This window comes from Helianthus annuus, chromosome 10, assembly GCF_002127325.2.
Source record: "Helianthus annuus cultivar XRQ/B chromosome 10, HanXRQr2.0-SUNRISE, whole genome shotgun sequence".
In the NCBI taxonomy this organism is placed as follows: Eukaryota; Viridiplantae; Streptophyta; class Magnoliopsida; order Asterales; family Asteraceae; genus Helianthus; species Helianthus annuus.
In genome coordinates this window covers 105,484,739-105,556,827 of record NC_035442.2, presented here as the reverse complement: position 1 = coordinate 105,556,827, position 72,089 = coordinate 105,484,739, and positions in this window count along the sequence as shown.

The window sequence follows — 72,089 nt, the reverse complement described above, 5'->3', positions numbered from 1 at the left end:
AAAATGTGTAGCAATTTGTGACAGCCCCTTTCTGTCAGAAATGGGTAGGAAAATGCGTAGAAAATGCGTAAGAAACCAATTTCCTACGAGTGGTTTTCCTACATATGCATTTTGTCACAAATTCATAGAAAATCGCAAGTTGTGACGCATTTTCTACGGAAAATGGTGTCAGAAATTTTAATTTTTCTAGTAGTGAACCAGGGAGTTAGTACTAACATTACTTATTAATTTGCTGGCCAAAAAAAAAAAGAAGATATACTAACATTACTCTACATGAAACAGTCAGCTAAACAAAATAGTAGCTTTTAGTTCAAATTCGCTGATCTAAAAAGAAGCAAAAGAGGAATTAAGTTTTTTTGTTAAAGTTTTGGTATCTTACCAATGCATAGAATTAAATGAATTTGTTTTGTTACACTTGTTAATGTGCATGCTGGGATTTCTGGAAATCATTATCAGTACAGATAATATTCATCTCTTATACAAGATAATATCACCAAGTTAGTATCACCAAGTTAGTATTAAAACCCCTTGCCTGGACTTGAACCCAGGACCTCCAAGGGAAGCAAAGCTTACCTCTCCCTTAACCACTAGGCCAAAAGATCATTGGTATCTCAACTGATTTTTATTCTAGCTTTTCTGATACCTCTACCAATGAAGAGAGATTTTGAGAATATCTTGGATGCTTTAAACAGAGATTATTTCCATATCACCCCTAATGTACATAGAACCTTCATTAGTATTATTAAGTACAAGTGTACAACGAATCTTGGGTCGTATTTTGGTCGAGAATAATCATTCCCATATCTTATAAAAACCCTCAAACCAAGAACTTCCTTTATCAAGATTTGGGCAATAAGTGATTGCTTTATTCTTACAAGATTTCATGTCCAGTTGTTTAGTTATATTCTTTGTGATCGTATAACATAGACATCTAAATGATCCCATGTGACTTTCAAGTACGATTTGTTTTCTGCTTTAACTATACTACATAATATTTAAGATGTTTACAACTTCTTAAATGAATGAAGAATCTTAAATTGAACGAAGAAGCTTAAAATGTACACATATTGTGGTAGAGTTTGTGTTAGAAAATAGTCATCAAATGTAAAAAAATTTGTCCGAAAACTGCACATCTAATAATGTTTTCAATATGAGAATCCTATACCGGGAAAATGAGTCTCTTTCAAATAAATAAACATACAGAGATAGGGTCTATGTTTTTAGAAAACAATTGCTTACAATAAGGTATATAGATAGGGTGTATGTTTGTAGAAAATAATTCCTTACAATAACGTATATAAACTAATTATTATGAATATAAATACATATTAAACGAAACTGAAAGACTTCAGACTGTTATTTTCAACATGGTCCTTAAAGAGATTCTATGTCTCCCTTTATACGAATGCATGGAGAGGTTATAAGACCCCGAAGGTGTAATTAATGAATTGGATTGTTGATTAAAGAGAGTTTTACTTTATGATTGTTGATTAAATAGAGTTTTACTTTATTCTTAAAGTAAAAGAAAAGATAATCGATTTGGGTCAACACGCATGAAGGATTAAGGATGCAAAGCCCATAATATTATAGGTTTAAGGAAAAACCCTGATCTTCATTTTGTTACAAATTGTCATCCAAAACTAGAGAAAGAAAGTGAAGTAAAGTGATTCAATGCAAGAAATATCGGATTTGAAAGATGGAATTGTGTAGTAATCATTTAAGAAATCATCAAAACAACGTTTTTGGTTGAAATCCAGGTTTGATATCGATATCCAAACCTATGTTTTTTTTGTGTTGAAAATAGGTTTTTTCGGAAACACAATACTTCACTTTTGAAAAACATCATGAGTATGCATACCACCCCAAAACGATAAAGTAAAGAGCGGTACCCGAGCTTAAATGGAAAAATAGCAACTCTCAAGCGGTTCATTCCCAAGCCTGTGGAAAAATATTTATACTTCTTTATAACTCTCAATAACTCTGCAGATAAGAAATTTTCAAGTAGACAAATGAAGCCGAAGTTTCCTTCCAGGCTATAAAAGAACACACAGCTTCCTCTCCTACCATGGCAGCTCCTAAGGTAGGAGAAGTGTCAGTAAAGTTTTCGAAGAGCAAAGTGTCAAAAAATGATCTTCAACAAAGAAAATTTGGAAAGCAACACTATAGGGGGAGATTGTTGGGTCTTGAAATTGTCAATGAAGCTTATTAAGAAATGGACTTTGAAATACCTCACCAAGAATGTTTATTTACCCAAGCATACATGATTTATTTGATTCAAAATTTTTCAAACTCATAATAATAATAAGAATACTTAATAAAAATAACATATGCACATATCTAACTAGATCCGGCAAACGGGTCGAGCCGGGGGTCGGGTAGGGTCATGGGTCAAAGACCCTACCCGACCCCGGCCTGACCTGTCTGACGGGACAAGTTATAACATTGTTTTTCAAATATGCATATGTTTTTTTTATTAAGTATTATTATTATTATTATTATTATTAATTTTTTTATTATTATTTATTTTTTTATTATTATTATTTAAAACATCATATTTTACTAAATGAATTGTGTGTATTATAAAATGTCAATTTTTTTATTTATCAAACTTACTTCCCATTTGTTCGATGGTCCGGAGGTTTACCCGAACTATTCTGTTTTATCAATCGCTTATGTCGAAGGTGTTTATTTCATCGTGGCTAAGTTAACGGGATGATTGCCCGATGCCGGTACGAAATGGACTTTGAAATACCTCACCGAAGTATAGAAGCTATGGAATGAGTGACAATGTACATGTCTCGTATGACACAGGGTAGGGCGTTACTAGGTAGTAATAGAACTTCACGAAAAAGAATTTGTTAACTTGGCAAAGGTGTAATTTATTAAATTAATTATAAAAATAATAACAATAAATAATAATAATAATAATAACAATAATAATAATAACAACAATAAATAAGAAAAATAACAATAATAAATAACAATAATAATAATAACAACAATAAATAATAATAATAACAATAATAAATAATAATAATAATAATAATAACAATAATAATAATAATAATAAATAATAACAATAATAATTATAATAAATAATAACAATAATAATAATAAATAATAACAATAATAATAATAATAATAATAGCAATAATAATAATAATAATAAATAATAACAATAATAATAATAATAACAATAATAAATAATAATAGTAATAACAACAATAATAATAATAAACAATAATAATAACAATAATAATAATAAATAATAACAATAATAATAATAATAACAATAATAATAATAATAAATAATAATAAATAATAATAATAATAACAATAATAAATAATAATAATAATAACAATAATAATAATAATAGACAATAATAATAACAAAAATAAATAATAATAATAATAAATAATAATAATAATAAACAATAATAATAACAATAATAAATAATAACAACAATAATAAAAAATAACAATAATAATAATAATAAATAATAATAATGATAATAATAAAAAATTATAATAACAATAATAAATAATAATAATAACAATAATAATAATAAATAATAACAATAATAATAATAATAAATAATAACAATAAGAAATAATAATAATATCAATAATAATAAAAATAAATAATAACAATAATAATAATAATAAATAACAATAATAATAATAAATAATAATAACAATAATAAATAATAACAATAACAACAATAAATAATAAATAACAATAATAACAATAAATAATAACGACAACAACAATAATAATAATAATAATAATAATAATAAAAATAATAATAATAATAATAATAATAATAATAATAATAATAATAAATAATAAATAATAATAATAAAATAATAAATAATAATAATAACAACAATAAATAATTTCATGAAAAAGAATTTGTTAACTTGGCAAAGGTGTTAGTAGATGTATCGTATTACACTGAATAGGGCGTTAGTAGATAGTAATAAAACTTCACGAAAAAGAATTTGTTAACTTGGCAAAGGTGTAACATCCGTGAAATATAGTGTATGCAACAATTTAAAAAAAAATATTAATTAGGGTGTTTTATAACATAAAAACCCTTAATTACCACATAAAATTGTTAAAAAAAATTAATTTCATATGAGTCGTATAGGGCAATGAGACCCATATACAACTCCTATAAGGTGCTCATTGATCAATAAGCCTCCCCTGGTTGACAACTTATGAGTGTCTCAATGACCAATAAGCCTTCCCTAATGGTTTCCACTTTAAAGTACATTAAAGTACATGAGACATTATTATTATTATTATTATTATTATTATTATTGTTATTATTATTATTATTATTATTATTGTTATTGTTATTATTTATTATTATTATTATTATTATTATTATTATTATTATTATTATTGTTATTATTTATTATTATTATTTATTGTTATTATTATTGTTATTATTATTTATTATTGTTATTATTTATTATTATTATTGTTATTATTATTATTATTATTATTATTGTTATTACTATTAGGAAAATTGGTATTTAATAAACCAACCTTTGCCTAGTTGGTAAATAATAATCCAACCTACAGAATTGGTATATAATAATCCTACCTATCAACATGTTGGTACTCAATAAACCTCCGTTAGTTTTTTTTAACTGAAGTTAGTTTTTAAGTTTTATTTATTACACAAACAGTCCCTGTAGTTGTAATTTACTAGTTTTAACTATGAGTTAATAGCCAAAATGGTCCCTGGGGTTAATAGCCACAGCACCGCCACCGCCACCACCACCACCACCACCACCGCCACCACCACCACCGCCACAGCACCGCCACCACCACCATCACCACCACCACCACCACCACCGCCACCACCACCACCACCACCACCGCACTGCCACCACCACCATCGCCGCCACCACCACCACCACCATCGCCACAGCACCGCCACCACCACCACCGCACCGCCACCACCACCACACCGCCACCACCACCATCTCTGACTTTGATCATCGACGCCTAAGGGGTTTGAATTCAGATGCAGCAACAGACGATGACTGACCAAAAACATCACAGATCCAACAGCTCTAGTGACGGTGGTGGTGGTGGTGGTGGCGGTGCGGTGGTGGTGGTGGTGATGTGGCGATGGTTACGGTGGTGGAGGTGTTGTGGCGATGGTGGTGGTGGTGGTGGCGGCGGTGCTGTGGTGGCGGTAGTGGTGGTGGCGGTGGTGGTGGTGGCGGTGTTGTGGCTATTAACCTCAGGGACCATTTTGGCTATTAACTCATAGTTAAAACTAGTAAATTACAACTACAGGGACTGTTTGTGTAATAAATAAAACTTAAAAACTAACTTCAGTTAAAAAAACTAACGGAGGTTCATTGAGTACCAACATATTGATAGGTAGGATTATCATATACCAATTCTGTAGGTTGGATTATTATTTACCAACTGGGCAAAGGTTGGTTTATTAAATATCAATTTTCCTTATTATTATTAATATTATTATTTATTATTATTATTGTTATTATTCATTATTATTATTATTATTGTTATTATTTATTATTATTGTTATTATTTATTATTATTATTATTGTTATTATTATTATTATTATTTATTATTGTAATTATTATTACTTATTGTTGTTATTATTATTATTGTTATTTATTGTTGTTATTATGATTATTATTATTATTGTTATTATTATTATTATTTATTGTTATTATTGTTATAATTAATTTAATAAATTTTTCGATTTTAATTAATTTAATAAATTTTCTGTTATAATTAATTTAATAAATTTTCTGATTATATTAAGATTAAAAAGGAAAAACACACAAAAATTTTAAAAAATCCGCCTCTACACCAGGATCGAACTCGTGACCTGTCCCTTAAATGCACCCGTCCCTTCCACTGGGACAAGTGTCTCACCCATTATTATTATTATTATTATTATTATTATTATTATTATTATTATTATTATTATTATTATTATTATTATTATTATTATTATTATTATTATTATTAGTTGACATGACATTTATGACAACTTTTCAGCCGATATGCCTCGTATAGCTCGATGAGACCCATATACATCTACTTTTTCTAAAAAGTTGACATGACATTTATGACACACCACTTCCATACGCGTCTTATCGACCTATACGGGTCTCATTGAACTTCAGTTTCTTTTTTTTGTGGTTTTATTTTGGCCGTTTGTGGTGGTGTTGGGGTTGTGGTGGGTAGGTTGTGGTGGTGGTGGTAGTGGGTCGGCTATGGTGGTGGTGGTGGTGGTGGTGGGTCGGCTGGGGTGGTGGTGGTGGGTCGGCTAAGGTGGTGGCGGTGGGTTAGCTGGGGTGGTTGTGGTAGTGGTGGGTCGGTTGTGGTGGTGGTGGTGGGTCGGATTGGGTGGTTGTGGGTCGGCTGTGGTGGTGGTGGTGGGTCGGCTATGGTGGTGGCGGTGGGCCGGCTATGGTGGTGGTGGTGGGCCGGCTGGGGTGGTTGTGGTGGTGGTGGGTCGGCTGGGGTGGTGGTGGTGGGGGTGGGTCAGCTGGGGTGGTTGTGGTGGTGGTGGTGGGTCGGTTGTGGTAGTGGTGGTGGGTCGGATGGGGTGGTTGTGTTGGTGGTGGGTCGGCTGGGGTGGTGGTGGTGGTGGGTCGGCTATGGTGGTGGTGGTGGGCCGGCTATGGTGGTGGTGGTGGGCCGGCTGGGGTGGTTATGGTGGTGGTGGGTCGGTTAGAGTGGTGGTGGTGGTGGTGGGTCGGCTATGCTGGTGGCAGTGGTGGTGGTGGTGGTGTGTCGGCTGTGGTGGTGGTTGTCGTGGTGGGTCAGTTGTGGTGGTGGTGTGTCGGCTGTGATGGTGGTGGTGGTGGTGGGTCGGCTGTGGTGGTGGTGGGTCGGCTGTGGTGGTGTTTTGTTTTTTTTTACAATATATTTTCGAATGCCGAGTCTAATGCTAAATTGTATTTTTTATTAACAGCATATCGAAAGTCGGTGTTTTGACGGTGGTGGTAGCGTAATAGTTATGGAGAAACTACGTTCGTATTTCAGATTCATAAACTAGAACGCCGATCTACGTTCGTATTTGACAATTAAAGAAATAATAATAATTCATAAATAAAAAACTTTGTTATGATATATACAATTCGTTTTATAAAAAAAATTGACATTTAAAAATATTTATAAAAAATTGGCATTTTATAATATACACAATTCATTTCATAAAAATATGAAGTTTTTAATAATAATACTTAATAAAAAACATATGCACATTTTTTATTAAAAATATACACAATTAATTTCATAAAAATATAAAGTTTTTATAATACTAACACAATATTTTATAACAACATTTAATAAAAAAATAATTTTCTTAATATTTCACAACTTCCCCATACAAATACCCTATCAAAATAAAGTTCCTTACACCCCAATCATTGGTAATCATTGGCTGACACCCAATGATTGACATTAATTAGATGGTAGGGGGTGTGTAAATGGTTTTCAAACGTATTGGGCAATGAGGGGCATATAAGTGGGGCCAGTTTGAGGCGTATTGGGCAATGGGGGTCATTTAGGGTTAGGGGGTGCGTAGATACTTTTGGGGGGGTGTGTGGATACCTCCACCGGTATCAAAACACACATGAAGTTGACAGTTTTGTAGATTATACAAGAGTTTGATAACATTAGCCTAAAGAGGAGATTGTTGAGTCATAATAAGTAGTCTAATGTTATCAACAAGTCAAAGTCAATGCTATCGAATCAAAGTCAACTCGCACAATCAACACAAGAAGATCAGACGAAGATTTGGAGTGTGAAAGTTTAAGATAAGATTTATATAAGAGCTGCACTTAAATAAATATATTTTGTTAGACAAAATATATTTATTATTATTCTAGACTGGTAGGATCTGGGTTTAAAAAAGCTTGTGATTAAAACAAATAAAACCAAACACTTTTGTATAGTAAAGCAAATAAATAATCATAAGCAGAGAATTATGATCAAAGACTATTTTTATTTGAATCAAAATATTACAAGTTACAATACAATTGACTCTACAAACTCCTCATCAGCCTAATCACACAACAAATTTGTTCATACAAAAGAGAATAGAATGTGATGAAATAGATCTCTAACATATGAGATCTATTTATACTAAGTACAAATGGTATGTTCGTGATTGGTTGACATCACCCTGATAGTGACAACTTATATTCCTAACAGAAAAGATTCCACAGATGTTTACAAACATCAATGGGAATCTAATATCTGGTCTAATATACTAAACATCTGTTACGAAGCAAAATATTGTTACATTGATTAAACCCCTGATCTTCAAACCGTTGTTACTTCATATCAAACATCTGTTTGGCCTGCACAGATGTTTGGTCTTCTTCAACAAATCTTTGCTTTAACAGCACTTTGGTCTTGATCAGTGCTTCGCTCTTCTTCAATAGTGGTTTCCAAGGCTTGAACATATATTGGCTTATCTTCAATAGATATTCTGATTAATGTTCAAGATTCACTATTTTTGGGAGGAGTCTGGTTCATTCTGCTGTTTATTTCTTTATACTTTGGTCATGTTTTGTCTTTTGAATATCATCTGTTCTTTTGTATGTCCAACAATCTCCCCCTAGAACAATGATGCCGTAACAGATGTTTATTTGGTCAATCTTTATTCCTCATCAACTTCTCTCTAATTTGGGCTTTGAATTGCTTCTCAAATTCTTGCAGAACAGGAGACATCTGGATCCCTTTTAAGTGGAAGACTTAGTAAGTCTTGCAGATCTTCAACTTTCAGGATAGAGACACTATTCATTGAAGTCTTTTTCACTTCTCCATTAGCTCTGACTATAGTCAATTCATGGATTATCCTTTTATATGACCACTTTAGAATTTTTAAGCTAGATGGATTTCGTGGGGCGTAAATTGTTTGATGAGGTGCGTGAAATTGTTTTCCCAAGACTTGCCAAGTAGTTCTTCTAGTTTGGCATCTGGATGTCGACACATTAACTCATACTTGATCCCTTCTTTCTTTATTTCATCTTCATAATACTTTAAATCTTCTGCACTTTTGCCTTTTGAGGTAGCTTTTGATAGCTGAGGAGATATTCTTTGCAATGGGAAGTTCTGAAGGGTCAACCAGAAAACTGATGGGTATATTCAAGTCTTCATAATTTAGCCTTTTTGGGGATTGAGGAATCTTTAGCTCTTAAGGCTTCGAGTTTCTTGTAGCTCTCTTTGATTGTTGGCTGATCCCATCTAGCCATTGATTACATTTAGCCAAATTTGGCTGCCACCATCTCCTCCTGCATTCTTCTAAGTTCAAGAGCTTTTTGGCCAACACGATTTTTTACCTGCTCTCCAATTGGGAGGAATGTGTTTGATATCTGGATTAAGCTTTATCTTCTCAATCCTCATGATTTCATCTAGAAGGGCTTTTATATTCCATCTAGCGAATTGGCCTCTTGTGGTTGTGTAAGGCTTATTTTTCATTATAAAATCCAAGTAATATTCCCTTAATGATTTTCTAAGCTCAGGGTTGTTTACTAGTCTTTGTGAAGCCTTTTGACTAACATTTGTTGCAAAGTCTTCTAATCTGTTCACTTTTGTGAATTGTTCAGATAGGATTTGTTGTGCCTCCTTATCACACAACAATCCTTTCATCCTGTTTAATTTTTAACTACAAGTACTCTTTGACATTGGAAGGCTTTGGAAACCTTTTAAGGGATGGAAAGGTAAGTTGGTTGGTTTCAATTGTAGAGTAGAAAGATTGTATTTCTTTTGAAATATCTTCTAACTCTAATCGAACTAGTAAGGTGATAGATGGGTGTAATGATGGTGGAAGTTTGGTTGATGGTGGTTTTATTATGTTTGTTGATGGAGATGTAATGGTTAGTGTTGTGGTGATTGTGGTAAATGGCCGAGATATGATGGATAATGTTGTGGTGGTAGTGGTTTTGATAGGTGATGCATTAGGAGTTTCTTCATATATCATCATCTTGATAGATGATGTGTTGGTGTTTTTTATGGTGCTTATGGATGCTTTGTGAATGGTTTTCTTTTGATGATAAGTCCTTTAGGGGAGTTTTGTGTTAGTGGTAGTGTGGTTGTAACATCCGTTGTCACTTTTGTAGTGCAAACAGATGTTTGGGTAGTGGAAACAGTGGTTTGGATAGTTGGTAGTGGTTTTGTTGATGTAGTGCTTTTAGGAACCTCTGTTGAGGAGCCTTGACTATCCTAAATTATCTTTCTTTCAGTAATCTCTTGCACTGTTATCTGCATGTTTGCCTCCCTTGTATCTCTGCTCTTTTTTTTTTTCAATGGCTTCTTATTTGGCCTTTTTGGCTTCAGAAGTATCCGGCCTTTTTTCCGCTTTCTTTTACCGTAGGGAGAGCTTTCTCATGCTATCACTCCCCCCCCCCTTGGCATCATCTTTAATGGCCTTAAGCTCTGCTTGAATATCTTTATACTTAGCATCCACCATGTTTCGTGTCAGCTCCATTTGCATGTTTTGATTTGCTTGTTCAATTTGCTTTTAAAGATGAAGATGCATTTATGAATGCACCCATATTTCTTTTGCAATTTTTGCATTGGATGGTGGAGGTCTTGAACTTTAGACCCATGTCTTCATCATATCTTTGATCTCATCAACTGAAGACTCCAACTTGGATATTCTCTTCTTCAGTTCTTGATATTTTAACTCATCACCGAAGTTAATAGGATCATCTGAATTCCAATAAGAGGTGGTTGTACTTGGTTTTGAACCAAGTGCCCCTTTTTCTTGGTACTGGGACTTCCATGAAACGTCCGTATTTGCGTCTAGAAGAATTGACATCCAAAAGACGCTAGAAACATAAACTTTTAAAATGTACAAATCTTTCACAACTTAAAAGGTAAAAACGCTAGTAACATTAACACATGATTTTAACAAAATTTGGGCATGACCCGTCCGTAAAACGGATATACCCCTGTTTTAAACATAAGAAAGACAAATACCATTCTACAAATTGTTCGACAAGGCACTACTAAAAACCTAGGCATCAAGCGTTAAAATATATGTCTACTAATAAGTTGTACAAAATAGAAATTTTGACCCAAAACATTAGTGCAACTAGCGGAAGCGTTTGGTATGACATATCATGAACATGTGCTCGCTCCAATTCTCCAAGTCGCCTAAATTGAGGAATTACCTACATTCAACAACAAGCTTCAAAAGTTAGTCATTATACATGTTACACTTACAATACCATCATTTTAGTTCCGTTCGTTTATGTAACACCCCAACCCGGAAGGGCTGACGTGTCACAATAACGGTAACATAAACAAAAGTCATAATTCCATTTCTTTATTTGATAAGGATACACCCACACGACTATTAAATTTAAGATTAATATACAAGCGGAGACATTCATCTTAATTAACTAACATCTTCAGATTTATTCCTAGGCTTTATTCTTCTCTCTTTTCCCCTCCCAAAGTAACCTGTGGACCTGTATATACAAAAAGTTTACGGAATGAGCCGAATGCTCAGTACGGAATTTTAGGCTCAAATAACAGATAATGCTTTATATGAAATCTTATCCGGATGGAACTTTATGATACGATGCAAGAACATAATTTCATAATCATATCTTACGGATGTACCCATGAGCAAACTTAAAACGTGACAATACACAGGTAGCTACTCCTGCATAATTATCACATGAGATGGCGAATTGGCATACCCGTTATCCACCTCCTTATACTTAAATTCTAGGATCGATCCATACGCCTCCTAATAGCTTTATGTACCACACTTGTACTTAAGAGACGCCGTGAACTGATCTCTCCGTCACGGATGGAGCACATGATGTCGATGCCACAACAACATGCTCGTGGGACACTCCACGAGAAGCGATACTCAGGGTATCAGAGTACAAATGGTCTTATTCACATAACTTATAAAACTTATTTTCATAACAAAACGGAACATATATTGGAACATGCGATAATGAGTATAACATAATACTATCGCATGACATGAAAGCTAAATCAAATGATTAGGATAGGAATCGAACGGACTGTCAAATGAATCGATAATCAAAGACGTGAGGAGTTTTTAACAGATATAGTAATTTAGTGGTTTATAACAATTTGAATATGAAACAATAAAGAGTGGGGTAAGGATCCGTACCTTAATAACTTCAAAGTGAAGCTACCTTGTGCTAATATTTTAGATTTATATGGGTAGAGTTTCGACTACTGATTAATCTTTTCACCTAATTTAAATAACATGCACACAAACTAGGTTAGTAACTTAATACAGCATTTACGTCCATTCACGAGATCAAACCCTCACAACTATTATCAAGTGCAATACTTAATAATTCAATCGGATTCACAACGAATAACGAAGCATAGTCCGAATTCGAACAGCACTCAAATATTCAAGTTGAAATCACGACGAATAATCAAAGTAGAAGCTCAATTTGAGTAGCACTCAGACAATCGTTGGATAGTTATAATCGATCGGACGTTGGATCGTAATAGTGATCGAGTTATTACCCTGATTGCGGCAGCGTTTCGAGGTGTGTGTGTGTTTGGGTAGTGGAAGAAGTATAACTCGACGTCAATTGAGAATTTGAGCGTCGTTTTTGTGCACAGAAGCAAGTCCCAAAGCCTGCTATTTATACACAAATTTGGCACTGCTTACGGACCGTAAGCCTGGTCCCTTACGGTCCGTAAGGGACACCGAAAATTCTTTTGCTTGCTCCTCACGGGACAAGCCTTGATTGGTCAGAAATTTGGTCCAATTATATTTAGACAACGTTTTAAGTAGATAATCGTCAACTAAGGTTTACCCCCCCTTGAGTTTTAGGGGTCCTGATCCTGATTCTGATTGCTCTGAAATTTTCAGGGGTTGTGCAGAATTACTTGGGTGTCTTAATTAGGGTTTTCTAGTGGTCTATTATTCTTTTTATTTCTAGAATAATGATTTTAAATTTATGGGCATTACAACTATTACCCCCTTAAAAGAAATTTCGTCCTCGAAATTTTTCAAATAAGAATATAACCTATCGCATAAGTAACAGAAACGAAATTTCATAGCAGAGTTACTAACTTATATAACCAGAATCTCCTAACCACACATGTGTATCTGAAATTCATAACTAAAGTCATGACTATACTTGTCAATTACCTTATATATGTGCCCTAATGGTCCTTCTATAACGTATCTTAATAAAATATCTTACCGTACGAAAAGTGAATAGAGACTTACAGATACTTAGAGTGGCTGTTAGTACTGATATTTTCTACATAGATATGCTTAGTCATAGCTAAAATATATTCACATAAGGTAAAGCATAAATGGCCGTAAACAGAAACAAATGAACATATATCAAAGAACAAGATTTACCGTTACTTGACTAAAATTCTATTGCGAGAATAGATTAGGGTATAGAGAACGAATTGATTCTTCTGATTCCCATGTTGCTTCGTGTTCAGAGTGATTTTTCCAAAGGACTTTAACAAACGGAATTACTTTCCTACGCAAAACCCTTTCTTGTCGATCTAAGATGGCTTCTGGTTCCTCTTCGTAGGACAAATCTTCGTGAATTGTAAGTAACGGATAACTAATGACATGGAGTGGATGATAATTATATCCTCTTAAACAGGATACATGAAAAACGTTATGAACGTGAGAGAGTTGAGGCGGTAAAGCCAGTCGATATGACACTTCCCTAATTCTTTCAAGGATTTCAAACGGACCGATGAAACGGGGACTAAGTTTCCCTTTAATTCCAAATCTACGAACGCCACGCCAAGGTGATACCTTTAAGAATACGTGGTCACCAATTTTAAATTCGAGGGGTCGCCTATCTTGATCTGCATAGCTCTTTTGTCTACTCTGAGCTTCTTTCAGTTTTTCTCGAGCCATAGTGACTTTTTCATTTGTAATCTGAACTAATTCTGGCCCTTCAATAATCTTTTCTCCGACTTCATCCCAACATAATGGTGCGTGACATTTCCGACCGTACAAAAGCTCAAAAGGTGCCATGCCAATACTTGCTTGCCAACTATTGTTGTAAGCGAACTCAGCAAGACATAGATATTCATCCCAGTTTACAGACCATTCAAGTGCGCATGCTCGGAGCATGTCTTCCAAGGTCTGAATCGTGCGTTCTGATTGCCCATCTGTTTGTGGATGGAAAGCCGTACTAAACTTTAGTCGTGTCCCCCAAGCTGCCTGAAAACCTTTCCAAAATCGTGAGGTGAAACGTGGGTCTCTATCGGAAACAATGGAAGATGGTGTGCCATGGAGTCGAATAATTTCTTGAAGAAATATTTCGGATAACTTATTAACCGAAAATCCTTGCTGAATTGGTAGAAAATGTGCTGACTTTGATAATCTATCGACAACAACCCATACAACATCATTCTTCTTGAATGTCTTAGGTAAACCAGTAACAAAATCCATTGTGATCTCATCCCACTTCCATATGGGAATATCCAATGGCTGCAACAGACCGCTTGCTCGTTTGTGTTCAATTTTCACTTGTTGGCAAGTGAGGCATTTACTTACGTATCGAGCAATGTCTTCCTTCATGCCATTCCACCAGAAGTTCTGTCTTAAATCTCTATACATCTTGGTAGATCCTGGGTGAATCGAAAATGGTGAGCTGTGAGCTTCGGCTAACAATGACTCACGAAGGGTGGAGTCATTGGGTACACAAAGTCTTTTGCCGCACCAAATCACCCCCTGATGGTCTATACTAAATTCAGATTGCTTACCCACCTCGAGATTTTGCACAATTGCCCAAAGTTCGCCATCTTGCTTTTGTGCATCTTTGATCCGGGATATGAGGTCGGGTTCAATCTGCATTCTAGCTAGATATCCATTAGATTTACTAACCTGAAGCCAAATGTCCATCCTTTCGAGATCCCTCCTAATATGAGGTTGAATTTGTAGGCAAGATATAGTCCCGGAATTCTTTCGGCTTAATGCGTCAGCTACAACATTGGCTTTGCCTGGATGGTATTGAATATTTGCGTCATAATCTTTTAAAAGTTCTAACCACCTTCTTTGCCTCATATTTAGCTCCTTCTGCGTAAATATATACTTGAGGCTCTTGTGGTCGGTAAAGATGTCACAACTTTCACCATACAGATAATGTCGCCAAATCTTAAGTGCAAAGACAACTGCGGCTAGTTCTAAATCATGTGTAGGATAGTTAACTTCATAAGGCTTCAACTGACGGGAGGCATAAGCGATAACCTTCCCATGTTGCATTAGCACACAACCTAATCCTTTCTTTGAGGCATCACTGTAGACTTGGTAACCTCCTGATCCAGAAGGGAGAGCGAGTATCGGAGAGGATACGAGTCGTTTCTTTAATTCTTCAAAGCTTTTCTCTTGTTCCTCATTCCATGAGTACTTCACCCCTTTCCTTAGGAGTTTTGTGAGTGGTAAAGCAATTACCGAGAATCTTTCAACAAATCTTCGGTAATAGCCAGCAAGACCCAAGAAACTTCGTATTTCGGTAACAGAAGTGGGTCTTGGCCATTTTGTAATAGCTTCAACCTTTGTTGGGTCTACCATAATTCCCTCTGCTGATATGACATGACCTAGGAATGACACCTGGCTAAGCCAAAAGTCACATTTGGAAAACTTCGCGTACAACTTCTCATGCCGCAAGGTTCCAAGTACTACATGTAGATGTGCTTCATGTTCTTTGCGACTCTTAGAATACACCAGAATGTCATCGATAAAGACAATAACGAATTTGTCTAGGAATTGGTGAAATACGCGATTCATCAAATCCATGAATACTGCGGGTGCATTAGTTAGCCCAAAGGGCATAACCAAAAATTCGTAATGACCATATCGAGTACGAAAGGCGGTCTTGGGAACATCATCATTCTTGACCTTTAGCTGATGGTATCCAGACCTCAGGTCGATTTTTGAGAAGAACTGAGCCCCCTGAAGTTGATCAAAGAGATCGTCAATGCGAGGCAGAGGATACTGATTACGAATAGTAATCTTGTTCAGCTCTCGGTAGTCAATACATAAACGCATACTACCGTCTTTCTTCTTCACAAATAAGACCGGAGCACCCCAAGGTGAAACACTGGGTCTTATGAATCCTAGATCTAACAATTCTTGCAATTGTTCCTTCAACTCCTTCAGTTCCATCGGGGCCATACGGTATGGAGCTTTAGAAATAGGTTCGGCACCAGGGATCAAGTCGATGGTGAATTCTAACTGACGGTCGGGTGGTAATCCCGAGAGTTCATCCGGAAATACATCAGGATATTCACGAACAACGGAGTGGCTATCGATACTCTTAATACTAGCAGAAGTATCCTTAATCGATGCTAGGAATCCATCACAGCCGTTTGATATGGATTTTCGAGCCTTAAGCGTAGAGATAATTTTAAGAGATTTATGAGCTTGAGTTCCCTGATATATAATATCAGGATGATGAAGATCACCGAAAATAACACGGCGAGAATGACAATCTATAGTTACGTGATGTCGGGATAACCAATCTATTCCTAGAATAACGTCAAAGTCACACATATGTATTGGAAACAGGTCTGCCTTACATACAATAGATTCAATACAGATCGGACAATCTTTATATACGTAAGTGATTACGGATGAAGTTTCCATGGGAGTGGAAATGGTTAGAGTATGATCTAAGAGAGTTGGTCTTATCGGAAGATACTTAGTAAACGAGTGGGATACTAAAGAATGGGTCGCTCCTGTATCGAATAACACATAGATACTACGTTCACCAATCTGAAGGGTTCCAGATACAGTACCTGGAATATTAGCAGCGTCAGTAGCAGAAAGTGCGAAAACTCTTCCTCCAACATTGGGTTGATTATTCTTCTTAGTATCTTTCTTAGGACATTCCTTGATCATGTGTCCAGTTTGGCCACATCTAAAGCATGCTCCTGTACTTCGGTGACATACGCCCTGATGTCTTTTACCACAAGTATTACATAGAGGATATGTAATTTGATTCGGGTTTACTTGTTGATTCAGTGGTTGAGCTCTAATAGGTTCTGCATATAACTGAATCTGGTTTTGAGCAGGCCTCGGGTTTTGAAATCTAGGTTGCCATGGACGTGCTTGATTTCCAAAGTTTTGATTTCCTTGCGCTTTACGATCTTGATGCTGTGGCGTAGTGGATGATTGGCCGATTTCTTGCTTAAATTGGCCTTCCCTATTCTCTTCTTATTATCCCCAGTTTGAGATAGGAATTCTTTCCTTTCGAATTCAAAAGTTTTGATTGCATCAGCAACTTCGGTGATATCCTTAAATTTCATGTACATGATCGATTTCCGAATTCGATCATTAACTGCCCACTTGCATTTTTCTGCCTGGACTTCTGCTGATCCTGCAACATCTCCTACAATACTAGCCAACCTCGAAAATCGAGTAATGAACTCAGAGGCTGGTTCATCACTCCCCTGTCGAATTACTGCATACTCCCTGATATAAGCTTCTTTATCAGCGGTCGAAAAATACTTGTCGTAAAAGATATTACGAAAGTCGACCCATGAAAGATTAGCGTCAAAATCATCCCCTCCTTTGACTTGCTTATATCCTTCCCAACAAGTTTGTGCGTCATCTTCCAATTTGTAGGTAGCCAGTCTAACTTTGTATTGCTCCGGAACTCCAAGAACTCCAAAGATCTTTTCAACATGAGCTATCCAGTTTCTTGCTTCGACTGGATTAGTAGCGTGACTAAAGGATTTCGGCTTTTGTTTTTGGAATTTACTAATCCATATGTCTATACTATAAGTAATATTGTTAGTGGTATTCTCACGAGTTTTACCACCAGAGGTTAGATTAGTGTTAGTGCGTTCTGGATGACGAGTTTGTTGAATAACGGCCTCAGCTGTTTGGGCAACAAGGTTTGGAAGTAACCCAGCAACAGCCTGGTTGATAGCATTAATTATGTTTGGATCAACTGGAGTCTCATTCGAAGAAGTGTTGTTACGTTCATGGTTAGTACGAGTACTCCTACGTGGCGGACGACGAGGAGGCATCTATAAGAATAGACATAGGAGTTAAACCAAATAAGAGATCAAGTTGAATCCTATCATAGATATCTACCCATTCCTCACAGGTCTTAATTACTATCTTCAAGTTTTCTACAGGAAAGAGCCTTTGCTCTGATACCATAGCTGTAACACCCCAACCCGGAAGGGCTGACGTGTCACAATAACGGTAACATAAACAAAAGTCATAATTCCATTTCTTTATTTGATAAGGATACACCCACACGACTATTAAATTTAAGATTAATATACAAGCGGAGACATTCATCTTAATTAACTAACATCTTCAGATTTATTCCTAGGCTTTATTCTTCTCTCTTTTCCCCTCCCAAAGTAACCTGTGGACCTGTATATACAAAAAGTTTACGGAATGAGCCGAATGCTCAGTACGGAATTTTAGGCTCAAATAACAGATAATGCTTTATATGAAATCTTATCCGGATGGAACTTTATGATACGATGCAAGAACATAATTTCATAATCATATCTTACGGATGTACCCATGAGCAAACTTAAAACGTGACAATACACAGGTAGCTACTCCTGCATAATTATCACATGAGATGGCGAATTGGCATACCCGTTATCCACCTCCTTATACTTAAATTCTAGGATCGATCCATACGCCTCCTAATAGCCTTATGTACCACACTTGTACTTAAGAGACGCCGTGAACTGATCTCTCCGTCACGGATGGAGCACATGATGTCGATGCCACAACAACATGCTCGTGGGACACTCCACGAGAAGCGATACTCAGGGTATCAGAGTACAAATGGTCTTATTCACATAACTTATAAAACTTATTTTCATAACAAAACAGAACATATATTGGAACATGCAATAATGAGTATAACATAATACTATCGCATGACATGAAAGCTAAATCAAATGATTAGGATAGGAATCGAACGGACTGTCAAATGAATCGATAATCAAAGACGTGAGGAGTTTTTAACAGATATAGTAATTTAGAGGTTTATAACAATTTGAATATGAAACAATAAAGAGTGGGGTAAGGATCCGTACCTTAATAACTTCAAAGTGAAGCTACCTTGTGCTAATATTTTAGATTTATATGGGCCGAGTTTCGACTACTGATTAATCTTTTCACCTAATTTAAATAACATGCACACAAACTAGGTTAGTAACTTAATACAGCATTTACGTCAATTCACGAGATCAAACCCTCACAACTATTATCAAGTGCAATACTTAATAATTCAATCGGATTCACAACGAATAACAGAGCATAGTCCGAATTCGAACAACACTCAAATATTCAAGTTGAAATCAAGACGAATAATCAAAGTAGAAGCTCAATTTGAGTAGCACTCAGACAATCGTTGGATAGTTATAATCGATCGGACGTTGGATCGTAATAGCGATCGAGTTATTACCCTGATTGCGGCAGCGTTTCGAGGTGTGTGTGTGTTTGGGTAGTGGAAGAAGTATAACTCGACGTCAATTGAGAATTTGAGCGTCGTTTTTGTGCACAGAAGCAAGTCCCAAAGCCTGCTCTTTATACACAAATTTGGCACTGCTTACGGACCGTAAGCCTGGTCCCTTACGGTCCGTAAGGGACACCGAAAATTCTTTTGCTTGCTCCTCACGGGACAAGCCTTGATTGGTCAGAAATTTGGTCCAATTATATTTAGACAACGTTTTAAGTAGATAATCGTCAACTAAGGTTTACCCCCCCTTGAGTTTTAGGGGTCCTGATCCTGATTCTGATTGCTCTGAAATTTTCAGGGGTTGTACAGAATTACTTGGGTGTCTTAATTATGGTTTCCTAGTGGTATATTATTCTTTTTATTTCTAGAATAATGATTTTAAATTTATGGGCTTTACAGTTTAGGTACTTTTATTACCCTTACGCATTCGATTACCCAATTAAATGGGTATGGCATATACTCTCATAACGAGATTTAAGCATACACTTACGACCCGGTAACATCGGGTTAATTGCTTTCAACATAAATCTTTCGTTCTATCCGTTTAACGGATCGAACTTCATACATTCATTATTGCATTCACGACCACCCGTTCTAAACGGATGTTACTTTATTCTTACTCGACTTGTTCAACTCAAACCGGTCGACTTGCATAGCTTATCATAACCTTCGTTAGCATAACCAAATCCGCAAGGGATTCGCTATCTACTTACTAATCACCGTAATCATTATAACAAGGGTTGTTCTTCATAATTATTAACAAAATTTAAGTAAGGTTTTGTATGCAACGGAACATACCTCGATCTTGCGCGCCTTTCGTTTTCTTGGTGCTTGTACCTTCTTCCTTTATGCCTACATTACAACATTCATTCTTTCATTTAGTCTATCAATTCATTCTACCATTTTTCCGTAATACATATACATTCATCTTTCAGGCATTTTATCGAACACTTGGTAGGCATCATAGTTAAGGTACATGGTACAAGTCTATAAAGCATATTCTTACTAGTTTATCATCACACAACAATTTCATTCTTTCAAATTCACATAGCTATTTCATTCTACATCAATTTCATTCATTATTCAAGTATCACAACAAGCTTATACACTAACTTCCTAGTTTTATGATTTCTCATAATCATCAACCCTTACTAACTTCTTAACAAGTGGGTTTTTGCTATAATCCTTTCATGCAACCTAAAATCAACATGATTTCTGCCCTAGGAGGTAATCCTAACTTAGATTTCTTGCATTCAACACAAGAATTCAATATTGGGTTTAACCCCTTAATTAACAATTCATGATTTCAGAAAATCTAACTTACCACTTCAGATATTAGGGTTAGCTATTCGAAATTGAGAGCCCATGCATTGGAAATTCCCACAAATTTTGATTCAATTCTTGATTTCTTGTAGTTAGGGTTTTCACCCTTCTTTCTCTGCTCCTTGTTCGATCGACCAAAACACCAGGTGTGGGTGTTTTCTTTTTGACTAATAATTAAAAGTCCCCTTATGTTTATTAGTTACACAACAAACCCTCCCACTTTGAGAGAGTATTTAACTTAAGCTTTCTCACTTAAACTAATTATCATTTAGTCACATTTCATTAACCAAGTTAAATTTCTTTACTTATTATTTATCATTTTTGGGGCGTTACAAGTCTACCGCCCTTAAAAAAGGTTTCGTCCCCGAAACCTTTCTCATTCCAACTAGACCAATTCTACTCCTACTTTTTCATCTTTTCATTCACGATGCTTACTACAACATAAATGCATTCGAGATCTTGACAAGAGTTTCATTCATGCATAAACGTCTTTGTACGCATTGTCCCTCCGTTCTTAATTCAAGTAAATTACTTTCATAATCACGTATAAGTCAGAATCTGATCCAGAGCTCTTATTAGTGTCGTTTTCACTTTATAATGCTAGTTCCTAGCATACATCATCACTAGCGGTTCGTTCATTGGAATTTGTTCCAATGTATTCTATTGGTCGTATAAGCTTATGCTTACGGCTTGTTTCTATCTTTCTAAATAAGCGTAACATATCCATACATTTACTAATATAAATAAACCGATTTATTTTATTCTACACACGAATCATGCACGTTATACTTCATTATTGTAATCATAAGCAACCCCATCATCCCATTACTAACGTTCTTCCAATAACTTTCTTGCTCATATGAGGGCTTAGCACAACATTATACGTATACTATAGACATTTAATGACTTAGTGGTACTAATACAAAGCTACCCACTTCCTAATTACTCTTTCATACTTAATACGAGTATAAGGCATCATTTACTTGAACTAATTACAAGTCTGAGTTTAGCCTTAAATTTAATCCTTCGCACACTTTATTATTAGCTCCTTGCATGAACTACTTATGATAACAACTACATATGTTGTGTACGAGCACCGTACTAGCGTTTAACCAATTCAACTCAAACTTTCATTTAAGGCCTTTAATTCTCCCTCTTAATGACATTCATACCTTCTCACGCTGACCTTTATAGGTTGATCATTGTATAGCATACCATAATTATTCTACCATTCATTTTGTTCGCACTTACAAATAAATCTACGGATTTTTAATCATTAATTAAGAATTAAAAGTTTTACTAACCTCACTTTCAATGTATAAGTCGGTTATCTGCGTGCCGGATCGATCCGCTTCTTTATATGTACCTTCCGTACCAAAATTGGTCTCATTCAATCATGAAATATGCTCCCACTCGTGGGCCTCCTTCCACTAGCTTCAATACTATCATCTCACTAAGAATTCCATCATATTTATTTATAAATAAATAGTTAGCACATAACCTTTCATGATTGTGTCCTACAGGGTGTTTGTTCGCCTATTGCCTCTTTCAAAATTTTCTTACGTACATGCTAAACATATCATACATTCCATTTCTTTTTATTGGTTATATCGCCAACTTTCGCAGTTTGACCTTTCAGGTCAGACTAACACCCCCTTACCTATTGTGGTCGCATCGAGGTACACGTTCGTACCTTATACTTACATAATTGCAAGGACTTCATTTATTTCGTTTGGCCTTTTGGAAGTCTAATTGTAAATACATTCTTACATATGGGTATCAGTTATCCTATTCTGACACACCATTCTCTAGTCGAGCCCTATGCTCCTATTAAAAATATAATCTTTTTAGACCTACCTGCCGTGTGTCAAAACCCTTGACTCGTCATTCATGCTTTGCGACGGTTAATACTTTCCAAACTGTGACAATGCATGCCCATACATTATGCTCACCTATAAGTAATAAACTTGACAAATCGAACATTAAATACCGGGTTCAAAATGGCGGTCGCCATTTGACCCGTATGACTTATTTGAGTTTGGTTTTCTAGTTTTTATTCTTATTCGTTTAATCCGTCTTCACTTGCTGATTCGAACTTTTAATTTATTACCTTTCATTCTTACTAGTTTGATCCGTGCTTTCTTACGGATCCAACCTTTCAGTCCTTACATGGTTGAATCCATTTCTCAATTTAAACATTTTCATCCGTACCTTTCTGTAGGATCGTACGCCGACCTATACGAGTCGTTCAGAGGTAATCTCACGTGTTTCAGATGCGGAATAATAAGAAACAAAGGTAGAAATAGCACACAATACACTCTAACTGCTTGTTGTATTGATTTGACACTGTTTGCAATTCAATCGTCACACCGGCAGAGCTTCGGCGTGGAAATCAATTTCTCCTTTATCTGGTTCGCTAATAAGACCCCTTTATATAGGGTGTCTGGTTCGCTTTTGTGACCAGTGTCCATAAAAGCGGACCTCACAAGTGTCACAAAAGCGGACCTCTATCAATTGTCCCTAAAAGCGAACCTAAGTCACAAACATCATACACACTCGCATTTTCTCGTATTTCGTGCCCTAATCTATACATTACAATGTAAGATCCAATCCTAGACGAAATCAACAGATGTAGTGCACCAACAGACTCCCCCTCAGATGTTGATGGAGTCGCCTATCGAACACTGATGCTGTGTCTTTAAGATTTCTTGTCTTGATCAGTCTCTGGGCTTCTTTCTCTCTATCTTCAGACTCCCCCTCTCGATTTACTGGCATTCTTTTGTTCTTCAGTAATATCTTCAGGATCTTTGTCTGGCTCTGCACAGGCTTTCAGGATCGATCAATCTGGCTCCAACAGAGGTCTTCAGAAATTGAAACCTGACACTCTATCTTCAGATCCAAAAACGAAACCTGGCTTTCCTGCACATTCTTAACCCAGAAATAAATTTTCTAATTTTATCACTTTTACGTGCACCAACACTTGACTCCCTCTCATGCACCGACTAACTTTCTCTCTCAATTTACTTTCTCTATGATGAACCATTTAGAAAGGTTAGATTGTAAAAACATTTAATTTCGTACACACACTCCCCCTCAAATGTTGCTCATCATGTTTAGCACTCGGAATTTTGAAAATCAGCTATTCAACATCAGTTGTCGAAAATCTTTTTGACTTTTTCAACAATTTATGCTAAAACACACTGAAAATCTTTTTGGATTTTGAAATAAAGAAACTTGTAATGCAGTAAAGAAAAATATTTACAGACAATATTTTTGCGAGTTCGTGTAAGAGGATCACATCAGTTTATGAGACATGTCACTAACACCGTTAAGCTTGATTACATTTTTAGTTCAAAACAATTCACCTAGAGTGTCAGTATATCGGTCCACTGAAATTTTCACACAAAGTTCAATTGATCCGAGATACGGTATTAATCTTTTAAAGACTTAAACTTAATTGTGTATCACTCCACTTGAATATACTCCTGTATCCAGATCCCAAATATTCAGTCTTACAGGTGAGTATACCACAGCTGATATCTGTAAAGGGGTAGATGCGAAACCGTGAGAGCTCAGGTCAGAACTTCCGTTCAGCAGAGAGATGACGGCTCGACTTTTAGTGGGTCCCCTTTAGAGGATCTTTTGATTACAACAGCAATGACTATCAATTTTATTGTTTCATCGATTTGCTGAGGGCTGCGCTTTTTCAAGCATTTGCAGAAAGTATTATCCGGGGACTAGGTCAGTACTTCCATACAGCAGAAGTCCCGGGATAATACCCCAGATATCACTGAGTATAAAGACCTAGTATCTCAGAATACGGGACCTTTCAAACAAGATTTCGGGGGGTTACCCATATATTCAAGAATAGTTACCCACGAATTAAGCAAGTTCGAATTTAGGTTTATATCTCGTTTCAATTTACTAAATGAAATTTGAAAACTTCCAGACTCTTGACCCACTAGAAACATGAAAAGTAAAACAAACTGTACAGAAACTTGACAACTGACATCGAATCACATCAATTCGCCATTCACTTGGCATAAACAATCTGAACTCCCCCTATCACAAACCATTTTCTCATTTAGATCTCAAAACACTCAAGTTTGTTTTAATCGAAATGATTTTTCCGGAAAATGAGTTTGTGTTTACCACTTTTAAGTTTACCACTTATGAAGCATGGGGATATGGTTCATCATTTTGTTTATCAATCTCATATGAATAGTAAATCAAGTACAACTTAATGTCCCTGATTTACCATTTGCAGTTCAGAATCACTGTACCACTTGTAAATGTAACCTCTTCAAAGTATAATGACAAATACCACTTGTAGGAATTGTTACATCTACATCACCATTTTACCAATCAGGATGCCGATTCCTGCTTCGCACTTACCAACCTGGAAGCTCCGGCGTAGTCCTTCAACCTGTAAAATCCAAAACACTATTCAAATTCTTTCAAACAAACTATTCAAACACTAGAAAGATGTCGATTCCTGATCCACGATATAAACTTGGGATCTCCGGCATAGTCCTTAGACTATCATGGAAAGCAAACTTCCATCCAAGTCTTCTCAGACTTGATGGATTTCAACTCCTGAGCAGTAGGGTTGTATGTAGCCTTTTTCGTGGCATAAAAATCTTTAACCCCCTTTGCTCTCCCACTCAGCATTTTCCCAAAAATCTTTTTAACATTCCCGTTGAATGTTTTCTCGACATCAAAATCTTTTTTCTCAATGTAAAACTGATTTGAAATCTCAGTTTTTCCAATTTTCTTCTTAACTTCCTCAAATTTCAGTGATGGAAATTCATCATCATTCACTGAAATTTTCTCCTCAACCTGTGGCTCTTCTGGCTTTGTGGAACCAGATTCATCGCCGACATTCACATCAACCTTTTTAACAACCCACACTTGGTTGTCTTTTTCTTTCTTTTTGTAAAAATTCTTTTCCGAACACTCACCAACCTCATATTTAGAATTTTCAAAACATTTAAGTCTATCGGTTGGTGGTTCAACATCAACAACTTTTTCTTTTAGTTTCTGAGAAACTCCCTGTTTTGTTTTTGCATTTGCAGAACAGTTCCATGCAATGTGACCAGTTTCATTGCATCTGTAGCAGGTACGAGTCTCCCTTTGATAAAACACTTCAGTTCCATTCTTCTTTCGCTCAGCAAGAAACTCTTGGTTTGACTGTCTCCAGAATGGTTTCTTCTATTCTTCATCTGAGCTTCCACCTGACACAAATTCTGTTTTTGTTTTAGAATTTTTATCATTTTTATAATTTTCTGGTGGAACAAATCCTAATCCTTTCTTTTTGTAGCTACGATTTTGGTTAGGTTTCTTTTGAAAACCAGAACCAGAATTGTAACCTTTTTTCTTGTTTAGACATAGTTGAACTCTAGAAGTATACTTTTTGGGTTTTTCAAAATTTTTTAAAACTTTCAAATCAGGAATGTTAATCTCTATTAGTTTGAAAGTTTTGTTAATCGATTCTATTTTAATACTCATTATTGGAAACTCTTTGTTGTAATATAATTTGTCAGAACCATTCAAAGTATAAACAACTTCAAATGTTTCATCATTCAAATTTGACTTTGATAACAAAAATTCTAAACTATAAGACCGTTTGACCGACGAATTTGGACTGTTGACTGACGAATTTGACCCTCCAGACTTAGATTTCGACTCGGACTCCTCATCAGTTCCAACACCTGATCGACCACCTTTTTAATTAACTCAGACTCATGATCGGTATCGGATGAGGTAAACGTGATATCAATGTTATCTGGTAAAACGTCAGTTGTGTTGGTTTTTAACTTTATATTGACTGCTTTCTCAAGTTGCTCCTCGTTTGGTTTCCTAGGAGAATACCCATCCCAAATTGGAGGCGGACACTTGTTATAGCTAACAGTCGGTTTCTTACCATAGTCTTTCTTCTTCTTTGGCTTCTCGTCTTGAAAAGCTTCCAATCCTGCAACAGTTGGGTAAACACGATCAATGAGATAATCAGAAGTAGAATAGCTTAACAATAACCGCCTAATTCTCTCATTTTCGATCTTTTCAGTTTCCAACTCTTGCTTCCATTTGGCACTCTCTTCAATGTAGAAATTGATCTCTTTTTGTTTTGACATCAAAGTTGCATTCATCATTGTCAGTGCCTGTTCTCTTTCTGAGTTTGTCGTTTGGAGACCAGTTACTGTTTTGTTCAAGACATCGTACGATTCTTTCACATAATTAAGGTTGAACAGTAACTGCTCCTTCTTCTTCTCGTACTCAGCTATAATGTCGTCTTTTGTTGCACATTCCTTGCAGGCTTCCAAACACTTCTTACAAGGCTTGACGACTTCAACAATCTTCTCAACTTCGATTGTTTTCACAACTTCAATCACCTTTTCTACTCTGATCACCTTTTGTTCTTCTTTCTCAACCTCGGTAATTTTTTCAGCAACACTTTCAACATTCTGAACATCATCTTCAGATTCTTTCTGTTGTTCTCTAGCAAATCTTTTCTCCTTTAGTTTCTCCATGCGATCTGCAAAATAAACATGAAAACTTTTAGGAGAAAAATGAGATTCAGCAACATTTACATATTTTTCTTCTACATCATCACTGCTTTTGTCAACCGGTGATTGATCAGACTCTACAAATTTTTCAGAATCAGCATCTGATACACTAGAATCAGATGGTGTTTGATCAAATACAACTTCCTTTTCTGAAGTAACATCATTCTGTATACTCTCATCTGAACTCTCTGAAACCTCCCCAGATCTTTCTGAAAGTTCATCAACACTTTCTGTATTTTCATCAGAACTATAAGAACTTTCATCAGAAGCAACCGATTTGACAGTTTCACCGATAGACTTCATCCAGGTGGCAAACATGTCTGGCTCCCTCATAATCTTGGCAATGAAAGCTTTAAACTCTCCCTTCTCATCCACAAACATATCCCAACTAAAACCTTCTGGTAGTTTCTCATCATCTTGATCGATTATGCGTGCTGCTGCTTTATCATCAGATCATATGTAATCACTCCAGCTGAAATATACCAAACATGCTCTCTTGGGATCTTCAATCTTTCTCCCATGAGCCGTCTGTGGTTCTTGAGATTGACCAACTTGTTGATAGATAGCTTTGCGGTAGTAATCATCTTTTCCAAATGGATTCTGTGCTCCGCTAGCTTCTCTTCCCTTGCACTCCCGCTTGAAATGGCCTTTCTCCCTGCACCGAAAACAAGTAACTTTAGATTTATCAAAACCTAAAGTAGATACATGAGCATCAAGAAAGTCATTTCTCCCGGTGATGGTTTTGAACTTCTCAGCACGTCGAAGAACACTTGCAAGACACCATTTGATATCCATGAGTTCCATCTCTTCAGCGTCTATTTGATCGTAATCCTCTTTGGTGAGCATAGGATTTCCGATCCGACCAGCAACCAGACCTTCATAGGATAACAGAACAGAACCCAGAAGTGCCATATGGTCTTTTGCAGTGTCTTCAGAGAAGCTTTGACCTTCTGGAAGATTGAGAGCTATGTTGCATTGAATCACATATCCATTTCCTGTTTTTGTACTCTGAGACTGAAAACTTGTGTTTGTCTCTTTAGGATTTACACTTGGAAATGATGAAAACCCGCTGCTACTATTGTTTGAACCCTAATCAGCTTTGTCTAATGAATCCCCAGCACTGAATGCAGTTTGTATTTTCGGACTTCTCTCAGACTCAGTGGCTGGACTGCTACCCCTGTAGTACATTTTCACATCTTGTTGACCACACGGACTATTCATCCTAATGATCTTTTGCTGTTCCAGATTCTGAGCCTCTAATTTTTCGATAAACTGCCCAATTGTCAGCCCGTCATAAACACCCGTGTTTTTCAATATCATCAAATATGTTCCCCACTCCTTCTGAGGTAACGCATCAGCCAACTTATCCACATACTCTTCAATACTTTTATCAACACCAATCATTGTCAATGATCGCACTAAGTGACAGTATCTTTCAATCAGCTTCTTAGTATCCTCTCCTGGTAAGCTGCTAAAAAGATCAAACTCTTTCTTAAGCAATGCCTTTTTGCTTTTAATCATACTCTCACTTCCCTCGAATTTGACTTTAAGAGCATCCCATATCGACTTAGCAGTTTTGTTGTGCTTTAACAGAATGAATATATCTTCTTTAATCGCTTGTTGCAACAAACTGATCATCATTTTCTCCGCTCTGTACACTGCATGTTCTTGATCTGTGAATTCGGATATCTGTTTGATAACATTCACCTCCGTTCTCGGTAACACATACTTCTTCAAGATACATTCCCATGATCTAAGATGATTTGCTTGAACCCAGTTTTCAAATCTATCCTTCCACCCGTAGTATTCTTCAATACTCATCAATTTAGGGGGTTTCTGGGTGGTTCCTGTTTCGTTTTCTAGATTCATGGCTTGAGCAATTGCAGCTGGTGACGACGATGTTGCAAACGCATTGTAGAACTCGGTATCCATGACGACACGATTTCCAAAGCAAATGACTTATAAGCGAACCAAACTCGAACACAAAAGCGGACCAGTAATGTTCACAAAAGCGAACCGGATGATCAATTCGAGCGGACCATAAAACAATCTTTCGAGCGGATCTCTCAAGCGGACCAGAAAATTGTCTTTTGAGCGGATCTCTCAAGCGGACCAGAAAATTGTCTTTCGAGCGGATCTCTCAAGCGGACCAGAAAATTGTCTTTCGAGCAGATCTCTCAAGCGGACCAGAAACAAATTTTGGAGCGGACCTCTTTGTAAAAGTGACATACGAGCGGATCTCTCAAGCGGACCAGAAACCAACCGTTCGAGCGGACCCTTCGAGCGAACCTGATGTGCTTTTGGAGTGGACCTCTCTGTAAAATGTACTTAAAAGCGGACCAAAGATGATGCCATAAAAGCGGATCTCAATACGAAGCTGTTTTGACCCATTTCTCGTCCGTATTTTTGCTTAAAATTTTCAAGGGTTTGCCTTTGATTGATAATACACAATCTGTGAATTTTTTAATCAATTATGACCGTGAAAACTTCCCGAATCAAGAAAAGAAGGTGTAGAAGTAAGAAATGATGACGAAAATCAGCTATATTCTGCAGATAACCTCCTCCTTTGCTCTGATACCAATTGTAGGATCGTACGCCGACCTATACGAGTCGTTCAGAGGTAATCTCCCGTGTTTCAGATGCGGAATAATAAGAAACAAAGGTAGAAATAGCACACAATACACTCTAACTGCTTATTGTATTGATTTGACACTGTTTGCAATTCAATCGTCACACCGGCAGAGCTTCGGCGTGGAAATCAATTTCTCCTTTATCTGGTTCGCTAATAAGACCCCTTTATATAGGGTGTCTGGTTCGCTTTTGTGACCAGTGTCCACAAAAGCGGACCTCACAAGTGTCACAAAAGCGGACCTAAGTCACAAACATCATACACACTCGCATTTTCTCGTATTTCGTGCCCTAATCTATACATTACAATGTAAGATCCAATCCTAGACGAAATCAACAGATGTAGTGTACCAACACTTTCATTCTTCTGCCGTATCATTTACCATGTCGTTTCTTATGATATGTTTTTGTATTAATCTTCTACATTCAACATCAAGTGTTGGGTCCTAGCACTTAATTCCATGTCCTTATTCATGTAGCGCGTCTCAACGCGACATAAGTGAGATGATTCTCGTGTTTTTCTCGAGCTTCGGTCAATACATGACCATCCCTTAATATACCATTCCCATTTGTTCTTTCACTATATTTGGCATTAATTCACCTACGTTCTCTAACATGTCTCTTACTAATGAGTATCCTACATTACATGTTGCATTTCTTACGTAATACATCCAAAATTTGTAAATAATTATTATTTACTGACTTCTACAATTTGACCTTTTAAAGTCAATCGCCGCTTAGTACTTATTGTATATAAGTATTGTAGTACGCTTTGTACTTACTTTCAATTCGAACATATTTACAAAATGTCTTTAGCTAACATCTCAACTAATATTCTTTCCATACCTTTCATCAAAATTACCAAGTTCTCATTTCTGCCTTAAAACTTCTCAACTAAAATTTATGACCGATTTACCCTTATAGTGAGGTCTTACCGGTTTAACATTATGCCAATCATTTCAACAAACATACCATAACACTTCTTATTTATTTATATGTTTCACTTTGATTTCGAATATTCAAGCACGTATACATCTTCCTGTAGATATATTCGTAGTGATTGTGAAATCACTTACCTTTAGTGTTCATGTTCATGCTTGCCTCATTGTTTCCTCTAACCCTGTTGCCATCCCTGCTTGAATCAATTGACAAGATTTCCAACCCATACAACTAAACTATCATCAAGCATAACACGTAAATCACCTAATACATAACACATTAACTCTTTACTTTAACATTTGTGTCTAATAGCCATTCCATGATATCCCTCTACTGTTGACTTTTATAAAGTCAACTGTCTTGCTTACACACTTTAAACTTTTGGACATGTAATCCTCTAAATACGATAGGCCATAATATTAATATTCTACACATTTCATACTCGTGTTGTATGATATATACGATTTACGTAATCCTCTAACAATACCCATATACATTCACTTTCACATGCTAATGCTTCATGATTCTACAAATAGCGAATATCATTCAAGTTAACTATATAACATAATTTCCAACATATCCTTTGCTAATAAGCTCGTATGATTCACATTTAGCACATATTCGCTTCTTTCTCAAGACTAAGCAAATCATGAAATACACATAAGTATCACACCATTCAAGAGCAATGTACAAGCCTTTAAAGCATAATTCTAATCAAGCATACATTTATTTGAATCCTCATATGGATTCCATCTAGCTCACATTCTTCAAGTTATTTTACCACTAATCTCTCTCATTTTCATTTTCATACTCTTCTTCATCATAGTTAACTCATTTTATCATACTACAATCAATTTTTACATTTCATTATTGATATGTCGGTATATATACATGTTATTAATACATATCATCCCCCATTTTATATATTTCTGGTTACAAATTCGATTGAATCGATTTTTAATTGTGTTTTATTTGAATATTGTAGTTTTGGAAAGCTTGTTGGTGATTCGTTGCGGAAAACTCAAGAAAATACGAAGTTTGTGGAAATTCTGCCCAGACACAGCTGTGTTGGTTAACTGAGTATAATGTCACACAACTGTGTCAGCCTTGCCACACACCCTGATCTCAGCAACAAGCATCAACGGTCCACACAGCTGTGTCGCTTAACGACACAACTGTGTACGACGCTAGATCTAATATAACCTAATGTTCAGCTCCCATTTCATTTGTCCAACTTTGGGGATTCAAAATACGAAAAATAACAAGAAATGAAAGTTCCAGCGGACTGGACTTCCGCTAGCCGTCGGCGACGGCCCTACCTCCCGTCGGCGACGGGTTCTAGAATGTGGCGTCGGCCACTTTTGCCCGGCGTCGGCCCAAAAAAGAAAAACGAGGGGGCGTCGGTGACGGGTGTCCGGCCGTCGGCGACGGCCTGCCGTTTGCTAATTCGCTGCTGATTTTAATTTAGGTGTTTTAATTCTTTTTCGGGTCCGTTTCCAGCCGTACGATCCCTAGAACTCATCATTTTGCCCTCCATATTTACCCCTTCACATACTTAACTTAACTTAACTTAACTTAACTTTACAAGCACATTACACATACTTGCGTTCACTAAAAACTTAAATTGTTACCTCATTGGCGATCTTGGAGCGAGCACGCTTTTGAACGAGCCGTCGGTTTGAGTTCAAGCATCACCTCGAATGCTCGAATCCCTCAAACCTTGGCTCTGATACCAACTTGAAACGTCCGTATTTGCGTCTAGAAGAATTGACATCCAAAAGACGCTAGAAACATAAACTTTTAAAATGTACAAATCTTTCACAACTTAAAAGGTAAAAACGCTAGTAACATTAACACATGATTTTAACAAAATTTGGGCATGACCCGTCCGTAAAACGGATATACCCCTGTTTTAAACATAAGAAAGACAAATACCATTCTACAAATTGTTCGACAAGGCACTACTAAAAACCTAGGCATCAAGCGTTAAAATATATGTCTACTAACAAGTTGTACAAAATAGAAATTTTGACCCAAAACATTAGTGCAACTAGCGGAAGCGTTTGGTATGACATATCATGAACATGTGCTCGCTCCAATTCTGCAAGTCGCCTAAATTGAGGAATTACCTACATTCAACAAGCTTCAAAAGTTAGTCATTATACATGTTACACTTACAATACCATCATTTTAGTTCTGTTCGTTTAGGTACTTTCATTACTCTTACGCATTCGATTACCCAATTAAATGGGTATGGCATATACTCACATAACGAGATTTAAGCATACACTTACGACCCGGTAACATCGGGTTAATTGCTTTCAACATAAATCTTTCGTTCTATTCGTTTAACAGATTGAACTTCATATATTCATTATTGCATTCACGACCACCCGTTCTAAACGGATGTTACCTTATTCTTACTCGACTTGTTCAACTCGAACCGGTCGACTTGCATAGCTTATCATAACCTTCGTTAGCATAACCAAATCCGCAAGGGATTCGCTATCTACTTACTAATCATCGTAATCATTATAACAAGGGTTGTTCTTCATAATTATTAACAAAATTTAAGTAAGGTTTCGTATGCAACGGAACATACCTCGATCTTGCGTGCCTTCCGTTTTCTTGGTGCTTGTACCTTCTTCCTTTACGCCTACATTACAACATTCGTTCTTTCATTTAGTCTATCAATTCATTCTACCATTTTTCCGTAATACATATACATTCATCTTTCAGGCATTTTATCGAACACTTGGTAGGCATCATAGTTAAGGTACATGGTACAAGTCTATAAAGCATATTCTTACTAGTTTATCATCACACAAATTCACATAGCTATTTCATTCTACATCAGTTTCATTCATTATTCAAGTATCACAACAAGCTTATACACTAAATTCCTAGTTTTATGATTTCTCATAATCATCAACCCTTACTAACTTCTTAACAAGTGGGTTTTTTGCTATAATCCTTTCATGCAACCTAAAATCAACATGATTTCTGCCCTAGGAGGTAATCCTAACTTAGATTTCTTGCATTCAACACAAGAATTCAAGATTGGGTTTAACCCCTTAATTAACAATTCATGATTTCAGAAAATCTAACTTACCACTTCAGATATTAGGGTTAGCTATTCGAAATTGAGAGCCCATGCATTGGAAATTCCCACAAATTTTGATTCAATTCTTGATTTCTTGTAGTTAGGGTTTTCACCCTTCTTTCTCTGCTCCTTGTTCGATCGACCAAAACACCAGGTGTGGGTGTTTTCTTTTTGACTAATAATTAAAAGCCCCCTTATGTTTATTAGTTACACAACAAACCCTCCCACTTTGAGAGAGTATTTAACTTAAGCTTTCTCACTTAAACTAATTATCATTTAGTCACATTTCATTAACCAAGTTAAATTTCTTTACTTATTATTTATCATTTTTGGGGCGTTACATTCCAATTATTATAGAGTGTACTTGTAACACCTCGAAAATTTTTGTCGAATTATAAGTTGACACGTGTCCGCTTAACTCTCAATTATGCCACGTTGTTTGGCGAGAGGGACTAAATGTGTAAAATATATGGAAGAATGTTGTGGAGGGACCATTTATGTCAACATGCCAATTTTTGGCCTCTGAGTGATACTTATGGACTGTAAGCCATATGTGCTTACGGACCGTAAGCTAAGAAAAATGTTGTTACTGGCAATCGGTTACGGACCGCAAGGCTTTAGTCCTTATGGTCCGTAAGGAAACCAAAACAGTGGGCACTTTGAAGGCATATAGACCGTAAGCCATCACCTCTTACAGTCCGTAAGGACTGCCACTGGCAGTTTTTGTTTGGAGGCCAAGGCTTTCTGCCCTTTTGATATCTATTTCAAGAACCTGAGCTCTTTTGCAGCTCTTGACACCTCAACAAACACCTGGAGACATCCTAGATCATGTCCTAACACCTGGATTGATCTTATGCATCTTCTTCCACTATAAATAGCAACTTAAGTTTGCTTATTTCCTTGCTCATTCTTGATTCTTCTCTCTATCTGCTACTTAGAATGTTCTTGATCAAAAAAGGAGCCTCCCTTTGAGTTCAAACTTTCTCTTGGACCACTAGTAAGTGTTCCATCCCTGCTCATTTCATTTTATAGGCTAGTATTTAGCAAAAAGTCAAGCAAATTGACTTTTGCTTTGACTTTCGGTTAAGACCATTATGTTCCAGCCATTGTTCGAATCGAACATGGCTATGTGATCATAATAAGGTAGGTGTTAGTCCATTAAAAGGGCACCTCCTGGAAATCATGTTAAATTTGTCAAATGACGGGTCAAAGTTATAATAAAATAAAAGTAAAAAACACAGTTTTCGGAAAACTTATAAAATGAACTTATAAATGTTTTAACAAATCTTTTTGACACCAAATCAGTTGGTAATTAATATTAGAACATGTCTAAGCATGTTTAGCCCGTCATTTCCAGCTTGTAGCTCGATTCGCAACCGAAAGTCAAGCAGATTAACTTCTACTTTGACATCCAATTTGACCCGAATTTGCCATGTTAGCTACTGATTTAAAGTTGCATGATGATCATATTTGTGTGTAGATAACCCTTTGTGGTTATACTACTTGATCATAATCAGTTATTGGGTTTTTATACAAGTTCATACATTATGCCTATTAATGCCGAAAATGTCCTTTTGGTGCATAGAATGTTTTTAAAATGCAATGCGCATACAATATAGATAACCTACTGATATGGTAACATAATTATAATGTTTTGGCATAGTGAACTTGTTTATGACTCATCCAATTACCCGATACTGCCTATGCGCGTACGGTTAGCTTATGTAGCAAACTTTATGTAAGTTGACCAAATTGGGTCAAACTCTTTCAATTTCTTTTATATTCCAGAATGTAATTATGATTACCCATATTATACAAGTCTTAGTACTTGTGAGGGTTTAAACTACATTCTATCCGGTCATCGCTTAATCTAGCGTACCGTACCGTTTTCGTTATTTATAAGTTAACCATTCCAAGTCTATGACTTGAATAGGACCCGTTAACATTCTAATTGGTTATTATACCATTCATTCTAGACTAGGGCGTCCAGTAAATTGCAACCTTGCTAAGTTATTTGTTATATCGGTTGTGCTTATATACTTGTCTTGGATTGTAAGACTTTTAAGCCAGGTAAATACTCTTAACATATTTTCTCTATATGGGCTTGGGATACGGTAAATTATTACCGCTTGGTCAGGTATGGGATCAATGTCGGATTGTGACTAAAAATCCGCATAACTCGTTTTAATCTATTTTGCTTGATAACTTAACATTGGGGGTTAATGCGACCGCGTCCTAGATATCCTCGGCTCATTTAATTGCAAATGGCCACGACTTAAGCACGGGGTGTAGGCATACACCCGACAGATGCTAATGCTATCATAAAATAATTTCTTACCCATATTGGGGATACCCTTTGTGAACGCGTTGTAGGAACATGTATGACTCCCGAACAATTGCGAAACGACACGTACGACGTGCGGAATCCGTGCACGTGTGTGGACCGAACACAAGAACATAATAAATTGTGATTCGATTGATAATATGACAAAGTTTACACCTTGAATCACCTTGAATGCTAGTTTCTCTCTCTAGAAGCTCTAGTCTTCAAAATATAAAAAGTTCTAAATGTTTACCCTTAAGCTTCTATTTATAGGCAAAGAACTAAGGATGTTCTCCTTAATTAAAGGTTTGCCACTCCTTATTTAAACTAGACTTATCCCTAGGTTTAACATAATAAAACCTTGTCTTTAACGGTTTTCTGCTACGATTCGGATTGACGGAGGCGATAGACATTCGTGCACTCACAGACTCCCCCTTGGATATTACCGCAGTCAATCTCGTAGCATCTTGTCTTTTCTCTCTCTCTGAGCCTTTACGAAGCTTTGACATCTTCAGCAACCACAGACTCCTTCTTCAAGTTTCTCTTGATTCTGTGTTCTGAATCAGCTCTCCCTTTCGGTTAGACTCTTTCTTCAGGCTCCCCCTTTCGTAAAGCTTCCGTGCTTTTAGACTCCCCCTTAGCCTTAGCTATCAGGATCGTAATATGGCATAACATCTGTAAATCTCAAACTTGTTAGTGCATGCATCTGTCGACTTCGTCTTGTATCGAGTCTTGTAATAGATAGGTTAGATTAGGGCTTGTTGTACGAGAAAATAGGATGTTATAGGTTGAAATTGAAGTGATTCCGCTTGAAATGTCAAGTGTGTGTTTCAAGAGAAATCACAAGTTAGTGATTCCGCTTGAAATTTCTTTGTCAGACTCAAGCGAAACCTCATGCTCTATAAATAGTCACCCGAGCGAAATCACTGGTAACAGTTGTAATTTTGGATACCGAGGTGCTGCGAGTTTCCATTTCATTGTAATCTGTTATATATCAATCAACAGTGTGTTTAAAGTGAATTGCTTGTTGTTTCGAAGTCAGTTTCTTGTTTTCCGCACCTGAAACTGATCAAAACTCCTCTGAACGACTCATTCGGGTCCGTACACGATCCTACAAGTGGTATCAGAGCACAGGAGGAGGAGTTCTTTCCGATTCAGCTCGATATTTCTGGTTTCTACCCCTTCTTTTCAGGATTTACAAGATTTCACGGTCAAAATTGGTTCAATTTTTCACAGTTTGTGTAAAAGTGCATATTAACAAATCCTTGAAAGTTTGAGAGCAAAATTCAGACTAAAAAGTGGTAAAATGGACCTTCGAACTAATTCTGCTTGAACGAACAGATTGTGATTCCGCTCAGAATTGCTATTCCGCTTGAATGATTCTGTTTGAACTGGACTGATTGCGCTTGAGATTGTCTGGTTCCGCTCCAAATTAGTTGGGATTCCGCTTCAAATCGGCAATTGGGTATTCCGCTTGAACAGAAAAGTTTGATTCCGCTTCAAAATAGTTGTGATTCCGCTCCAAACTGTTTGTGAGGGTGTTCCGCTTGAAACTGCAAAGTTGGTATTCCGCTTGAAAAGCTTATTTCGCTTGAACAATGTTGTTTTTGAAAAACGTGTTGCCAAAACATGGATTTTGAATCCTATAATGCATTTGCTACAACCCCGACTACTCTGGCTGATATTGCTAAGAGTTTGAACATGGAAAATGAAACTGGAACAATGCAAAAACCCCCAAAACTTATGGGAATCGAGGAGTACCATGTATGGAAGAATCGTTTTGAGAATTGGGTTCAGGCAAACCATCTACGTGCTTGGGAAAGTATTGAAACAAGATATGTTAGGCCACAGTCTGCAATGAATGTTGACAAAATTATTTCAGAATTTTCATATCAAGAGAGAGACAGTTACAAAGGAGAGAAAATGATGATCAGTCTTCTTCAAGAAGCTGTCAAAGAAGACATTTTTATTTTACTTCAACATGATGGGAGTGCATTTTCGATCTGGGAAACACTTAAGAAGAAATTTAAAGGAAGCACAGAAATGCTCAAGAGTAAAGCATCATTGTTGAAAAAGGAGTTTGAATTGTTTACTACCATGCTGGGTGAAACTACAAAGACTCTCATTGAGAGATACTGTCATCTTGTGCGTACTATGTCTCAGCTGAAAATCACTAAAACTCCAGCAGAATGGGTGGAAAAGCTAGCTAACGCTCTACCGCAGAAAGAATGTGATACTTATCTCATGATATTGAAGAATTCTGGAGAGTTTAGCAGATTTTCTATCGGACGGTTTATTGAAAAGCTGGAGGGAGGCACAGGATCTTGAACAGCAGAAAATTGCAAGAATGAACAGTTCAAGCCATCAACAAGACATCAAACTGTACTATAAAGGAAATGTTCAAACATCTGAAGCAAGTCCAAAGATCCAAACAACATTTAGTGCAGAAAACTCATCCGGAACAGGCAGTCAAAGTTCAGTCAACACTAGTGGATTTTCAAATGTGAATCCTCCAAGTGTTCAAAGTGCGAATGTTGGTAATGGGCATATGATTCAGTGCAATGTGGCATTGCATCTTCAAAATGGACATAATTTTTCTGAAGAGGTTGTGAAAAGTCATATGGCATTGCTGGTCACTGCGTTGGAATCTTATGAAGGGTTGATTGCTGGGAGAATTGGTAATCCGACGCTCACAAAGGAAGATTACGACCAGATAGATGCAGAAGAATTGGAACATATGGATATAAAATGGACTTTAGCTAGTGTTCTGAGAAGAGCTGAAAAGTTCAAAATGATTACAGGACGAAATGATTTTTTGGATGCTCATCTTTCATCTTTAGGTTTTGATAAATCTAAAGTTACTTGTTTTAAATGCAGGGAGAAAGGTCATTTCAAAAGAGAGTGCAAGAATCAGGAGTCTAGTGGAGCAAAGAATCCTATTGGAAAAGATTATTACTATCGGAAGGCTATATATTAGCAAATCACTCACCAACCGCATCAACAAAAGGATTCACAAACTGCACATGGAAAAATGATTGAAGATGCCAACAAGAAAGCTTATTACGGCATTATTGATCAAGATGACGAGAAAGTGGCTGAAGGTCTTAGCTAGGACAAGTATATTCCAGCTGATCCCAATGTTAAAGCTTTCATTGCTCAGATTATTCAAAAGCCAGAGTTAATGAAAGAATGGATAGAAATGTTATCGGATGAAGAGAAAAGTGAGGATGAAGGATCTGTTTCATCAGAAAACAGTTCATCAGAAACAAGTGATGATGATGAAGAAATTGAACAGATAAATGTTGGAAAAACTCATTTATCTTCTGACAGTTTTGAATTTTATTTTGCAGATAAACTGAAGAAACTCAAAGAGAGAAAAGCTGCAAAAGACAGGAAAGAAATCAAGATTGTTGAGAAGATAGTTGAAGTAGAAAAGGTGATTGAGAAGATTGTGGAGGTCGAAAAGATTGTTGAAGTCACAAAACTGTGTCTTACATGTTTGCAATCTTGCAAAAGATGTGAAGAAAAAGATGAGAGGTTTAGTGAATCAGAAAAGTTAAAAGAAAAGTTGCTGTTTGATGTGAAGAATTTGAAAGAGTCGTATGATGTATTAAACAGAACAGTGAATAGTTTGCAGAAAACTAATTCTGAAAGAGAAGCTGCTTTGAAAATGATGAATGCTACTATGATGTCAAAGCAGAAAGAGATAAAATTTTACATTGAAGAATGTGCAAAATGGAAGCAAGAGTTGGATGGTGAAAAAGTTGAAAATGAAAGAATCAGAGTAATGAAAGATGAAAGAAGTTATACAAGTTCTGATTACTTAATTGACAGAATTTATCCTATTGTTGCAGGTTTTGAGGCGTTTAAAGATGAAGAAAAGGAGTCAAAGAAGAAAAAGGATACTGGTAAGAAACAGAGAGTCTGTTATAACAAGTGTCCGCCTCCGATATGGGAAGGGTACTCGCCTAGAAAACCAAATGAGGAACAAGTAGAAAAGGCGGTCGATATAAAGTTAGAGTCCGAGTTAATCGATGTTTTACCAGACAACATTGACATCACTTTCACAGCGTCCGACACAGATCATGAGTCCGAATTAATTAAAAGAATGGTTGATCAGGTGTTGGATAAGGATGAGGAGTCAGAGTCAAATTCCGAGTCCAAAAGTTCGTGTTTGTCAGTCGGGAGTTCGAGTTCGTCTGGAAAAAAGTTCAAAATCGTCGGGAAAACGGGTGCATAGTAAAGAATTTTTGTTGTCAAAATCTAATTTGAATGATGAAACATTTGAGGTTGCTTATACTTTGAATGATTCTAACAAATTATATTTTGATAAAGAGTTTCTAATAAGAAGTGTTCGATTTGACATGATCAAAAAGGTTTTCAAAATGACAGAAATCAATATTTCTGAAATAAAAGATTTAAATCTTTCTGAAAAACCTAAAAAATACACTTCAAGAGTTACACAACGATTAAAGAAGAAAAAGGGTTATAATTCTGGTTCTGGTTTTCAGAAGAAACCAAACCAAAATGGTAACTACAAAAAGAAAGGTCTTGGTTTTATTCCACCAGAAAACTATAAAAATGGAAAAATTTCTAAAAATACAAAATTTGTTTCAGGTCCGTCTGCTGAAGAAGAAAAGAAGAGCTCATTTTGGAGACAATCAAATCAAGAATTTTTTTGCTAAAAAGAAGATTGAAGCTCATCAGAGGAGAGAGACTAGAACCTGTTTTAGATGCAATGAAGTTGGTCACATTGCATGGAACTGTCCCAGAGCAACTAAGATAAAACAGGGAGTCTCAGAAAAACTGAAAGAAGTAGTTGTTGATAAAATCGAACCACCAACTGAGAAATTTAAATTGTTTAAAAATTCTACATATGAAGTTGGTGAATGTTCAAAGAGGTTTTACAGGAGAAGTGTGAAGCTTGACAACCAAAAATGGGTTGTTAAGAAATCTGATGCAAAATCTGGTGATGAATCTGATTCCACAAAATCAGAGGAACCACATGTTGTTAAAAAGAGTGAAAACTCAGTACCTTCAATGGATGATGAGAATTTTCCACCATTGAGGACTGATAATTTTAAAAAGAAAATGGAAAAAGTTGAGATCTCGAATCAATTTTATTCTGGAAAGGATGAATTTGATGTTGAGAAAGCTTTTAATGGAAATGTTACGAAGATTTTTGGGAAGATGATCGATGGGAAGGTGAAAGGGGTAAAATATTTTTACGCTACAAAGAAAGCAACATACACCCCAACTGCAGAAGAGTTGAAAACACCCAAGGCTGGTCAGGCTTGGGTGGACATTTTCTTTCATAAAAAAACCTGACTTGCCAGAGATCCCAAGTTTGTAATCGCGGATTATGAATCGGCATCTTTCTTAAGTTGTTTTTGTGAAATGAATCTTAAAATTTTTATATATTTTACAGGTTATGCAGGAATTGCCAGAGCTTCCAGGTTGGTAAGTGTGAAGCAGGAATCGGCATCTTGATTGGTAAAATGGTTTGTGTAGATGTTTACTCCTACAAGTGGATAATTGTTTTGGATATTTTTACAAGTGGTAAGAGGTTGGATCTTACAAGTGATTCGTCAAGGTCATTAGTTTGAACTTGATGTAATCCTCATATATGTGATTGAATGAACAAGATGATGAACCCTAATTTGCAAGTGATAAAAACAAACTTATTTTCTGGAAAAATCATTTTGATTAAAACAAACTTAAGTGTTTTGAAATCATAATGAAAATAATTTGTTGAAAGGGGGAGTTCTGATTGTTTATGCCTAGTGGATGGCGAACTGAGGCGATTCGATATCGGTTGTCAATTTTTCTGTATAGTTTGTTTTCAAATTTTTTAAATGTGTTTGCATTTTTGGGGGAGTAGAAAATTTCAGAAAATCCAAAAACATTAGAAAATTTGAAAAAGTTAAAAACATGATAAAATCAAAAAGAGTTTTGTTGTGAAAAAGAGGAAATGATAGTACATCAGTGGACTGTCACAACATGCTAAAGAAATGGAAAGTTAAATGTGATAAATAATCTCACTGCGGATATGTCAGTAGGTTTTTGCACATTTAGTAGTTTGTGACGAGATATAAACCTAAATTTCAAACTTGCTTATATCGTGGGGAACAACTTCTTGGATATATGGGTAACCCCCGAAATCTTGTTTGAAAGGTCCCTCTTTCTAAGATACTAGGTCTTTATACTCAGTGATATCTGGGGTATTATCCCAGGACTTCTGCTGAATGGAAATTCTGACCTAGTCCCCGTATAATACTTTTTGCAAAATGCTTTGAAATATAAGCTCGCCCTCAGCAAAATGGTGAAACAATAAAATTGATAATCATTGCTGTTGAAGAAAAGATCCTCTAAAGGGGACACACCAAAAGTTGAACTGTCATCTCTCTGCTGAACGGAAGTTCTGACCTGAGCTCTCACGGTTTCGCATCTAACCCATTTACAGATATCATCTGTGGTATACTCACCTGTAAGACTGAATATTGGGATCTGGATACGGGAGTATATTCAAGTAGTGGGACACGCGAGTAAGTTTAAGTTCTTAAGACATTAATATCGTATCTCGGATCAGTTGAATTTTGTGTGAAAATTTAAGTGGACCAGTATACTGACAATCTAAGTGAATTGTTTGGAACTTAAAATGAAATGAAGCTTAACGGTGTTGGTGATTTGTCTCATAAACTGATATGATCCTCTTACACAAACTCACAAAAATATTGTTTGTAAATATTTCTTTACTGCACCTCTCTTATTACAAAATCCAAAAAGATTTTTAGTGTGTTTTAAGCATAAAGTTTGAAAAATTCAAAAAGATTTTCGACAACTGGTGTTTGAGAGCTGATTTTCAAAATTCTAAGTGCTAGACATGATGACCATGTTGATAGGAGGAGTCTGTTCCTAATCAAATAAATTTTGATCAAATCTTCAAGTGGTTTATCAGGATTTTAACTTGATAAATCTTTCTGGTTGATTTAAGGGAGAGTTTGAGTTGGTGCATACATGTTAATGTTTAAAATTGGAAAATTTATTGTGAGGTAGAGATTGTGCAGGTGACAATCCTGAGCCAGATGAGAGTCAGGTTGATCGATCCTGAGAAGTTTGAGCCAGGTTCCGATACCTAAGGACTCGGTGGACAAAGTTTAAGCTAGGCAAAGATCTTGAACGTGTTAAAGTCAGACTACGATCCTGAAGCAGATGATGCTGATGAACTTAAGGAATGCCAGCACATCGTTAGGGGGAGTCTGTTGGTGAAGATCGAAAGAGTGAAGCCCAGAGACGGATCAAGACCGAAGTTGCAAAGACTCGACACTGTAAGACTCGTCAACATCTAAGGGGGAGTCTGTTAGTGCATGCATCTATCAACTTCGTCTTGTATCGAGTCTTGTAATAGATAGGTTAGATCAGGGCTCGTTGTACGAGAAAATAGGATGTTATAGGTTGAAATTGAAGTGATTCCGCTTGAAAGGATGATTCCGCTTGAAATGTCAAGTGTGTGTTTCAAGCGAAATCACAAGTTAGTGATTCCGCTTGAAATGTCTTTGTCAGACTCAAGCGAAACCTCATGCTCTATAAATATTCACCCGAGCGAAATCACTGGTAACAGTTGTAATTTTGGATACCGAGGTGCTGCCGGTTTTCCATTTGATTGTAATCTGTTATATATCAATCAACAGTGTGTTTAAAGTGAATTGCTTGCTGTTTCAAAGTCAATTTCTTGTTTTCCGCACCTGAAACTGATCAAAACTCCTCTGAACGACTCATCCGGGTCCCGATCCTATAAAACTTTTGTAAGAAATTTGACAATATAAAATTCAAGCATGTGAACCTGTCTCTAATCACAAATATAACAATATTTAAATTGCAGTAATAACTTGGCTCTCTCCCCCTATCAAATGACTTTATGAATTTGACAGTTTTAAGAATCCAAAACTTCACAAATAATCTTTCAAGTCCAAATTAATGACCATGGAGATTTCACAAACTGTTTTTTAATTTGATTTAAAATTTAAAATTTCAAATTAATGAACTTGTTTATTTTCAGAAACACATTCAGCATACTTAGATTTTGAAACTCAACTCTCAGACATCGGTTGTCGAAAATAAAGTAGAAACAAAATCTTTTGTATTTTTCTAAAACATAAAGCAGTAAACAAATATTTACAGACAATATTTTTGTTAAGTTTGCGTTAGAGGATCATAACAGTTTATGATAAATCAATAGCATCGTTGAGCTATGAACACTTTAAGTTCTAAATGAATCACTTAGATTATCAGTATACTGATCCACTTAAATTTTCACACAAAGTTAAATTGATTCGAGATACAAGATTAATGTTTTAAGCACTTAACATATTCGCGTGTCCTACCTCAGAATATACTCCCGTATCAAGATTCCCTAAATTCAGTCTTATAGGTGAATATACTATATTGATATCTGTACTCTGGGTTAGTGGGAAACCATGAAATGTAACACCCCCAAAATACCACCTGCGGGAACTCCGCGAGGCGTGTTACGCATCAGAGTCTGAGCCACCAATCACATTAAACCAACGATAAATATTTAAATAAAACATGTCGTTAATTACCAATAGAAAATGTCAAACATAATATTAATTCCCAAGAGTTGTATAGCGGAAGCATGTTGTAAATCGCTTAACAATTGTTTCATAATAATACTCCAAAACCAATGTATAAAATATAAGTTAATCCAAGAGCCTCGATCCATGACCACTCCAGCACTCCAGATAGCAAGCCCATGTCACGAATTCTAACGACCTGCAAGCATGCAGACAAGTGTGTCAGACGACGCTGGTGAGTTCAAAGTTTTGTTTACGGGTGATGTTACCAAATGTCTGTTAAGCCGATTCAACGTTATGATACGAGGTTGCTTATAACATGCTAGATACCCTAGGGAGTGTGCCCATATGTATCCGGGGAGTGTGCCCCTTAATAACCTGGAAGTGTCCAGACCCCAATGCCCCTAACTAAGCATTGGTAATGATGCCCAGATAATTAGTTCACGCCCGTCCTTACAGCCCAGTGTGAGGTGTCAAAACTAATAGCGCTATCAACTAATTACCCCATTGCCCTACAGGCAATCCGATAATGATTGATTCCATGTTCAATAACCAAACCCAATTTAACTGTTTACCCAAGATTCCCTTCCAAATGTTTACTAGTTGTCCCAAACCACCGGGACGCATGCTTGAGAAATGCAGTGAACTGACCTTGGTTTGCTCGGTAAGATACACAAAAGGTTCTTGAACTAAGGGTGGTCAACCACGTCCTAACAGGGTTACCATACAAGTCAGGTTTGGTTCAAGTAAAGCACGTATGGTTACACAGAGTTAACACGTTACAAACACGTACAGATCATGGCAACACTTAACAGTCAAACAACACATTCAACTTGTGCGCTTAAAAATAAGTCCAAAAGTAATCGGCCCAACATGTTGTGTGGTCCACAACATGTTGTGCGATCCAGTAACATATCGGCCCAATAAATAAGTCCAACATAAAGCTCTCGGCCCAAATGACAATTAGTGGTCTTGTGCGGTCCAACAGCCTTGTACGATACAAACAATTGTGCGATCCGAACAGTTGTGCGATTGTGATTTGGGGTGTTCGGCCCAAATAATGTATCAAGTTCAATATCAGTGTGTGGCCCAACATCTTGTGCGATCAGCACCAGCTTGTGCGATCCACAAGATGTTGTGCGATCATGCTTAACTAAATCATCTTGTGCGTCCGGCTTGTGCGATCAGATCAGGTCTTGTATGACCTGACCTTGTGCGACCGGCTGACTTGTGTGATTGGGGCTCTTGTGCGATCAGAGCCCTTGTGCGATTGATTTATGATTTCCGGATATTATGCAATCGGTTACAACTAATTAAATGGTTTCCAAAATTACACCAATCAATCAACAGATAATCAATCTTCAATCATGCTAATTTTCGATCAAACAAGGCTACAATCTCTTAATCCATATGAACCCTAGTACCACACATATGAAAAATATTCATAACATATCATCATACTTCCATTACTTGATCCCTAACATGAATACTATCCTAACATCACAACATCCTTCCGAAAGATATCATATCACAGCCGATTACTATGTGTTCGGTTCTAATACTAGATCATGCAATCCAAATCGTATGAACACTATCAAACATGTAAGTCAAGTATACATAGGATCCGATTATCAAGAACATTATCCTTCAACAACATAAACAATCATATTAATCAGGAACCCTAGATCATCATGCAAGACTATTATAAACACACATCAAAACATCATCAACGAATAATCAAGCACTAACCGGTTGAGAGAATCGATCCGGATCACGAGCTTCGGAGGGTGTTTGCCGTCGGGTTCGTGGGAGAGAGAGAGAAAGGAACCGAATATGAACTAGGGTTTTGTGTGTGTGAAGTGTGTTGCAAATTATGAAAGGTATACCCCATCCTCTATTCGTATAAAGGGAGTGGGCCGGCCCATCATGGGCTGCCCCCTTTGGTCCGATAACAAGAGATAAGGCCCGAAGTGGGCTTGTGCGGTCGTGTGTAATGTTGTGCGGTTCGGTTCAGTTGCATATATACACGCATTCACGTATAATAAAACATAACATTCATTCATTCATTCAATTAATATAGTTCACGTAAGCATGTAACATTACACAAAGTAGGTTCGAATTACGAGTTGTCACAGTATCCCTAACTAAAAAAAAATTTCGTCCCGAAATTTGGTACGCACTCACTGAGGAAGCTAGGTAAGTTATATCGTTCACTGGTTTTCCTGGGGTGTCACATCATCCCCAACTTGAATGGGAATTTCGTCCCGAAATTCACTAGTTGCATCAACATTAGGTTTGCCAGGTTTTGTCTTGTCTTTGGGGAACAAATGTGGATACTTAAGTTCCATCTGATCCTCGCGTTCCCACGTGAACTCTGGACCACGTCTTGGGTTCCAACGAACTCTCACAATCGGTATACGGCTGTGTTTACGAACTTTAACTTCCCGATCCATAATCTCAATTGGTTCTTCGACAAACTGCAATTTGTCGTCTATTTTCAGCTCTTGAAATGGTACAACTAGTGTTTCATCAGCCAAACACTTCTTTAACTGCGATACGTGAAACACATCATGGACATTACCTAACTCAGCAGGTAATTCCAACCTGTAGGCCACCTTTCCAATTCGTTCCAGAATTTTGAATGGCCCCACATAACGAGGGTTTAGTTTGCCACGTTTCCCAAAACGCACCACAACCTTCTAGGGTGAGACCTTTAACATGACTCGATCATTAACTTCGAATTCCAACGGTTTACTACGCTTGTCAGCGTAGCTTTTCTGGCGGTCGCGAGCTGCGGCCATACGGTTTCAGATCTGCACAATGTTTTATGATGTCTCAAGCACAAGCTCAGGGCCTGTGATCTGACTATCACCCACCTCAAGCCAACAGAGGGGTGAACGGCATTTCCGTCCGTACAGTGCTTCGAACGGAGCTGCCTGTATACTAGTGTGGTAGCTGTTGTTGTAGGAGAATTCTATCAACGGCAAGTGTTTCTCCCACCCTTTCCCAAAATCGAGTACGCATGCCCGAAGCATATCTTCAAGTGTCTGGATGGTGCGCTCGCTTTGACCATCCGTCTGCGGGTGATAAGCGGTACTCATGTCGAGTCGTGAACCGAACGACTTATGCATTGATTGCCAAAGATCAGAAGTGAAATGCGGATCTCGATCCGAAATGATAGAAGTTGGCACCCCGTGCCTAGAAACTACTTCCTTAAGGTAGATCGCTGCCAGTTGCGAAAACTTGTCTGTTTCTTTGATTGCCAGAAAATGCGCTGATTTTGTGAGACGGTCGACAATCACCCAAATGGTATCGTTCCCAGCCTGAGTTCGAGGTAACCCTGTCACGAAATCCATGGCGATCTGTTCCCACTTCCATGTGGGGATCTCTGGTTGCTGCAGTAGACCCGAGGGCTTTTGATGTTCCGCTTTGACTTTAGCACAAGTCAAACATTTGCTGACGTAGGTTGCTATGTGAGCTTTCATGCTAGGCCACCAGTATGTAGTTTTCAAGTCGTGGTGCATCTTATCTGATCCAGGATGTACGGAGTAACGTGACTTATGTGCCTCTTCCATTACAAGTTCTCGTAAGTTGCCATAGAGTGGGACCCAGATGCGTCCGGTTACGTAGTAAGCACCGTCTCCCTTTCGTTCTAGTCGTCGCCTTGAGCCGCGTAAAGCTTCAGCTCGGACGTTCTCTGGTTTCAACGCTTCTAACTGAGCGTCTCGTATCTGGGAAGGAAGATTGGACTGGATCGTGAGTTGCAATGCTCGTACACGCCTAGGTGCATTATCCTTTCTGCTGAGGGCGTCAGCTACAACGTTCGCCTTGCCCGGATGATACTTGATGGCATATTCATAATCGTTCAATAATTCAACCCATCGCTGTTGCCGCATATTCAATTCTTTCTGGTCGAAGATATGCTGAAGACTCCTATGGTCGGTGTAGATGGTGCATTTGGTACCGTACAGATAGTGCCTCCAGATCTTCAACACAAATACCACCGCTCCTAACTCCAAGTCGTGTGTCGTGTAGTTTTTCTCGTGAATCTTCAACTGTCGCGAGACAAAGGCTATCACCTTCTCGCGTTGCATTAACACGCATCCGAGACCCTGAATCGATGCATCACAATAGACCACAAAATCTTCGGTACCCTCTGGTAAAGACAAGATTGGTGCACTGCAAAGTTTCTGTTTTAGAACTTGGAAAGCCTCTTCCTGCTTCGTTCCCCAAGAGTACGCCGTGTTCTTCTGTGTTAGCGAGGTGAGGGGTTGCGCGATTTTCGAGAAATCTTTAATAAATCTCCGATAATATCCTGCGAGACCGAGAAATTGTCGCACCTCAGAGGAAGTCTTTGGTGCCGCCCAATTCTTAACCGCGTCTACTTTTGCAGGATCCACATGTATCCCTTTTTCATTAACAACGTGGCCAAGGAAATGCACTTCCCGAATCCAGAAATCACACTTAGAAAACTTCTCATACAATTGTTCCTTTCTCAAAAGTTCCAAGATGAGTCGTAGGTGATGCTCGTGATCTTCCTTGTTCTTCGAGTAGACCAAGATGTCATCAATGAATACGATAACGAAATCATCGAGATATGGCTTACCCACGCGGTTCATGAGATCCATGAAAACCGCTGGTGCATTAGTCAATCCAAACGGCATGACCAAAAACTCATAGTGTCCGTAGCGCGTTCGAAAAGCAGTCTTGGGAACATCTTCCTCCCTAACCCGCACCTGATGATAACCCGATCTTAAGTCGATCTTTGAATAGAAACTTGACCCTTGCAGCTGGTCAAACAAGTCGTCGATGCGTGGTAACGGATAGCGGTTCTTAATGGTTCCCTTGTTGAGCTCTCGATAATCGATACACATACGGAATGACCCGTCTTTCTTCTTTACAAACAGAACTGGGGCTCCCCAAGGCGAAGAACTGGGTCGAATGAAACCTCTATCCAACAATTCATGTAGCTGATTAGACAATTCCTGTAACTCCCCAGGGGCCAACCGGTATGGAACTCGAGCAATTGGGGCCGCTCCCGGCGCCAGATCAACCTGAAATTCTACTTGACGGTGAGGAGGTAACCCTGGTAGCTCCTCTGGGAACACATCAGCGAATTCTCGCACCACTGGTAGATCCTCGATCTTTCTCTCTTCAGACTGAGCGTTGGTAACTAACGCTAACATTGCAGGATACCCCTTTTGTAGATACTTCTGCGCATGCATGGCCGAGATAATACCAACCATCGTCCCAGTACGATGTCCTTGAACTGATAATGACTCCCCATCTGGGAGAGGAATACGCACAACTTTTTCCTTACACAAAATCTCCGCTTGGTGCTTAGACAACCAATCCATGCCTACCACTATGTCAAAACTACCGAGCGTAACGGGAAGGATGTCAATATCAAAAACCTGACCCACGAGATCTAGTTTGCACCCGAAGAGGACATTCGAGGCCTCTATCGTCTTACCATCTGCTAGTTCTACTACTTGTTTAACTTCTAAAGGTGTTGGGGTTATCCCCAATCGTCGACTAAATTCTAGGGACACATAACTCCAATCGGCACCAGAACCAAATAACACAGAAGCAATATGATTGTTTACAGGAAACGTACCGGTCACGACATTGCCGTCATTCCTAGCATCCCCTGCCCCAAGCTGGAACACTCTGCCTCGGGCACCATTACCCCCATTGTTGCCATTGTTGTTGTTGTTCCCAGCATTGTTGTTATTCGGGTGGTTGTCGTTAGTGTTCTGGTTTAGCTGAGGGCAATCCCACTTAAAGTGACCCTCATCACCACTCTGATAGCACCCCTTCCTAAAGCCCTAATTCTGCTGGGGTGGTTGTCCCTGCTGTCTCTGGTTCTGCTGGTTCTGTTGCTGCTGGTGTTTGGGCTGTGGGGCTCTACAATCCTTGGCCTCATGGCCCGCTTTACCACACCTGCGACATGTGCGACTACACTGCCCGAAATGATGATAGCCACACTTGTTACACTGTGGCTTCCTCCCCACGTACGAACCCTGACTTTGGCTACCTCCCTGGCCTTGATTGACAGAAGACGACTGGCTGATGCTGCGATTGCTATTGTTGTCTGGCCTTTTCTGAGTCTGACCCGCACTAGATGCTTTATCGTAGTCGTTCCACTTCCGCTTGTTATCATTAGCGGACGCAGTGGCAGTGGGTGCAGCAATAGTAGAGGTTGAAACACGCGGTGGTAACGAGTTACTCTCTACTTCTTGATCCACAATCTTGTGGGTCAAAAGGACAATCTGTGTCAAATCATTGAGATGTGCTGCAGTAACCAGACTTTTCACACGCGGAGGCAGCCCCTTGATAAACAACTCAATCCTCCGAGACATGGGCCGTGACAAGTTCGGACACATGTCAGCCAATTCATACGATCGCTTCACATATGCCTCGACTTCAGATCCTACCATCTTCAAGTCATAATACTCGTTTTCCAACTTCTGGACCTCGTCCCTAGGACAATACTCCTCCCTGATCAGTTCTTTAAAGTCATCCCAAGTTGTAGCATTCGCTGCCTCGATGCCCAACAGTTGAACTTGGGCATTCCACCACGTTAGGGCACCATCCGCCAAGGTACCCGCAGCATATTTCACCCTGTCCCCAGCGGGACAGTTGCATATAGCAAATACTGACTCTGCTTTCTCGAACCATCTCAGGAGTCCCACAGCCCCTTCAGTCCCGGTGAAGGTCTGTGGCTTGCAGTCCATGAACGTCTTAAACGTACAAGCAGGCTGGTTGTTGTGGGGTTGCGCGTGTTGACCAGCTTGATAGGCTGCTAAAGCCTCAACCACACGGGTGTTGATTAGGTCAGTCAACTCAACCTGAGTCATGTTGATGTTGCCACGTCCGTGTCCTCGTCCACTCATGATTCTATATATGGAGATGAACCGATTTAGGAATCAAAACGAGATGGAAGTCAAGTATCATACTGATATCTACGTACTACCAAGTTCACACATAGTAAGGCAGAACCCTTCTCACGCTCGATAAGCCTTATTGGGACTTGCATGCACCCCACATTATTATTAAGTGTGCACCCATAATAATAAGGTGGTTTGCACATTTATCTCAGTGCCTCTTAGCTTACGCTCGAAGTTTCCCTCGTTCAAACAACACAAAGGATGGTATCACAGGTTTATGATTCACATAAATCGAAGAGTAGTGTCACACTATCAAGTTACTATAGTGTTTAATGTATCGTTTCATATATGTTGTGAGTGTGTGACTGCTAAGCAAGTAATGTATAAAGTGAGAAAGACAAACCTTGCAATCTGGAGCTGAGTGTCATGATCGATTTTCGAAGGTGTTCGGTTATAGTCTGGTTTTTCAAAAAGTTTTAAAACCTAGTTCACTATAACCAGTGGCTCTGATACCAAACTGTAACACCCCCAAAATACCACCTGCGGGAACTCCGCGAGGCGTGTTACGCATCAGAGTCTGAGCCACCAATCACATTGAACCAACGATAAATATTTAAATAAAACATGTCGTTAATTACCAATAGAAAATGTCAAACATAATATTAATTCCCAAGAGTTGTATAGCGGAAGCATGTTATAAATCGCTTAACAACTGTTTCATAATAATACTCCAAAACCAATGTATCAAATATAAGTTAATCCAAGAGCCTCGATCCATGACCACTCCAGCACTCCAGATAGCAAGCCCATGTCACGAATTCTAACGACCTGCAAGCATGCAGACAAGTGTGTCAGACGACGCTGGTGAGTTCAAAGTTTTGTTTACGGGTGATGTTACCAAATGTCTGTTAAGCCGATTCAACGTTATGATACGAGGTTGCTTATAACATGCTAGATACCCTAGGGAGTGTGCCCATATGTATCCGGGGAGTGTGCCCCTTAATAACCTGGAAGTGTCCAGACCCCAATGCCCCTAACTAAGCATTGGTAATGATGCCCAGATAATTAGTTCACGCCCGTCCTTACAGCCCGGTGTGAGGTGTCAAACCTAATAGCGCTATCAACTAATTACCCCATTGCCCTACAGGCAATCCGATAATGATTGATTCCATGTTCAATAACCAAAACCCAATTTAACTGTTTACCCAAGATTCCCTTCCAAATGTTTACTAGTTGTCCCAAACCACCGGGACGCATGCTTGAGAAATGCAGTGAACTCACCTTGGTTTGCTCGGTAAGATACACAAAAGGTTCTTGAACTAAGGGTGGTCAACCACGTCCTAACAGGGTTACCATACAAGTCAGGTTTGGTTCAAGTAAAGCACGTATGGTTACACAGAGTTAACACGTTACAAACACGTACAGATCATGGCAACACTTAACAGTCAAACAACACATTCAACTTGTGCGCTTAAAAATAAGTCCAAAAGTAATCGGCCCAACATGGTGTGTGGTCCACAACATGTTGTGCGATCCAGTAACATATCGGCCCAATAAATAAGTCCAACATAAAGCTCTCGGCCCAAATAACAATTAGTGGTCTTGTGCGGTCCAACAGCCTTGTACGATACAAACAGTTGTGCGACCCGAACAGTTGTGTGATTGTGATTTCGGCTGTTTGGCCCAAATAACGTATCAAGTTCAATATCAGTGTGTGGCCCAACATCTTGTGCGATTAGCACCAGCTTGTGCGATCCACAAGATGTTGTGCGATCATGCTTAACTAAATCATCTTGTGCGTCCGGCTTGTGCGATCAGATCAGGTCTTGTATGACCTGACCTTGTGCGACCGGTTGACTTGTGTGATTGGGGCTCTTGTGCGATCATAGCCCTTGTGCGATTGATTTATGATTTCCGGATATTATGCAATCGGTTACAACTAATTAAATGGTTTCCAAAATTACACCAATCAATCAACAGATAATCAATCTTCAATCATGCTAATTTTCGATCAAACAAGGCTATAATCTCTTAATCCATATGAACCTAGTACCACACATATGAAAAATATTCATAACATATCATCATACTTCCATTACTTGATCCCTAACATGAATACTATCCTAACATCACAACATCCTTCCGAAAGATATCATATCACAGCCGATTACTATGTGTTCGGTTCTAATACTAGATCATGCAATCCAAATCGTATGAACACTATCAAACATGTAAGTCAAGTATACATAGGATCCGATTATCAAGAACATTATCCTTCAACAACATAAACAATCATATTAATCAGGAACCCTAGATCATCATGCAAGACTATTATAAACACACATCAAAACATCATCAACGAATAATCAAGCACTAACCGGTTGAGAGAATCGATCCGGATCACGAGCTTCGGAGGGTGTTTGCCGTCGGGTTCGTGGGAGAGAGAGAGAAAGGAACCGAATATGAACTAGGGTTTTGTGTGTGTGAAGTGTGTTGCAAATTATGAAAGGTATACCCCATCCTCTATTCGTATAAAGGGAGTGGGCCGGCCCATCATGGGCTGCCCCCTTTGGTCCGATAACAAGAGATAAGGCCCGAAGTGGGCTTGTGCGGTCGTGTGTAATGTTGTGCGGTTCGGTTCAGTTGCATATATACACGCATTCACGTATAATAAAACATAACATTCATTCATTCATTCAATTAATATAGTTCACGTAAGCATGTAACATTACACAAAGTAGGTTCGAATTACGAGTTGTCACATGAAAGCTCAGGTATGAACTACCGTTCATTCAAAGAGATGAGGGCTCGACATTGAGGTGTGTCCCACTTAGGGATCTTCTTTACAACAACACTTGATTTGTATCTTTCGATATTTATCAATTTTTATGCTGAGGGTAAGCATTAAGCGCGTAAAGTATTATACGAGGTCTAGGCCATTGCTTCCACAATATCAGAAGACCAGGTATAATACCCCAGATATCAAACAGTATAAAGACCTAGTATCTCAGAACCAGGCAATCTCTCAAACAAGATTTCGGGGGTTGTAGGATCGTTCGTTGACCTGTTTGAGTCGTTCATAGAAGTTCGTATCCGAATTAAGAGGCGGAAACTAATAATTCGGTGCTATTCAAGCTGTATTCACTTTAATCCTGCTGTTTTATTGATATCGAATGCGATTACACGATCAGACAGCACTTCGGCAGAGTACCGGAACAATACACCATTAACTATGTGTTAGATCGCTCCTACTATATATAGAGAATCTGGTCCGCTCATACGACATGACGTATGAGCGGTCCTACATAGTGCCGTATAAGCGATCCATCAACATGTCCTATGAGCGATCCTGACAACCCTATGACACATAAGCGATCCTAGATTAAGTACATATAAGCGATCCCTATACAAAACACTATTTCTAAGTATCCGTGCCATTTTCGATCTATTCAATCTTCAAGACTCGATGGAAGACGTAGTCAGCAGACGTAGGTGCACTAACAGACTCCCCCTCGGATGTTGACGGAGTCTTGATAGAGTCTTCACACATGTCAGTCTACAGTCTTCATCAGTCGACAATCTGCCTCTGAAATATCTGTCGTTCCAAGAATCTTCGTTCTCTATCTTTAAACTCCCAACTCTTCTTTCTCAGCCGTTGACATGGTGTCTTCAGACTCCCCCTCTCACACAGCTGGGATCGTAGTCTGGAATTCAAACTTTCACCGGTTCTAAGATTGTTAACAGGCTCCCATCAGGTTCAAAATCGTAACCTGGCACTTTAACACCTATACCTGCACAATCTCTACCTAACCATAAGTTTCTACAAAGATTAAAACTTCTCAACAATTTAGAAACTATGTTGAACCAAAATAATAATGATTTTGCATTCAAGAATTTATAACTGGTTCTTATCAAAACAACTTTACTATCCACAAACATTACCCGAACCAGTTCTTCAAGTTTAGCACTTTGAATTTCGAAAATCAGCCTCTCAACACCAGTTGTCGAAAATCTTTTTAATTTATCAAAATTTATGATAAAACACGCCAAAAATCTTTTTGAATTTTCTGAATGAAAATAAATGCAGAAATGAAATATTTACAAACAATATTTTTGTGAGTTTGTACAAGAGGATCATATCAGTCATGAAACATATCTCAAACACCGTTAAGCTTAATTACATTGTAAGTTCTAAACAATTTACCTAGATTGTCAGTATGTTTGTCCACTTAAATTTTCACACAAATTTCAACTGATTCGAGATACGATATTAATGTTTTAAAGACTTAAACTTAATTGTGTATCACTCCACTTGAATATACTCCCATATCCAGATCCCAAATATTCAGTCTTACAGGTGAGTATACCACAGATGATATCTGTAAAGGGGTAAATGCGAAACCGTGAGAGCTCAGGTCAGAACTTCCGTTCAGCAGAGAGATGACGGCTCGACTTTTGGTGGGTCCCCTTTAGAGGATCTTTTTTACAACAGCAATGACTATCAATTTTATTGTTTAATCAGATTGCTGAGGGCGAGCTTATGTTTCAAAGCTTTTTGCAGAAAGTATTATTCGGGGACTAGGTCAGTATTTCCATACAGCAGAAGTCCCGGAATAATACCCCAGATATCACTGAGCATAAAGACCTAGTATCTCAGAATACGGGACCTTTCAAACAAGATTTCGGGGGTTACCCATATATCCAAGAATAGTTACCCACGAATTAAGTAAGTTTGATTTAGGTTTATATCTCGTTTCAATTTACTAAATGTGCGAAAATCTACTGACACATCCACAGTAAGATTGTTTATCACATTTTGACTTTACAATTCTTTAGCGTGCTGTGATAGTCCACTGATGTACTATCATTTCCTCTTTTTCGCAACAAAAACTCATTTTTCAATTTTATCATGTTTTTTGTCTTTTTTAGATTTTCTGATGTTTTTGGATTTTCTAAAAATTCTTACTCCCCCTAAAATTCAAATACATCTAAAGAAAATTGAAAACAAACTGTACAAAACATGACAACTGATATCGAAACACTTCAATTCTCCATCCGTTTGGCTTAAACAATCAGAACTCCCCCTCACAACAAAACTATTTTCCCATAATGATTTCAAAACACTTAAGTTTGTTATAATCAGAATGGTTTTTCCAGAAAATAAGTTTAGTTGCTTATATCTTTTATAAAATGGGGTTCAAATTATCACTTTGTTTACCAAATTCTTGAATGATAATTAAATCAAGTCCAACTCAACGACCTTGATTTAACCACTTGTAAGATCAACTGGTTCTCGTTCTGAACCATTTATAACATCCACCAACATACAACCACTTGTAGATTTAGCAATTAAGCTTATCAAACCTGTTTTTCAACCAATTACCATCTTTTGGTTGAATTTTCAAGGTGCCGATTCCTACTCCTCGCTTACAAACCTGGGAGTTCCGGCAAGTCCTGCAACTTTTCAAACACAGATTTAGAAAGATGCTGATTCATGATCCACAATACCATCTTGGGATCTCCGGCAAGTCAGGTTTTCATTCTTGAAAAAATATATCCACCCAAGCCTGACCTTCCTTGGGTGAAACCTCATTGTTTTCATCTTTCCTTTCAACCGACTTGTAAACCCATCCTTTGGAAGCATAAAAATCTTAATGCTTTGGGCCTTACCACTGACCATTTTTCCAAAGATGCGTTTTACATTTCCATTGAAAGTTTTTTCAACATCAATTTTCTTTTTGTCAGAATAAAACTGATTTGAAATTTCAACTTTTCCAATTTTAGATTTGTAATTTTTAGCACTTAGTGGCGGAAAATTCACATCGTCCACTTTCGAAACTTTTCTTACAATCTCTTTCTCAACATGTGGCTCCTCTGATTTTATGGAATCAGATTCATCACCAGAACAATTACCTGAACCTTTTACAACCCATTTCTGATTTGTAGCATTGTCTATTCTTTTAGAAGCACTCTTTGAACATTCTCCTTTCTCATAAGTCGAATTCTCAAAGCCTGTGAACTTCCGGGTTGACAGTTCAGACTTCTCAACAACTTTTTCTTTCATTTTTCTTGAGACTTCTTGTTTTGGTCGAAATGTCTTTGGACAATCTTTCGCAACATGACCCACAGCTTTACACTGAAAACAAGATCTCTTTTCAACCTTCTTTGGATCTTCCTTCTTCTTCATGTCATCTTGCTTCTTAGCAAGGAATTCGTGATTTGTCTGATTTCTGAATGATTTTTCTTTTTCAGCTTCAGTTGTTTTTTGTAACAACTCTCGCTAAAATTAATACTTAGTATGATTAATTAATCAGTTAATCAATATTAATTAAGATAACAAGATTAATTAAGCTAAGTAAGGTTTATTAAAAATAGATATATATGGGGTCGTATAAGAACGTTTAATATTAATAATAAAATATATTATTTTTTTCCTTACTCCGTTTTTAATGAAACTTAGGTTAAAACATAGATAAAAATATGCTCGTTCTAAAGACATATTCGTCGTTTTATAAAACGTTATATTTTAAAAGTTATACGAGAAAAACGAGTGAAGCAGCTGAATTAATATATATAAGCAAGCTAGCTAGCATGTCAAGCAGGTAGGCAGGCACGTCACTATCCCACAGAAATATGTTGAGGTGCTTGCTTGCTTGCTTGCTATAAATAAGAAGCTTAGGATTCATTTTTCTTTGCTCATTTCTTTTCTTCTTCTCTCTATACGTTGGTGTTCTAACCAATAATCACCGATACGATATTCTGTTCGGTCGATTCAGGAACCAACTAACGGAATCCAAAGTATTATACTTTGTCAGTTCGTTAAACAGAATCCAAAGTACTATACTTTGTGAGTTCGTTAAACGGATGACAAAGTACTGTCTGAATAAGACTACACTTTCTGAAGTTCGTTAAGGTTCGAATCTCGTAACTATCGTTGAGGTTTGATTTGGGTTTTACACAAATACGTATTCCATTCTGTTAAGCTATATGTTTAACTACCGAAAATACTCCCCACCACACACACATGCGAATCACTAATTAGTATAGCAGGGTGCTGCTACGATACAGGGTATTAACTAGATCGCTATTACGATTCATTTTCCGACCGATCAATATATCCAATGGATGTTTAAGTGCCACCCACATTAGGGTTATACTTTGTCGTTCGTCGTTAAATCGATGGATGTTTAAGTATCGCACTTTGTCGTTTGTTGTGAGAATTTGATCTCGTGAGTTATCGTAATTGTTGTATTAAGTTACCTACCTAGTTCGTGTGCACTCGGTTACAAGGCTAAATCAATAGGCTAAGCTTTGCCAGTATAAATCTGCAATATATCAAGGCTTATCTGTAGACTAAACTTTGGCCGTATGAATCTGCATGTTTATAATGTGAGTCATTCTTCTTTTTAACTGTTTTCTCACAGTTTGTGAGTAAGTATTACAAAACTCCAAATTATTTTCAAAAGTTATAATTACAGGGATTAAGTCTTTGTAATCACCAAATTACAGCTGGTATGTGGGGTATTGTGCACATTACTATTTTTATCACTCTAGGTGAGTGAGCCTAATATCACTCTATGTGAGTGAGCCGTCACTATTTGGGGCGACGGGACCCAATAGTGGTATGACCACAGTCACAGATCCGGTCGAGTGACAAATACCCATTCTTGATAATTGGTTGATAAAAACATTGTAATCGCTCTTAATACTGTGAATTATAACAAATCTGTTTTTATAAAACCTGAATGAACTCACTCAGTATTTCCCGCTGACAAAACCTTTTTAAAACGCGTTTCAGGTAATTACAGTAGATTGGAGTAAGGATTAGATCCCGCACTGAAGGACTTCAAGAAGTGGCTTATTTCATTAATTAAATCAAATTAAGAAATATCGTTTTTATATTAAAAGCTACCTTTGTAAAACATGGGTTTATCCCATCTATTTAATAAATAAAATCCGGTGTTTCTAAACTCTGATATTTTTCCTAACTCACGGTCCTGATGAAATTTCCGCTGCAATGTTTTTCAAAATAAAAATAATCACCGGTACCACTGGACTGCTCACGGCACCCGATTCCGTCCAGGGTGGGTCGGGGGTCGTGACAGAAGGTGGTATCAGAGCCACTGCTTTAAGCCTATAAGTGTTGTGATAATAATACTTAAGCTTAAATAAAAAGAGTTAGGAGATTTCTATTAAATGGTAGCACAGCTGATAGCAGTTAGACTTGAACATAAAAAAAGATGCCTTAGTATAAGCTAAGCCACTGGTTTACACAATTAGGTGTTATAATAATACCTAAGTGAAACGGAGAATTAGAAACTTAATATTATCTGATAGCACTCCGGATGGTATTTAGACTTGAACTTAAGAATTTTGCCTTAAAATAAACTTTAAGGTAAATTACTTATATAAGTATAATATAATGGATACTGGTATGACGGTTAGCAGGCAATAACACTTAATTGCTATTTATTCTTGCTTATTGATATTATTTGGTCTAGAATAAGATATGTTATGGGAATACAAATTTCCTTGATTCTGGATAAAAGCCCTAATAAAAGAGGCACTTTTTGAAAAGATACTATTTATGGGAAATAGAAAATTTTCTCCGGCAAAACTGGGTATAGAGTAGCAGACTCTCCAGCTTGTCCGGACATATTGAGATTACCACTCCGGCGCGAACCGGATAAGACGGGGTAAATGATATGTCAAATCAGTGACAAGATTTCCCTAAATAGTATCATGACCAAATACCTGACTGGTTCTTGAAAATATGAATCTGTTAAATACATTGACCTGATAAATGGTATGTTTATTTCAGCATGTGAAATATGTGATTATATAGATAGGTATATCTATAAGGAAATTCCAAAAAAAAAAAAAAAAACCCATAAGGATTGATAAATTGAAATAAAGCACAAGCATCCGTGTCTAGAATTCTTTATCAGGAATCTCTTTTCCAATATCAAACATTATTTGTTTGATCATTTACCTCGTAACTCATACAATGAGAACCCTTTAAAGATGGGATATTATCGAAAGTATATAAAAATTTACAATGCACAAGTAAGAAACATATAAAGTTGTGCTAATGCACAAGAAAACACATGAAACTTAAAATATACGTCCACAGACGTTGAAATATATCACACACGACTTTCCAAGGCAAGAACTTTGAAAAGTATAAATTGGGCACGATGACACCAATACTAATTCTGTCAGTAGAAAACTACTAATCAAAAAGAAGCACTTTGTCACGTGATCCTACAAACGATCTACATTTCGCTGAGGTACGTTGGAACAAGATTTCACAATCATCGGTGCACAGTCTAAACTAAGTCATAATTATTATCACTGAAAAAGGAGTCACATACCTTTGCAAATCCCCTATTCCATTTCAGTTCATTCGACATTCCTTGATAATGGCACTTAACAACGGGTATCACACAAAATTCCAGATAAAAGTTCTTATATTCCTTTCGTAGCAATTCTGACTTCTGCCTATAATAAGTTGACTTTCGTGTTCTTTTAATGGTCATCATACCATAAAGAATTCTTTCATAATAGCAAATATTGATCCATTTCGTTTCTTGGTAAATCATACGATACACATGCACTATTTGTTGCGCATGTGGTTCATTTGAGTTATAAGACCCTAGGAAGGCTTCATTCCAAATTATTGTTTTATCCAACCTCAAATATCATTTCGCTATACTTGATCTTTGCATTGTAAACCGCGTTTTGCAAAATGATTACTCTTTGATATTTGATCGACAATTTTTTTTTGAAAAACTCGATTTTCTTTTTGAAGGTTATACATGGTTTCTGTTGTGATCATGTCCGAACTTCCTTATTAAAACTCGTTTTATCCAAACCCGGTTAACTTGCTCTCAATACGTAATCAATTCGAAGTCCCATATGATGGATTGAAACCATCATATTCAAAATAGTCCCAACAAGCACTTCAATTCTCTTGAACCATAACATGCTTGTTTAGTCTTCGAATTCATCAAATCATTTCTTTGATCACGATCCCTCTATGATGACATTTTCACAAATTTGAAGATTGCGCTAATCTAGGATTTAATTATTTATTTATTTATATTGAATCCGCTTTATTGATTTATTTTATGAAAGCAATCTTAACACAATTGTGTGCTAAGATAATGATCCACTATTTCATGTCCTAATTCCTTAGTCCTTACAACCTAAATCGTGCCTTTCGTGATATTTCTTACCTTATCATCATTGATCGAAAAACATTATATAAACTTAATTATATATAGAAACTTACAATATAGTATTCCTACATTTAAAATTTTTGTCAAAACCATTAAGGTAAAGAATTTATATTTTTACGTATAAAATTTTGTTTGAAGTATATTCTCATTTAAGTTTATGCATTTATTATTGGCAATTAATATTAGTTTTATTATTAGTAGTAATATATTAATAGTAATAGTGTTAGTATTATTTTTAGATACTAGAGTTATTATCAAGGGCATGTATTGAATAGCCTAGCCATATCCGCCGTGATAATGACTAGTTAATTAAGTCATCATACTTATTTAGTAAATTTCAATTATATATAAAAATATTTTTATATTATATATATAGAAATATATATACTTGTACTGTAAAGAGAAGACATATTTTCATAAAACAATTAAAAGGGACAAATAGAATTATCTAAATAATCATAAACAAAACATATTATAAATAAATGTTCATCTTGATTAATATTTCACAACCATTAAATACTTATAGAAATATTCTTTTATATTAAAATATCAAATGTTATTTACGCAAGCCAATACTTAAGTATGCTTGATATTAAAATAAACATTTATTATTCTACTTTTATGATTTAAAATACCATAATCTTATAGTTAAACACACTTGATTTTAAAAATAATAATCATAAGTTCTAGAATATTGGGTAAACCTATATCATTATTTTGTCAAAGTTACCACGGGTTTTAATATTTAAACCTATCTATATTTATTTATTATTCTACCTTATGATAACATAAAAAGGAAAAAGGATTTTAATAAATCAAAATATCACCTATCTTTAATCAAACATTTTGATTAAAATCATTTGAATACAATTATAAGACAAAAATACACTAACTTTATTGTCTTTTCATGTATTCTTACAAATCACCCATCTCAACACATTAATTTTCTCATATCATAATTTAATATCTGACAAAACATTTTCATGTTTTCATTTTATTTTGACCCGGTCAATCTTAAGTCTTCCTTAGGTACCAATCAAGGTAAGTTTTATTCTGACAAAGAATTTTACTAATTCCAAAAAGTTCTTCACATTCATTTTAAGAATCTATAGATCATATATCTTTTGGCTTGAACCCAATCACCTTGAAAAAAAAAAATATATATATATATATATATACCATTTCATCTTATTCGTTTGAACATTTCATCTTTTGAAATATCCAGAAAGCCTCCTTGAAACTCTCAAATTCGAAAACAATAAATTTATTCGGTCATCATTGAATTCTTTACAAACCCTTTGCAGCGTCCGAATAGATTTGTAGCCTGTGCTAAACCCTATTCATACGCCATTCGTTTGATTTGTCATATTCTTGGTACAATTATGTACTCAGATTACGATACACTAAATTCTATTGTCCAGTACCATTTAAGTAAACGATATTGACTTTCGGATAATCATTGACAAATCATTTTCCATACTTCCATTCACAAATAGATATTTATCAATTCAGAATCTCCCCTAGTTGATCAAAGTAAGTTCATTTCGGATATTGAATCCAATTGTTTCTATAAATCATTTCTATTTTTAAAATTCATACCCCTCAAAATATCTTTTGATTCCATTCCGCGATACATTGTTTCTCTTAATTAGAAGAAGAAACATAACCCAAGAAAATATCATAGTCCAAATCTCGAGGACGAGATTTTATTAAGGTGGGGAGGATGTAACAACTCTCGCTAAAATTAATACTTAGTATGATTAATTAATCAGTTAATCAATATTAATTAAGCTAACAAGATTAATTAAGCTAAGTAAGGTTTATTAAAAATAGATATATATGGGGTCGTATAAGAACGTTTAATATTAATAATAAAATATATTATTTTTTTTCCTTACTCCGTTTTTAATGAAACTTAGGTTAAAACGTAGATAAAAATATGCTCGTTCTAAAGACATATTCGTCGTTTTATAAAACGTTATATTTTAAAAGTTATACGAGAAAAACGAGTGAAGCAGCTGAATTAATATATATAAGCAAGCTAGCTAGCATGTCAAGCAGGTAGGCAGGCACGTCACTATCCCACGACAGAAATATGTTGAGGTGCTTGCTTGCTTGCTTGCTATAAATAAGAAGCTTAGGATTCATTTTTCTTTGCTCATTTCTTTTCTTCTTCTCTCTATACGTTGGTGTTCTAACCAATAATCACCGATACGATATTCTGTTCGGTCGATTCAGGAACCAACTAACGGAATCCAAAGTATTATACTTTGTCAGTTCGTTAAACAGAATCCAAAGTACTATACTTTGTGAGTTCGTTAAACGGATGACAAAGTACTGTCTGAATAAGACTACACTTTCTGAAGTTCGTTAAGGTTCGAATCTCGTAACTATCGTTGAGGTTTGATTTGGGTTTTACACAAATACGTATTCCATTCTGTTAAGCTATATGTTTAACTACCGAAAATACTCCCCACCACACACACATGCGAATCACTAATTAGTATAGCAGGGTGCTGCTACGATACAGGGTATTAACTAGATCGCTATTACGATTCATTTTCCGACCGATCAATATATCCAATGGATGTTTAAGTGCCACCCACATTAGGGTTATACTTTGTCGTTCGTCGTTAAATCGATGGATGTTTAAGTATCGCACTTTGTCGTTTGTTGTGAGAATTTGATCTCGTGAGTTATCGTAATTGTTGTATTAAGTTACCTACCTAGTTCGTGTGCACTCGGTTACAAGGCTAAATCAATAGGCTAAGCTTTGCCAGTATAAATCTGCAATATATCAAGGCTTATCTGTAGACTAAACTTTGGCCGTATGAATCTGCATGTTTATAATGTGAGTCATTCTTCTTTTTAACTGTTTTCTCACAGTTTGTGAGTAAGTATTACAAAACTCCAAATTATTTTCAAAAGTTATAATTACAGGGATTAAGTCTTTGTAATCACCAAATTACAGCTGGTATGTGGGGTATTGTGCACATTACTATTTTTATCACTCTAGGTGAGTGAGCCTAATATCACTCTATGTGAGTGAGCCGTCACTATTTGGGGCGACGGGACCCAATAGTGGTATGACCACAGTCACAGATCCGGTCGAGTGACAAATACCCATTCTTGATAATTGGTTGATAAAAACATTGTAATCGCTCTTAATACTGTGAATTATAACAAATCTGTTTTTATAAAACCTGAATGAACTCACTCAGTATTTCCCGCTGACAAAACCTTTTTAAAACGCGTTTCAGGTAATTACAGTAGATTGGAGTAAGGATTAGATCCCGCACTGAAGGACTTCAAGAAGTGGCTTATTTCATTAATTAAATCAAATTAAGAAATATCGTTTTTATATTAAAAGCTACCTTTGTAAAACATGGGTTTATCCCATCTATTTAATAAATAAAATCCGGTGTTTCTAAACTCTGATATTTTTCCTAACTCACGGTCCTGATGAAATTTCCGCTGCAATGTTTTTCAAAATAAAAATAATCACCGGTACCACTGGACTGCTCACGGCACCCGATTCCGTCCAGGGTGGGTCGGGGGTCGTGACAGAAGGTGGTATCAGAGCCACTGCTTTAAGCCTATAAGTGTTGTGATAATAATACTTAAGCTTAAATAAAAAGAGTTAGGAGATTTCTATTAAATGGTAGCACAGCTGATAGCAGTTAGACTTGAACATAAAAAAAGATGCCTTAGTATAAGCTAAGCCACTGGTTTACACAATTAGGTGTTATAATAATACCTAAGTGAAACGGAGAATTAGAAACTTAATATTATCTGATAGCACTCCGGATGGTATTTAGACTTGAACTTAAGAATTTTGCCTTAAAATAAACTTTAAGGTAAATTACTTATATAAGTATAATATAATGGATACTGGTATGACGGTTAGCAGGCAATAACACTTAATTGCTATTTATTCTTGCTTATTGATATTATTTGGTCTAGAATAAGATATGTTATGGGAATACAAATTTCCTTGATTCTGGATAAAAGCCCTAATAAAAGAGGCACTTTTTGAAAAGATACTATTTATGGGAAATAGAAAATTTTCTCCGGCAAAACTGGGTATAGAGTAGCAGACTCTCCAGCTTGTCCGGACATATTGAGATTACCACTCCGGCGCGAACCGGATAAGACGGGGTAAATGATATGTCAAATCAGTGACAAGATTTCCCTAAATAGTATCATGACCAAATACCTGACTGGTTCTTGAAAATATGAATCTGTTAAATACATTGACCTGATAAATGGTATGTTTATTTCAGCATGTGAAATATGTGATTATATAGATAGGTATATCTATAAGGAAATTCCAAAAAAAAAAAAAAAAAAACCCATAAGGATTGATAAATTGAAATAAAGCACAAGCATCCGTGTCTAGAATTCTTTATCAGGAATCTCTTTTCCAATATCAAACATTATTTGTTTGATCATTTACCTCGTAACTCATACAATGAGAACCCTTTAAAGATGGGATATTATCGAAAGTATATAAAAATTTACAATGCACAAGTAAGAAACATATAAAGTTGTGCTAATGCACAAGAAAACACATGAAACTTAAAATATACGTCCACAGACGTTGAAATATATCACACACGACTTTCCAAGGCAAGAACTTTGAAAAGTATAAATTGGGCACGATGACACCAATACTAATTCTGTCAGTAGAAAACTACTAATCAAAAAGAAGCACTTTGTCACGTGATCCTACAAACGATCTACATTTCGCTGAGGTACGTTGGAACAAGATTTCACAATCATCGGTGCACAGTCTAAACTAAGTCATAATTATTATCACTGAAAAAGGAGTCACATACCTTTGCAAATCCCCTATTCCATTTCAGTTCATTCGACATTCCTTGATAATGGCACTTAACAACGGGTATCACACAAAATTCCAGATAAAAGTTCTTATATTCCTTTCGTAGCAATTCTGACTTCTGCCTATAATAAGTTGACTTTCGTGTTCTTTTAATGGTCATCATACCATAAAGAATTCTTTCATAATAGCAAATATTGATCCATTTCGTTTCTTGGTAAATCCATACGATACACATGCACTATTTGTTGCGCATGTGGTTCATTTGAGTTATAAGACCCTAGGAAGGCTTCATTCCAAATTATTGTTTTATCCAACCTCAAATATCATTTCGCTATACTTGATCTTTGCATTGTAAACCGCGTTTTGCAAAATGATTACTCTTTGATATTTGATCGACAATTTTTTTTTGAAAAACTCGATTTTCTTTTTGAAGGTTATACATGGTTTCTGTTGTGATCATGTCCGAACTTCCTTATTAAAACTCGTTTTATCCAAACCCGGTTAACTTGCTCTCAATACGTAATCAATTCGAAGTCCCATATGATGGATTGAAACCATCATATTCAAAATAGTCCCAACAAGCACTTCAATTCTCTTGAACCATAACATGCTTGTTTAGTCTTCGAATTCATCAAATCATTTCTTTGATCACGATCCCTTTATGATGACATTTTCACAAATTTGAAGATTGCGCTAATCTAGGATTTAATTATTTATTTATTTATATTGAATCCGCTTTATTGATTTATTTTATGAAAGCAATCTTAACACAATTGTGTGCTAAGATAATGATCCACTATTTCATGTCCTAATTCCTTAGTCCTTACAACCTAAATCGTGCCTTTCGTGATATTTCTTACCTTATCATCATTGATCGAAAAACATTATATAAACTTAATTATATATAGAAACTTACAATATAGTATTCCTACATTTAAAATTTTTGTCAAAACCATTAAGGTAAAGAATTTATATTTTTACGTATAAAATTTTGTTTGAAGTATATTCTCATTTAAGTTTATGCATTTATTATTGGCAATTAATATTAGTTTTATTATTAGTAGTAATATATTAATAGTAATAGTGTTAGTATTATTTTTAGATACTAGAGTTATTATCAAGGGCATGTATTGAATAGCCTAGCCATATCCGCCGTGATAATGACTAGTTAATTAAGTCATCATACTTATTTAGTAAATTTCAATTATATATAAAAATATTTTTATATTATATATATAGAAATATATATACTTGTACTGTAAAGAGAAGACATATTTTCATAAAACAATTAAAAGGGACAAATAGAATTATCTAAATAATCATAAACAAAACATATTATAAATAAATGTTCATCTTGATTAATATTTCACAACCATTAAATACTTATAGAAATATTCTTTTATATTAAAATATCAAATGTTATTTACGCAAGCCAATACTTAAGTATGCTTGATATTAAAATAAACATTTATTATTCTACTTTTATGATTTAAAATACCATAATCTTATAGTTAAACACACTTGATTTTAAAAATAATAATCATAAGTTCTAGAATATTGGGTAAACCTATATCATTATTTTGTCAAAGTTACCACGGGTTTTAATATTTAAACCTATCTATATTTATTTATTATTCTACCTTATGATAACATAAAAAGGAAAAAGGATTTTAATAAATCAAAATATCACCTATCTTTAATCAAACATTTTGATTAAAATCATTTGAATACAATTATAAGACAAAAATACACTAACTTTATTGTCTTTTCATGTATTCTTACAAATCACCCATCTCAACACATTAATTTTCTCATATCATAATTTAATATCTGACAAAACATTTTCATGTTTTCATTTTATTTTGACCCGGTCAATCTTAAGTCTTCCTTAGGTACCAATCAAGGTAAGTTTTATTCTGACAAAGAATTTTACTAATTCCAAAAAGTTCTTCACATTCATTTTAAGAATCTATAGATCATATATCTTTTGGCTTGAACCCAATCACCTTGAAAAAAAAATATATATATATATATACCATTTCATCTTATTCGTTTGAACATTTCATCTTTTGAAATATCCAGAAAGCCTCCTTGAAACTCTCAAATTCGAAAACAATAAATTTATTCGGTCATCATTGAATTCTTTACAAACCCTTTGCAGCGTCCGAATAGATTTGTAGCCTGTGCTAAACCCTATTCATACGCCATTCGTTTGATTTGTCATATTCTTGGTACAATTATGTACTCAGATTACGATACACTAAATTCTATTGTCCAGTACCATTTAAGTAAACGATATTGACTTTCGGATAATCATTGACAAATCATTTTCCATACTTCCATTCACAAATAGATATTTATCAATTCAGAATCTCCCCTAGTTGATCAAAGTAAGTTCATTTCGGATATTGAATCCAATTGTTTCTATAAATCATTTCTATTTTTAAAATTCATACCCCTCAAAATATCTTTTGATTCCATTCCGCGATACATTGTTTCTCTTAATTAGAAGAAGAAACATAACCCAAGAAAATATCATAGTCCAAATCTCGAGGACGAGATTTTATTAAGGTGGGGAGGATGTAACAACTCTCGCTAAAATTAATACTTAGTATGATTAATTAATCAGTTAATCAATATTAATTAAGCTAACAAGATTAATTAAGCTAAGTAAGGTTTATTAAAAATAGATATATATGGGGTCGTATAAGAACGTTTAATATTAATAATAAAATATATTATTTTTTTTCCTTACTCCGTTTTTAATGAAACTTAGGTTAAAACGTAGATAAAAATATGCTCGTTCTAAAGACATATTCGTCGTTTTATAAAACGTTATATTTTAAAAGTTATACGAGAAAAACGAGTGAAGCAGCTGAATTAATATATATAAGCAAGCTAGCTAGCATGTCAAGCAGGTAGGCAGGCACGTCACTATCCCACGACAGAAATATGTTGAGGTGCTTGCTTGCTTGCTTGCTATAAATAAGAAGCTTAGGATTCATTTTTCTTTGCTCATTTCTTTTCTTCTTCTCTCTATACGTTGGTGTTCTAACCAATAATCACCAATACGATATTCTGTTCGGTCGATTCAGGAACCAACTAACGGAATCCAAAGTATTATACTTTGTCAGTTTGTTAAACGGAATCCAAAGTACTATACTTTGTGAGTTCGTTAAACGGATGACAAAGTACTGTCTGAATAAGACTACACTTTGTGAAGTTCGTTAAGGTTCGAATCTCGTAACTATCGTTGAGGTTTGATTTGGGTTTTACACAAATACGTATTCCATTCTGTTAAGCTATATGTTTAACTACCGAAAATACTCCCCACCACACACACATGCGAATCACTAATTAGTATAGCAGGGTGCTGCTACGATACAGGGTATTAACTAGATCGCTATTACGATTCATTTTCCGACCGATCAATATATCCAATGGATGTTTAAGTGCCACCCACATTAGGGTTATACTTTGTCGTTCGTCGTTAAATCGATGGATGTTTAAGTATCGCACTTTGTCGTTTGTTGTGAGAATTTGATCTCGTGAGTTATCGTAATTGTTGTATTAAGTTACCTACCTAGTTCGTGTGCACTTGGTTACAAGGCTAAATCAATAGGCTAAGCTTTGCCAGTATAAATCTGCAATATATCAAGGCTTATCTGTAGACTAAACTTTGGCCGTATGAATCTGCATGTTTATAATGTGAGTCATTCTTCTTTTTAACTGTTTTCTCACAGTTTGTGAGTAAGTATTACAAAACTCCAAATTATTTTCAAAAGTTATAATTACAGGGATTAAGTCTTTGTAATCACCAAATTACAGCTGGTATGTGGGGTATTGTGCACATTACTATTTTTATCACTCTAGGTGAGTGAGCCTAATATCACTCTATGTGAGTGAGCCGTCACTATTTGGGGCGACGGGACCCAATAGTGGTATGACCACAGTCACAGATCCGGTCGAGTGACAAATACCCATTCTTGATAATTGGTTGATAAAAACATTGTAATCGCTCTTAATACTGTGAATTATAACAAATCTGTTTTTATAAAACCTGAATGAACTCACTCAGTATTTCCCGCTGACAAAACCTTTTTAAAACGCGTTTCAGGTAATTACAGTAGATTGGAGTAAGGATTAGATCCAGCACTGAAGGACTTCAAGAAGTGGCTTATTTCATTAATTAAATCAAATTAAGAAATATCGTTTTTATATTAAAAGCTACCTTTGTAAAACATGGGTTTATCCCATCTATTTAATAAATAAAATCCGGTGTTTCTAAACTCTGATATTTTTCCTACCTCACGGTCCTGATGAAATTTCCGCTGCAATGTTTTTCAAAATAAAAATAATCACCGGTACCACTGGACTGCTCACGGCACCCGATTCCGTCCAGGGTGGGTCGGGGGTCGTGACATTTTTCCTGCAACAAACATTGTTTTTGGTTTATAAACTTTTTCATTTTTATAGTTTTTCTGTGGAACAAAACCAAGACCTTTCTTTTTGTAATTACGATTATGGTTTGGTTTCTTTTGGAAACTATAACCACAATTGTAACCCATTTTCTTGTTGATTCTCTGTTGGTCTCTTGAAGTGTATTGTTTAGGTTTTTCATTAAGATTAAAATCTTTTATTTCAGAAATATTAATTTCTGTTATTTTGAAAACCTTTTGAATCATTTCAAGTCTGACACTTCTTATTGGAAAACTTTCATCTGAATATAATTTGTTAGAACCTTTCAAAGTATATGCCACTTTGACTGATTCATCATTCAAATTAGATTTCGAAAGTAAAAACTCTTTATCATAAACCCGTTTGTCCTTTTTGACTGTTTGCTTTGACGCACTGGACCCAGACTTTGACTCGGGTTTGGACTCCGGTTTTGATTCCTCATTGTCATCTGTGTCTAACACCTGATCGACCATACTTTTTATCAACTTTGACTCATGATCAGTGTCTGATGACGTATATGTGACATCAATACTTTCTGGTAAGTTATCCGACGGCCCAGACTCCCATTTCAAATTTATCGCTTTATTGACTCTTTCTGAATTTGGATTTCGAGGTGAATATCCATTTTCGACCGGGGGCGGACATCTGTTATAAGATACACTCAGTTTCTT